Source organism: Amphiura filiformis, chromosome 11 (assembly GCF_039555335.1).
Source record: "Amphiura filiformis chromosome 11, Afil_fr2py, whole genome shotgun sequence".
Classification (NCBI taxonomy): Eukaryota; Metazoa; Echinodermata; class Ophiuroidea; order Amphilepidida; family Amphiuridae; genus Amphiura; species Amphiura filiformis.
In genome coordinates this window covers 2855189-2921129 of record NC_092638.1, presented here as the reverse complement: position 1 = coordinate 2921129, position 65941 = coordinate 2855189, and the positions used below count along the sequence as shown (strand labels likewise).

Sequence of the window (65941 nt, the reverse complement as noted above, 5' to 3'; positions counted from 1 at the left end):
TCATAATATGTGACGCGATCAAGCAAAATCAGTCGGAATTCGGAAATATTAAATTTTCAGTTTCTTATAGGATAGTAAAAGCATTTACAAAGCTGGATTTTGCAGAAAACCCTATTGAAATTGAACAACCAGTTCCAAAGATATGAGCAATTTAAGAGTTTCCAAAAACAATAGGAAACAAAAGGAAATGTTTTCTTTGTTTGGCTATATCTCTAAATCAATATTTCCGAGTTCAGACTGATTTTGCTTGATCGCGTCACATATATGCCTACTGCGGTTGAAATTGCATATGATGATTCTACACTGACGTATAGAGAACATCATTCACAAACTTTCACACTTCTCGGACCTAAAGGTTATAAGGGATTAAACGCTTGAATGATGTTGTTCAGTTCATACTTGCATCTACCGCCGCTATTGCCATCGCTCGATGCTAGCCTTTCCAATATGCTTCTTGCGTGCAGTGTGTAAATAAACGAGTTAGGTGTGAAGCATGAACGAAAGATTAACATTGTTATACGTCGACAGATGCCCATAGGTGCTAGTATGAATTTCCATTTGATATAATTGGGCACTTCAGGGTTCAATATAGATTATATACAATTAAGTATGATATATTTTCGATGGTAAATATATTTCACTTTAAAAGTTTTTAGTTTTCATAATTGCAATTTGTTAATATTATATAAAAAGCGGGTATAAGTCTAATTGTAAGAGTATCCGATCATTTTGAATTTTAATAAATGCGAAACGCCGGCGGTAGTGACCAGCAAGAACTGTGTATGCCGCGATTCTTGCAGTAGTTTTTATGAATAGAATACAATAGCGGATACAATAGCGAATAAAATAGAACTCTATTACGGGCAAATAAACCTTGTCGCGTTGCTAAATTTCTTCTTTTTTCATTAACTAACCGTTATTTTTTAAACTTTGGAAAACCTCGACGCGAGGTTTTTAATACGGGATTTGGATCATGAAGTGTCCAGAGAAGATGTCCTAGACAGCTGTTGTTGAATGTTTTGGATTGGTGAAGTCGCTGAAGAGGAAATATAAAATTTAAATTTAAATTCATCATTGATACCAGAGAGTAAATACTCTTGAGTGGGCACGGGCTAATTTACATGGTAGTCGGACATCTCCATACTTTGTTTATTGAGCCTGTGGGACTGAGGCTATAACACGGCGCGGCCCTGCATGGTGCTAACAATTCAAAGTGTTCATAGTTCTGGTCGCTAGGGTTCAAATCCCCGCACAGGCATGGACTCCTACGTAATATGTATCATGTTCGCTTCCATCTAGCGATCAATAACGTGAATAACCATTGTGCAATTCAATTCAATGCACAAGCTCATACACATGTGGTTCTTTGATGTCAATCGCATACAATATAACCCGTGATCAATAATGAACGTTGGTCAAAAGACGAGCTTACTGAAGTGAAAAATTATGTACATGCAGATTCATCATTTATGCATATTGCCTTGAAAATCATAAAAAGCAACTGCTTGATCAACCCAAATGATTTTATAAGCGTTATTTCTAAACCAAATTTCAAAACCACAAAGTGTTTTACCTGACTTTTGATCCAGAAATGTATGAATTTGATAAGAAATTGTGATGAAAAATAATATTTTACAAGTCAGATTCAGAAAGAGAAAATCTCATTACACACGTTAATTACATCACAATCCAAACATAGATGGTTAAGTTCATGGAGAATGTTATAAACTGTTGTATGTTTTGCCATATTGTTTTTCTACAGGGAATAATGTTTTATCGTTAAAGAGAAAGCGCATGGTCCGATGCTAGAAGGACACTCTGGTGAAATAAAGAAAAATATATGTGATTGATTTTGTGTGACTTTTGAGCGTTAAATGTTTCAAAATTTAAAAATGAACAAAATGCGAGTAACTATGATGTCATCAACATGACAATAATATTCATGATAAATAATTATTGCTCCCTCAAAAAGAAATGGTTAACAAATGGTTTGAATACATCGCACGATCTTATAGTAACTGTATCTAGAAATTTGTGCAAGTTACTTGTCAATTTTCGCCAGAAACGAGCTTTTTCTACGGTTACTGCCCAGCTCATTAGCGCGATATGGGATATTCTTTACCTCGAGTTTACTGCCCTCTGTTGACGACAGGGCTTCGAACTCTTATCAAGGCGATCTAAGAAGTGCAGGGCCGTGATAAGCCGTCAGGTAGAATCAGACACTGCATGTAGGCCTACTATAAACGCCTATTGTTAATTTTAATCGTGCATTGATTAAAATTTAGTGCCGTAACGTTTAATGATTATTGGTAAAAAATTGGTGTAAAACAGCAGGTTTTTATATTTTCCATTTGAGGTTTCATCTGTCGCTAGCCCAAAATGTACATGTATGTTATTACAGACTTGACATGAAGTATGGAATATTTCCTCTCGAAGTGCCAAGAGGGCATTGCGGAGCAGAGGCCTGAACGGTTTTGTTATTATTAAAAAGGGGGAGGGGTGATATTTGATTCCCTAACACAAGTTATTGTGGCCCCATGCCATGGGTTCGGTAGATTATGAAGGAAAGTTATGAAATATTTTCTTACCTTGGCTCTAGTTATATGATTTCGATGTCTCCTGCCTGAGTCTCTTCTCTTGTATTTGTTACCAATACCACTGTTCAGTTTGATGACGTGAAGGAACTGGACAGGACTTATTCATGACTGTAGTGGCCAAGCATGCTTTTATCGATTTGCTCCAAACAAAAGATTTGAACTGGTGTCCTTCACCGTAATCATGGCGCAGTACAGTCCATTCAATCAAATGTTGTCATTTGTTATGTGTGTGAGACAAACCATACTGCAGTTACTATCCGTTTTCCTATACACAATACACAGTGCTCTTTCCCATTGACGCGTGACCTCTACAAATAGCCCTACGTTAAAAGTATGGGGATATGACTAGTTAACGTCGCTGTGTGAAAAATAACCGGCCAATATTAAAAGTACTCTTCTAAAGTTCTAGAAAATATAGTTTTTAACATGTCCTAAATTTTTAGCTAATTTAGATGTTTGGAAATATTCGTACTTTGGTATTTTAGTTAATGTTATAGGTAATAGTACTTTGCCTAGGTAACGTCGCTGTGTGAAAAATAACCGGCCAATATTAAAAGTACTCTTCTAAAATTCTAGACAATATAGTTTTGTAACATGTCCTAAATTTTTAGCTAATTTAGGTGTTTGGAGAGGGTCGCACTTTTGTGTTTTAGGAAGGATATGTAAACGACAGATAACACCAAAAATATGAAGAAATTATTTCCAAACCGTGTTAAGTCAACAATCATTATGTTGCTCATTTTCAAGAATGCTGGTTTAACAAAAAGCAGGCAATTGTCTCATTTCGTGAACAAAGGTACACATACCATTGTTTCCTTTCGTTTCCTTTATAATCGGTTACCCAACTGAAGCTATAATACCAGCTTTATTGCGATATCGCACATGAAAACAGAGACTTGTGCACAACCAGAGAAGCTCAGAGAAGATCCGATTTAATCAGTTGAGCTGTTTCAATGAGTGTTATCTTGGTTTAATAGCTTTTAATGGGGTTAGGTCGAGATGAATTCTACTGTAGACATGACTGCATCATGCTCTCGCGGTAGATTGCAATCATGCTTTTATTGAATGCATTTGAGAAGTCCGCCAACGGTATGATACGTCATATGCACAACCTCTTCTGTCACGTCTTAAATCGGATTAAGAACCATAGCAATAGGTGAAAACAATTTTGAATATACCGCGCTGCACTACAAGCAGGTTGTACTCATCACCTGTCTATGTCTGCAATCATGGATTGAATACAATACCGGTGTTTTGAAAGATACTAATCATGATATGGTTCAATGCAGAGGTACCGCGTGTACGTACCAGTGCAGTGCGGTATTTTCAAAAATTGTTGTCACTTATTGCTATGGTAGATAATGCGATTATCACATCACATTATCGGATCATCTTTGACAACCTTCGATTAAATGGAGGTTGTGAGGAGGGCGCGATGTTTGATTTCTTAATATATACTCATGTTGCCCTACAGAATGGCTAAAAATGTTCAAGATATTCCAATATTTACTAAAGTTATGTAAAATTTGGTAAAATCTGTATGATTTATCACACATCATTTCTGCGTAGCTTGTTGAATAATTTTCATAGTATTTTTGTGACAAAAATGTGATAATGTTAGGGAAATATAGAATGCTGGAACAAACAAATGAAACATTTTCCTGGAATGTGTAGACCATACTCTTTCTGTTCCTATTGATTTGGATACTGAAATAAGTCTTAAAATGAAGCTGTTGGGTGATTTATGTTGGCGTTTCTAGAGTGTGTCATTATTGGCAAACATCTAGGGATATTGTTGAGAGGGCACTCTATTCACGAGATTTCTTTTGCAAGAACGCCAAAATAGCACGAATTTTGTTGGTTTGCGACTGAAGAGTGTCCGCACTATAGATTTCTGCCATCAAATTAGCTAGTGTCATTAGGTAAGATGGTGGCCTCTTTTGAATCGTTAAGACAAGCCACATAATCTTATGTAAAACTCTGCTGGGTGTTTCGATCATGTATTATGCGTGTTTGGTCAAGTGAGGGTAATTTGTAAAGCATCAACTTGTGAACAAGTCATTGAGCGTGTTTATAGTGGGAGCAGATATGCGGTACATTGCGGTACAATTTCTACCCGGTTAGAGATTATCCGGATACTTGCCCACTATACGCTGGCGAAGTTACGTAATTAATCGGATTAACTACCATAGCAATAGGTACAAACAATTTTGAATATACCGCGCTGCACTACAAGCAGGTTGCACTCATCACATGTCGTCAATCATATAATAGATTGAATACAATACCGCTCTTTTCAAAGAGACTAATCTTACAGGTGCAAGTGATTAGCATTTCTTTGACATCTATGGTTCAATGCAGAGGTGCCGCATGAACGTAGTAGTGCAGCGCGATATAATCAAAAATTGTTTGTACCTATTGCTATGGTAGTTAATCCGATTATTACGTAACTTCACCAGCGTATAAACACTAGCAGTATATTTTGGACGACTTCTGAGTGTTTAAAGCCCAAAATGAATGAATAAAATCGTGTATGAGATATTTGCGGGGATATTTGGGTGCATTGGGCACTTATGGGTTGGGTATAATAAATTTCTATGTATACAATTAAGTCTGATATATTTTCGATGGAATATATATTTTCACTTGAAAAGTTAGTAGTTTTCAGAATTGCAATTTCTGAATATTATATAAAAGGCGAGAATAAGACTATAAATGTAAGAGTATGGGATCATTTTGAATGTTAATAAATGCGAAACGCCGGCGGTAGACACCAGCAATATCAGGGATTGCCGCGATTCTTGCAGTAGCTTTTATGAATAGAATACAATAGTGGATACAATAGCGGATACAATAGCGGAACAATAGAGCCCTCTTACGGGCAAATAAACCTCGTCGCGTTTTGCTAAATTTCACTTCTTCTTTTTCATGAACTAACCGTTATTTTTTTAAACTTGTGGCAAAACATCTACCGATGTTTTTGTTTATAATAAAAGAGAAATCCGAGTAAATTTGGACTATATTTAAAAAGGTTATGGACACTTTAGGCTATTTTATGGCAAAATTTGGACTAAAATGGTTAAAATATGCAAGTTTCCAACATTTTAAACCATTTTATGACGTGTAAATGGTAGTAGGAAATGTTTGTTGGTAGAAAAGTGATATATCAAAACTGTTCAAAAGGTAAAACCTTATTTGTGTATTTTTTACATGCATATACGCCGTAGAAGTGACGTCATAATCGGATTAAGTACCATAGCAATAGATGAATACAATTTTTGAATAGACCGCCCCTGACAAGCAGATTTCACTAATCATCTGTATATGTCAGCAAACATAGACTGAATACAATACCACTCTTTTCAAAGATCCTGATCTTACAGGTGCAAGTGATCAGCCTTTCTTTGACATCTATAGTCTGTCCACATAGAAGTACAAACCAAATCTGTGGCATCGGGGGTCGATGCTTTGCGTCACACGCGAACGCGACGCGACGCGTAAAGAGCGTGGTGCACTCGGCAAATACAAATCGCGCAGCAGTTGGCGCGCCAAAGAAGCATTGCGCTAAAATAATTATTCTCATACCACCACTTTCCGAGGTCTATTTACTTTGTACTTCAATGTGGACAGACTATATGGTTCAATGCATCGGTACCGCGTGAACGTTGTAGTGCAGGGCGGTATAGTCAAAATTGTATTCATCTATTGCTATGGTAGTTAATCCGATTAACTACGTTACTTCTACGGCGTATTAAGCCATTTCGTGACATATGACGAAATTGATGGGGGTAATGGAATAGGGTTTAAATGATATTAAAATTCAACATAGACCAAAATAAATAAAGCGCGCTGAGGCATAAACCTCTTGTTAGTGTGTTGACGTGGCGGCATGTGTTACGTATCTGAGCGTGTTTTCTCCTGCTATGCTTGGGGCAAGCATGTGTGATGAGCATAAAAAACATGGAATAATTATTAGCTTCAATAATTATTAAATACTGCATATTCCACTATTCGCAGGTAGATTCTATATTTTCTTTTAATATTTACCATTTATAGATGTGTGCTTTAGGCACATTATTATATTGTGTAATATGAACTACTACTGCCACTTTTACTACCACTAATAATAATAATAATAATTGTTATTCCAACTAATCGGATCTCACGAAAATTAGATCTTAATATATCGATCATGTACATACAACGAATAATACAATGCTATCATCATGATACATTGAGCGTAAGACAGAGTTTGAACTATCATCAGTAGTTTGAACTTATCAGGACTGGTATAATGTGTCCATAGTTCTAACTCATCAGAATTGCTATAATTACTCTGTCCCGGTCTTAGTACTTATTATGCCCAATTGGGCCACTTCTGGACAATTTCACCATAAAGTTTATTCCCCGGACAAAAGGTATTAGTTCCCATCTGTTTGTGGCCCCGAAGCTTGTAGTTGGATTGAATGTATCCGTTCTTCACACCACACTGAATTGCGTTGGCTACAGCCTTCAAGGCGGCAGTGTCCGGCTGAAGAGAGAGAGAGACAAAAGTAATATGCAGGGTAAAAAAGAAGAAGAAGCTTACACTAATAACTCAAAATTAGGGGTACATGTTGAAATTTATATTATGGTGAAAACGGCGTTGAAATAGGATAAGCCTTAAAAATGGTCATGGTTTAAAGATTCAAAAAGCAGTTGTCCACACAAAATGGTCAACACAATAGTACTGCGTGCACAAAAAGGACTCCAATAATACATTAAAGGTCTATACTGAACAGAGTCACGCTGTTTTTAAAAGGAATGTGTTTGCAATAAATAATACAAACAGAGGAAGAGGCTTACGTATCATACACTGGATCATGGAAACACTCAAACATTACAAACTAGCGCACGAGATCAAATTAATGATGCTTAATATTCTTAATATTTCAATATACAGAGGAAAGGAGAATCACGCATCGCACACTAGCACATTTAAACATGAATTTACAAATAGAAACATAGAATGCATAGGCAGATATACCAGAGTAAAAACTCCGGACATACCTGCCTGTGCGTGGACTTGAACCCCATACCTCTCGCTTGTCGGGTGAACGCTCTACCACTGAGCTACACAGACTGTCCCTGTAAAACAGTCTGGTACTGATGGATATGAGCAGTCAAGGGTGAGCAGTACAAACAACACATTACATACCAGCATACCAGTGTACGAGATCAAGCTGTTATTTGTTTTGCCACCCTGTATGCTTATTTCTCGCTCGCCTTTTACGTTGGCTTAAATAAAAATTCAATTTGAAAATTAACACTTATTCCCGTCCAAATGCTTATTTCTGTTAATAGTTGAAAATAACAACAGCAGCAACACGAACAAAATGTTATTTTATACTGATTGTATATTGTAGTTACCAGTTTAGAGGAAAAATCTCCAATGAAACTGAACGCCAAGCCAACGCTGTTATATCCAGCGGTGTGTGCGCCCTCCTTGTCCCATCCACGTCCTTCATAAATTTGACCATCCCCACCGGCAAGAAAACTGTAACCTATGTCTTTCCACTCTACCAAATTGAAAAGAAAAACAACAACATTATTTTGTTTTAAATCACATAAAAACATTTAAAACTAAATGCTCATAAATTATTGTACGCAATACATTAGTCTCTAGCTTTCTAGTGTTACTTTTGGAATTAAAAAACGGTGACATTCAAACAAGAAGTTGTGTCAAAACTACGATACATAGCCCCATTATGTTGTTTCAATATCTGCAGTTTCATTACCGAAATATTAGACTGTAGGCTATGCCAAAACCCCTCCCCTAGGGAGATTTTTGAAGGCAGGTATTTTTGTGACCCTATGCATTGAAGCTTTGAAATCCGTTTGCCTGCACATTGGTCAGCGGTGGGTGAGGGTGCTTTTCAAAATGGCCGCCAAAATCACAACAATCAACATACCTGGCCAGTGAAGCCCCTAGTGGCATAATTCTGATGTCTACACCCATATTTTTAGGGTCAAGTAATCCAATAGTCTACAACAACAGAGGATCTAAATTTCCAAGATTTCAAAATGGCCGACATTGAAAATGAAAATTACCTATATTTCAGTCCTTGAAGCTCCTGCAAGCATAATTTGATGTCTATACCCATGTTTGCAGGGTCAAGATGTCCAATAAAATCACTAAGAACAGCCCAGGACACAAAGTTCCAAAATGGCTGTCACTGAATTTCAAAATGGCTGCCATTTAAAATTTATTTTGCCTATATCTCAGTCGTTAAAGCTCTAAGGAGCATGTCTCTGATGCATATGCGCGTGTTGTCGGGATCAAGGATTCCAGCAAATCGTCGCTGCCCCCCTCATATATGCATTGACCTCTAAAATCAAAACCTCATATGTAGTAAAAAAGGACCAATGACAAAACCTCATATGTAGCAAATTCATTTTGACATTTACAATAGGCACAAAAAATGAACCATTGATTAAAAACAGTTCAGTTTATTACGCAAAAAGAGCAGTCTTTTTGTAGTTTTAGTTATGCAGAGGCGAAATCTTTTTGAACTAGACTACTGTTTGATTCGCTGTGATTTTTGCTTGAAATAGAGTTGACCAAAAATTACACATATGAGGTTTTAGTACTGGGGCCCACTTTTTACATATATATATATCTCAGTCGTCAAAGCTCTAAGGAGCATGTCTCTGATGCATATGCGGGTGTTGTCGGGATCAAGGATTCCAGCAAATCGTCGCTGCCCCCCTCATATATGCATTGACCTCTAAAATCAAAACCTCATATGTAGTAAAAAAGGACCAATGACAAAACCTCATATGTAGCAAATTCATTTTGACATTTACAATAGGCACAAAAAATAATGACACCATAAATATTCAACGACATGTCTATTGCCTAAACACAAGAAGTATCCAAGCCTAAATAGTACATGTACTACTATTCCTGTTAAACATGTCAACTGCTCAGTGCCAGAAGTGGGTAAGTGCAATAGCTGTCCTGTGAACATTCGGCAATATATTGTACATTGTACATATACACATGGCAGCTACACATGGCAGCTATTGCACTTATCCACTTCTAGCACTGAGCAGTCGATGTTCCAACTCCAAGATCAACAACTAATGTAATCATATTCAGTAACTCTAATTGTAAAAGGATTAATTCCTGGAGATTCTTCAGACAAACAAATGAAACGATAGCTAAGAGTAGCTTGATGACGTAGCTCCCAATTGCTGATTGGTGCTGGGTTGACTGTACTGGTGATACTGGTGTTGATACAGTAGCTCCCAATTGCCTATTGTTGTTAAGGTATTCAGATATTGGTGTTGATAAAGTAGCTACCAATTGTTGATTGGTACTACGGTATCTATCTACTGCTGATATTGGCATTGAAAAAGTAGCTAGCAATTGCTGATTATTGCTGGGTTAGCTAACTAATGCTGATATTGGTGTTAATGAAGAAGACTCAAACTTCACTTACCAAAGAAAACGGTGAACTAAAAAGCTAATGAAAGAAATACAGACCACCCAAACAAAACAAACTGCGGAACCCAAGAGTCCACATGACACTGAAAATCGGTGATTCAATCCTCCGTAATATCAAGGACTGGGACTTCTCAAATGCCCGAGTAAGAAATTTGAGTGGTGCAACAATTTCAGATATATTCAAAGAAATTGACTCCTTTGACAACATCACAACTTATACTGATGTTGTTGTTCACGCCGGAACCAACGACGTGTCTCGAGGAATGAGTGTCAAAGAATCATCAGATGCCATGGAGGCAATCGTCACTTCCCTCATGGTTAAAGCGCTAACCACCAAATTGCATATTTCGGCCGTTTGTCCTCGTATTAAGAAACCTGCAGCGATTGATGAGCATAACACCGGACTCAAAGATCTTGCCACACGGCTTGGTTGTGGGTTTGTGGACATTGGACCTGATATGACTTACAAAAACGGCACTGTTGATAAAACTAGACTTTGTGATGGACTCCATCTTAGCGATAGCGGAGACAAGTTGTTAATAGATGTCCTTGCTGATGCAATTCCAAGCCTGCAAAAAACATTGCGCTGGGAACCAGTAATCCCAAAGACTCGTCGGCAAGCGACATATTCGACGGCATTGAAACGAGACAATCAAAGACGCGGAGAAAACAATGCAAATCGCGACACAGATGTCCGTTACAGACATGATGAGAGTCACTCAATGACTCGTCGGCAACCCTTTTCGGCGGCATTGAAACGTGACAATATAAGACAAGGTGAAAACAATGTCAATCGGCCCCGGACAAGGATATACGCTATAGTCAGGATGAAAACCTCTCAATGACTCGTCGGCAAACTTATTCAGCGACATTGAAACGGGACAATATAAGACATGCCAATCGCGACATTCGTGTTCACTATGGACAAGATGGAAGTCACGCAATGTACTCAGGATGCCACAAATGTGGGTTGAAAAATCATAACGCTGATACTTGCTTCCATCGTGAAAGACTGCAGTGTCACAAATTTCACAAATTTGGTCACAAAGCCAATTACTATAAGACAAATAATGTATTTTCCAATTGAAGTGTAGGCCATGACCAGGGTGCCGACACTATTGATCATGTTAGTCTGAGTTCCTCTGATATGGATGATGATGTCAATTCATGTTCTGTAACAACTATAGAAAATAATACTGAACTTGTTACAGAAGTTGTCAGTAATATCACTAATTCGTCTGCCTATGTTCAACTCAATCATGGCAAAATACCACATTTTCATTCTAAAGGTATCAACTTTGGGCATATCAACATCAATAGCTGATATTGGCGTTGATGGATAAGCTTTCAATTGTTCTTTGACTCTAAGGTAGCCATCTACTGCTGATATTGGTGTTGAAGAAGTAGCTTCTTATTGCTGGCTGGTGCTTGGTTAGCTATCTACTGCTGGCAGTGGTGTTGATGAAGAAACTGCCGATTGCTGACTGTACTGGGTTAGCTATTTACTGCTGGTATTACAGGGTGATTTAAAATGAAATGTTCCCAACTTCACCCATTTTTTTAAATATATTGGCGGAAAATGTACATATCAACAAACTATCGTAGAAAGCAGTGTTAAGTGTTCTGTAGAAGAAACTTTGAATTTTGATAATAAGTGGTTTTAGTGAGAAGATATCGCATTTTCAAGTTATCATCCCATTATTAGATCAACACACGGAACTAAGTTTATCCGTGTTCTCTACCATTTCGCATTATTATATCAATAACAATATTCAATTACAATGTCAGGTTTGCAAAGAATACATGGTAAATAATACATGTGGAACAAAGGACCCGTTGACTTGAAATTGTAGAGGGAAATTTGAATTCAAATAGAAATGGTGCTGGTGCAATATCCATACAATCGTAATTGAGACCTGAATCTGTCACTAATAACAGGTATCATAGCCTACTACACTATTACAGCTTGCAATATAAAATTATTTTAAATGTCGGTAAGTATTTAATTTTAATTGTATTTAGTTATTTATTAATTCATCTTATTTTCATTTTTAAATAAACACGCGCAATTTATGTTGAACTGAATGTGTCTGAGGGCAGTTGAGTGTGCAAAATGCTATTGTTTCCAACCCCGACTGGGAGAGGTAGTGAGTTTCGCTCTGAGACTGATGGCATTGTCGGGTCCAGTAAAAAGCAAATCTATCAAACATATCTTTATCCTAGGGTCTTACCTTTATCATCCATGTGATAGTTTTGAATCCCTTGGATAGTCGTACTGCACGCAGACTGTGTACTACACTCGCTTGTAACAGTATGATGAATAAACACATATTCAACTGGTGTGGAGATGGTTGTGTGGGGGTCACTTGGGTCTCTGGCGCCCCATCCACTCCTCGTTACACTGGTATACTGATCACACGGGTCTACAAATAAAATTATTATTTGTATAAAATGATATTACATTATACGAAACGTGATTTAACATTAGACCTATAGCTATATTAATGTCGTTCAATGGTCTATGTATAATGCGATTATAGCTATGGATAAACTATTGCAAAATTTAAAATTGGCCCGGTAGACACAAAATATAACTTTTGTTTTGGGAATTCCATCTACAAGCATATCTGCCTATTATTGTGGGGTTTTTTTACAAAAGAGACGAAATGCAGACGCCCTCCACAAAATGAAAAAATTATTTGGTCTTTAAGGGTAGACGAGGTATTGATGGTCGAAGCAACCTAAAATCGATTTTCATTATCTAGATCAATATATTATTGAAAATTAACACCTTGATGTTTTGCAAAAGTTCATTCTACAAATCATATACTTTTGCAAACTTGCTTAATTTATTGTTTTTAATGAGTTACGTACGTTTTACAAAGTGTTGTTGTTTCAGCCCTCTTTACAACGTAACTCAAGAACCGCAGCACCTATAAAAGTATATCTGTGATATTTTATTTCTTCTACACGCTCGCTATGAATTGAGCAATGCAGTTTTTTGCCAAAGTTCACTACCATTCGTAAGATGCTGTTAACTACCAAATCACAACAGTTTAAAATAATTAATAACCTTAAGCAAACTAATTACCGACAAAGGCGGCTTTACAAACAAGTAATATTTTAAGATCAATCTTTTGTATTGGCATATTAAATGGCTGTTTCTTATGTCACGAGCATAGAGCAGTGGCGTAACTCCTATTGGCTCTCGGGGTCGCGCCCCCAGGCACCCGGGCTAAGGGGGCACCCAAGCTTGGATACCCTTTCGACACGAAAATATTTTGTTACAGGAAAGAAGTGGAAACCTGTACCCACCATACATAAAATTACTCCTCATTTGGGTGCCCCCTTCAACACACATTTTTTTCGCGCTCTTCGCGCGCATTGCAGCATAAATTGTCATTTGAAAAACCGAAATTCAACTTGATTATACCAAATTAGTGGTATTTATGCACATTTTCGCGAGCAATTGTTTTAGGAAGAGGGGGTATCTTGTATTATTGGACCTGGGCGCCACAATCCCTAGCTACGTCACTGCATCTTGAAAAGAAAAGACATTGGAGAAGATGATTTTTTTTATTAACATAAAGTGCATTTGATCTGAAACACTATTTTAAAGTTATTCGGTAGGTCTATGGCCTTCCATACCAAAATTTATTAGCTCTGCACCATGCACACCCTTGGTCAGGGGCACTCGATCTACTTTCGCACCCGGGCACCCTGATCGAAAGTTACGCCACTGGCATAGAGCTCACTTGGCACCAACCTTGTTTCTTTTTTAAATTTTTTGGCTTTAAATAAACAATTGTAAAACTAATTCACTTAGTAGGGCATTTGACTTTGACACAAAAGAGAGAATGGGATATATCAATTCATACACCGTTTGTTAAAGAAACTGTACATGTAAAGTCTCGAGATTCCAAAAAAGGGCGTTGTTGGTACAATGTGCGCGCGTAGTGCGCACCAATGTAGTATTTTACACTATTTTGGGCAATGATCGGGGTGAATTTTGATGTGAATTTTGTTGGGTGCATATAGACCGCATCATCCCGTTGTGTGGAACTAAAGACCTCACAAAAAGTAACTCAGCCGTTATAAGTACGCATATGTGATGCGATCAAGCAAAATCAGTCGGAACTCGGAAATATTGATTTTAAGATATAGCCCAACAAAGGTAATATTTATTATAGTATAATTGGTTTCCTTTTGTTTTGGAAACTCTTTAATTGCTCGTATCTTTGGAACTGATTGCTCAGTTTCAATGGGCTTTTCTGCACAATGCAGCTTTTTAAATGCTTTTCAATATCATATAAGAAAATCAAAATTTAATATTTCCTAGTTCCGACTGGTTTTGCTTGATCGCATCACATATAACTCTGAAAGTATTATTCGTATTTCATATTTGTAAATATAGTTGAATATAATTGATTGGGTTTTAGTATCAGTGTAAGTTTGAATGTGACAATTAAGTGCCCATTTCTCTTTTTGCAGCAAATTGTATTGATTTGAATTAAGCGCCACAATTCTTGCGTAATAATCATTGATCGCTGCAAACCAGTCAGAGCGGTGGTCACCAGTTCTTTTATTATGCATAGTCGCGCTAAAAGTCGATCGATACATGTTAAGGTCAGCACAATTCAGAGATACACCTTTTTACTATGAAATTAATTTTGTCGGTCAAATATAGAGCAATATTTTTTTCCTTCAATATATAGTGCTTGAATATACATTTTTTTTTATTCCTGGTGTTAAAATTAGGCATGAAATTGTGTATTTTAGTGTGATATTTTTTATTTTTATAGGCCTTAAGTTTGCCCGCGGGCTTTTTTTCGAATTCATTTTTTTTCAAACTAATATAGTTTGCTGAAGAAATATATTAACCATTTCTGTCAGGCACATCGTGTGGGTCTATATAAACATCTCAAAAAAAGTAACTAACCCACTTATAATGATTATTATTCAAAAACGGGCGATTGTATTACAAAACTGTAAAATGCGTTGGAAGCAGAATTTATTTCTGCACATTTTGGCACCTCATTAACAGCGTACATTTAAATTAATGTAATCCAAGATTTGAAAGTTGCAGTAAATTCTATTGATTTGTATTCAGTATAATGGAAGGAAATCTGTGTAATGATATCTGAGTGTTTTTGTATTGTTGTAAGCAACGTGGTAAGTGCAACTTTCAAATCTGGACCTCACTACATTAAATTGACCGTTGTTTTATTGTCAAAATGTGTAGAAATAAATTCTGCTTCCAACGCATTTTACAGATTTGTAATACAATATCCCGTTTTTGACAAATGGTCATTATTTAAGGGGGTTAGTTACTTTTTTTTAGATGTTTACTATAGTTTGATCATAATTTCCGTTTTGGTTTCACCTTTTTTCACTTGCGACTGCCAAAATGTTCAACCAGTACTTCATTTCTAATATAACCTTTTATTGTGGCTTGCAAAATCATCCATCCATGGGAACATTCGCGAGTTGATTTTGACCAAATTGGCAGTCGGAATTGAAAAATGGTGCAATCAAAACCAAAATTCTGACAAAACTATGACATATAGCTTTATATGATGTGCTTTCGATCTAATTTGGACCTTCTTGGGTCAGTACATTATTCGTTTTTTTCCTGAAAAGTGAACCTTTTGTCAAAAGTTTTGTCGTTGCCTATTTAGTGTCCAAAATAATAATCCGCTTCTACGTACACTAGAAATTAGTGACAGTGTTCTTTCTTGTTATACAATTCACAACATCAAAAACAAAATAAAATCAGTATCGTGAATGAATAACACATTAATCTACTCCCATAGTAAAATACTGTATCTGAAAATAAATAAGATTTCATAATACGTTCACGTGCCATTTACCATGTTTATAGAGCAGTGTTTCAGTAGTTTTTCTTTATAGATAAGTGATTCTTAGAACTAGATAGTTACCTGGTGTCGTATGGCAACATTTGACGTTATTAGGTTTCGTCGGACAGTATCCACTCGTATAATTAGCATTAGGACAATTGGACGTGTCAATGCAGAATCCGCCGCTGTTTACGCACTCGCTATCAGAAGTGGCTGTCAGTTGCAAGTAAACACAAATGTAAAATGTGCAATGTTGTGGATTGCAATTTATACTATTACATAATAATTAGTATTTTAAAGACGCTTTAATTTAGCATGTGTTCATAGTCGAGTAGCATAACGCCAAATCACAATTAATTTTTGAACCCCAAATTAAATAATTTTAGTCTCATATATTTTATTATTATGTTCAGGTTACCTACATACGAGGACATTGATTGATGTTGTATTTTTTTAAATTTTTTATAAAAAATACAACATCAATCAATAGTTCTCACACATCAAGTTGGTACACCCTCCTCGTTTTCTTTCCTGTTGTTCGCATATTCAAGGTATCCTCTTGTAACATTTATTGATCCTTGATGTGTTTTGTGTCCCCGTACCGTTGGATTCACCATTACCCACTTTTTCTGATATTTTATAGTCAAAAAGCAATTATTACAAATAGGCCTAATTATTGACTAAACAATATTTACCCGTTAAGCAGCACGTATAACCCGAGCATTTACCGCTGATTGTTTTTGCGGTACCTCCAGGACAGTCAGACGACGCGGCCATGCACTGGGATCCTGTGGTTCCATAAAAGCTGTGATAATATGTCTCACAGGACTGAACTGAAATGGTACCTGAAATGATATACAGAAAATTAGTTTAATATATTAATGTTTGGTTTAGATCAGCAAGCGGGCAGTTCTGGTCGACCGGGTTAAGGAGGTTAAAGCCATTAAATGTACGATCTTATAATATGATATTGGTTATTTTTTTTCAAACCTAATTTTGTGTTGTCTTTGTAGGTCAACAGAGCAAGTTCGACATATTATGACTTATGCCCTCCCATAGAACTGTATGTAGGCCAAAATAACCTGTGGAGTTTCTTTCACTTTACCTTAATATTTCAGCATAAAATGGACAGCAACCCTTCCCGCAAGTTATTACTAATATTTTTGCAACATTTTTAATAAAGAAGCTATGACGACGCCCTTGAAGTTGATGAATTAAAATTTGACGGAAATCGTACATTAAGGCTTCAAGGCGTACAACCATTCAACAGAGGTTGAAATCCAGGCCGAGGGTGGCAGCTTACTGCAACTTTAATAGTTCAAGACTTCAAGTGCTTGGGGTCGTGAGCAAGATACCTCAAAATACACCTGTTCCAAGCCACTGTAGAAAGCGTCCTGTTGTATGGTTGTGAAACCTGGACTATCCCCAAGAAAATTGGTAAAGCAATGGACGGGTGCTATACTATAATTTTACGATCTGCACTTAATGTGAGCTGAAAAAAACATATGAACAATAACCCTGGGGACATTCCACCTGTAACTTCGAAAATCTCCACAAGACGGCTACGGTTTGCAGGACACTGTAAGAGAGCCGATGTGAAATTTAAACCCTACAGGGTATCTCAATAAACATTTGACATATTCTTTAAAGTTCAATTCTAACCACCGGTCATTATTCTTAAAGTGTATTGTGGTTTAAAATGGTGACATTAATATATATTTCAGGTATATTTCAGGTATATTTTATTAAATGTCATAGCAGTATTAAAACACTGAATTGCGACACAATTTACAATTTATAAACATCAAAATTTACACATTAATTAATACAACATAAAAATATATATCTATGTACAATTTCAATGTAATATATTACTACATCAAAAAACATATTTAAAAGAAAAAGGAATTATAAAACACAATTTAAATCAAATTCATAAAAAGTCAAAGAGGTAATCATCTTGCGTCTTTGAGATATGACAATTTAGGTAAAATTAGTCAAAATCAAGCTTGTAAACCTTGGCTTTCTATGAAAAGCAACTGACATTATCCGCTGACTACTACAATATTTTGAACAGTTTTGACCCCAATATGACGGTTACTTTTCTCACTTGTGCACAAATATAGGGCCTACAATATTTACAGATTCTTGGCAGGCCAAGACCGTGAGGCACACGAGGAGACATATGAAAGGAAATCGGTGCTAGAGAAGACACTGCATCCAGAGGGAGGCGAAATAGAGGGTAGACAGACAAACGATGAAGACGGAAAAGGGGAGGGCCAAGGTGTCAAAACAACAAAAACAACAACAACAACAACAACAACAGCAGCAGCAACAACAGAAGAACATGCATGGAGAAGAAAAAGGAGCAGAAGAAGAAGATAAACTAGAAACCACAGTTGTGTTTGACCAAACACGAATATCTATGCCCGTGACCACACCCAACCCCCCTTCCCCTATTCACAAAACGAAAACTTATACCCCTTGGTATAAGCTTTAAATGATATAAGTATCATTATCATAGCACCTAAAATAAAAAACCGCCCAATTGGGCGCCAAATGCAAAAGTTAGTGACCATCATGTGAAAGCCCTTGTTATTTACTTTAATTGATATAAGTATCATCCTCATAGCACCTAAAATTTAAAAAAACGCCCAATTGGGCGCCAAATCCAAAAGTTGGTGACCATTATGTGGAAGCCCTTGTTAAAAACTTTACTTGATATAAGTATCATCCTCATAGCACTTAAAATAAAAAAGCGCCTAATTGGGCGCCAAATCTAAAAAAACTGGTGACCACCCCTTGGTCACGCCCTTACAAACCGTGACAACCCTTAACCCTCCTAACACCCATTAACCAACCATACGCAATGTCCCACAATGACAGCCTTTTGAGGTGGTCCAAGGCACCAATATCAAAATGCCTACACATTCCCTTTTAAGGGAATTTTTGTCAAGTGATCAATTTCCTTGACGTACGATTCGGGCCGTTATCATTGCAAACACAGGTAGCTAACAAAACGCTACCTATTGCGCTACACTGTGTTAATAGGTTGTACCTAGTTTGCTTTTTAAAGCCTTTGAACTTTGACCTCTGGGGTTGCGGCTACCACAGAATACATCTACATGTAGGGTCATGGGCCATCATTGTACCAAGTATGAACCCTGAGGGCGCTGTAGTTCTTGAACTAGAGCTGTTTGAAATTTTACACATATTGCTCCCTGTAGCCCATGACCTTTGACCTCTGGGGTCGATGTTAATTCAGGAAATATCTAAGGGTCATGGGCCATCGTTGTACTATGTATGAACCCTGAGGGCACTATAGTTCTTGAGCTAAAGCTGTTTTAAAATTTTACACATATTGCTCCCTGTAGCCTATGACCTTTGACCTCTGGTGTCGTGGCTACCATAGGTTACATTTAGGGGTCATGGGTCATCATTATACTAAGTATGAAGCCTAAGGGCACTATAGTTCTTGAGCTAGAGCTGTTTGAAATTTTACACATATTGCCCCCTGTAGCCCATGACCTTTGACCTCTGGGGTCGAGGCTACCCCAGGAAATTTTGCGGGGTCATGGGCCATCAGTATACCAAGTATGGGCCCCAAGGCTACTTCGGTTCTTGAGTTAGAGGAGTGCAAAGGAAGCGTGAGAAGAAGGAGAAGGAGAAGGCGAAGGAGAAGGAGAAGACACGGGCATAGATAATGAAATTTAATAATTACTGATTCGAAAGACAAACTGTCTCTCTGCGTAGCATTCTGGATGGGTGACGGTGGGCGTGGGGTGTGTGGAGCGGGCAGTGGTGTGTTAGGGGGTGCAGTCGTCATGGTTTGAGCAAGCAATAAGCTAATTGTATCATGAATATGGACAAATTCTGATACACGCATGCATGGTGTCAATCGCCATAGTCTACATGTCACCTGTTCAGTGATTGCTCCCGTTTAGTGACCCCCCCTTTACTCAGCTAGCCTGGTACCCGCTACTACTACTAATAATAATACAGCATTTATATAACGCATTGTGAATCACAGATTCCTCACTACTACTAATAATAATACAGCATTTATATAACGCATTGTGAATCACAGATTCCTAAATGCGCCTTAATGCGCTTTAAACGATAATGAAACAAACCTGATGAATCTATTAAGTGATAACAAAACTATCAACTCAATTTAAAAAATATGAATTTAACTTAAGAATTATACAAATATTAACTATGCATAAAATAGCAGCCCAGCTGCAAAGCCATAAAATAAGCCTTCTCAATTGTGACGCGAGTGGTATCACAAATCATAATGTACAATTCATTATTTTCTGTAATACATCGGTTAGGCCTACTTCAGTAGTTACCCAAAAGTTATTTCATTGGAAACCCTTCCCACAGGTCTATTTCTAAAAGGAAATCGGGCTTCCTTAGACTGTGCATTAAATTAGCGTTGTATTATTTTATTCTTAAAAAATACTTTTAGAAACTTTATTATGGCGTGCCGCGGTGTACAAAGGGCAACCGATCAGATCATGGTCAACTCCGAGGTCACCATGACGAGTTTAGACCTACTCCTGTCAAGCCTTACTTGATAATCTGAGCCATGTCCAATGCGACCATATGCATTGCACAGCAATCTATGTACCACGTCCTCTGCGTTCAGACATATATTTTGCCAGTGGGGTGGTCCATACAATCACCCCCTCCCAATGTTGACGCATGTATGTGGGTCTTTGACCAAATTAACCTCATATTTGGCGATTTAGTCCCAAAAGTGCAATTTTTTATTCCACTTTTGCACCATATTTCATCACTTTAGCTCCAATATGACAAAAGTTTTCGCGCGCTTCTCGCGCATTTCTACCATAAACGTATTCTGTCGCCAAAAGATGCTGGATTCACTATACTTCAAGATTCAAGAATTTTTTCCAACACCACCCCCAATATCAAAAAAGAAATCTACGGCACTGGTCAAAATGGGGACGAGAAAAAGGCGAGAAAAGAGAGAAAGAAGGGGAAGGAGAGGGGGAAAGAGGAGAGAAAGGGCGAGGAAAGAGAAAGAGAAGGTGAAAGGCGAAGGAGACGGGAAAGAGAAGGGAAAGGGGAGGGTAAAAGAAAAGGGAAAGGGAGGGAGAGAGAGAAGACAAAATCAGGGACGATACCGGCTCTCAATTTTGGAAAATATGCTCTTTTAAATAAATGTATACGTTTTTCACTCTGTCCACGGATGAGGTTTGGCTATATCGAAGATTAAAATGAAACACGTGGTTAATGACATGAAAAGATAATAGCATAAGGCTTTGGAATGCATTCACTATATGCAAGGATCACCAGCTAGCCTCCAACATCTTCTCAGCCGTAATATTACTGCTGCATTCGCAAGTATCCGGCGCACAAGGATGATACGCAACGCAATTGATGCAATGAGGTCCAGGGCTAAAACTTGTATTAGCCAAGGAGGCAACCAGGTAGAGGGCATAACAGCATAGTAAACTCACTTTAGAAGATCCAAAGACATCCCAAGCTGCCCATTTCAGGGCTACATTTTATCCCCCAAAGAGAAATGACTTATGATGTATATAAAAGTCAGAAACAACAAAGTTAAAGAAACATAATTAACAAAAAGGCATAAATAACCAAGAAAAAATAAGTAATAGCAAAAGAAGTCCCATCCCACATAAAGTTGCCATTGAGGAATGTTTGATTTTCCATGCATGGTACGCGTATTCCTTTTCAATCTTTGAAGTAGCCAAACCTCCTCCGTGGACAGAGTGAAAAACGGGTACAGTTCTTTAAAATAGCATATTTTCAAAGGTTGTGAGCCGAGTGAAATATTTTTTTCGGTTCATTAAAGCTAACGAATTATGGTTTCTTAACAAACCAATATACACCAGGCACAAAAAGAAACTCGTCAGTTATATTCATCCTTGCTGTTCAATAACTTCATTATTTTGGATTATTCTGAAATATACATTTTGTTAATTGGACTTTGCTTTCTCATTTGACAACCTGTTCGTGACAAACGAACAAGAATTAACCAAGATATGCGCCTCCAAAGCTTCAAACCCCAAAATCAAAAGTTGCATTTTCAACGATTTTCAATGGGAACGTATCGTTGTATTGCACACAAGCACCACGGGCCAATCAATAAAGCACATAGTGTAACAGGCACAATTGAATCGTTAAAATTGCAACTTTTCATTTTGGGGTTTGCGAGTTTGGAGGCACATATATTGGTCAATTCTTGCTCAATGTTCACAAACAGGGTGTCAAATGAGAAAGAAAAGTCCAATTAACAATATGTATGTTTCAGAATAATCCAAAATTATCAAGTTATTGAACAGCAAGGATGAATATAACTGACGAGTTTCTTTTTGTGCCTGGTGTATATATATAAATTTGATCAATTGAGAAAAAGAGAGCGCAATGAGGGTTCTGTTTTTATTGGGACACCCTGTACAACATGCTATAACATCCAGAGTGTTGACATCATAGCCTAAGCAACTTACCTGGTTTAAAAAAGCAACATTTGATATCGTCTGGTTTCGTGGGGCACTTATTACTAATATAATTATCGAATGGACATTCGCTCTTGTCAACGCAGTGTCCAACTTGTCCGTATGTTGCATGATTGTGTGTCACGCATTCGTTGTCAGATCCAACTGCAAGTGTTAAATAAATAGATTTATTATTTAAAAGTAACAAACTTCTTTAGTTAATTGACCAACCCATCACACACTCATGAGGCTTCAAACAAAGGGATTATTTGTCTAGTGTGCACCACATGCACTTTACTTATTAAATAGACCGATTTGTTATAATTTTTCATAAAGATCGCTCTTTTTTACACTGTGAGTGTAAATAATATCATAATCATGCTATATTTATAATTGCCAAATTGTGTTTTTATCAGATCACTGCTTTAACGTTTCCCAGTTGTTTGCTTCATTAGCACGTAATTATGCTGGTTCTAAAATAAAACTTCTGAATTTTGATAATATACAAATATTTACTGCTCAGTGCTCATGGGGGATCTATTGGAATCTATTGGTCCCCTCAGTGAATTGGAGACCGTGAGCCTACTACCCGAATTTAGTAGAGCAGTAAATATTTGTTTGATATCCTTCATTTATATATTCTTTGTTCATTAAGGGGTGGGGTGTGAGCGTTTGGACAATATTTTTGTGGGACATGAGAGCATATCAGACATATCGAATTGCATTCTGAATACGAAGAATGTCCTTCTGGTATCAAATAATTTTGATTTCTTGAAATTCGCGATATAATACACATTTTATGGCAAATGATTAAAAATGATATTTTTGATATTTAACAATACTCGAAGTAAACTTGATAAATCTAATGATATGTACTTAAAGTGTATGTATCGGGGATATAAGGCCGACGATCAATTTCAAATTTTGACCTTTCGTATCGAAGATATGGATTTTTTACACCAAAACAATTCGGTCTTTTGAGGAAAAAATGAATATCTTCAATATGAAAGTTCAAAATTGTCATTTGATCGTCGGCTTTTCATCCCAGCTACATACACTTTAAGTATCCAATGAAAAAGTTATCATAGGCCTTATACAAGAGTGCTCAATACTAACATTACTGTCAGTAGATCTAATTATAAAAAAAAAGGTTTAATTAACACATCATGGTCACTGCTCCGAGTTTCATGCTACAAGCATGTAGCAATCATCAGGTGGAATGATATCATACAATGATCACACAGTCTTATTTTTTCTTAGCACGGTTGGCTGGTTTGTATCCATGACGAAATTTAGATACTAGCTCAGATCTTTTATTAAGGGTACTTGAGCTATTTGTTTTTTTGGCAAGTAGGATTGCAAGCCTTTCATCAATGCATAAATTACAGTTACCAGATTGCCTCATACAAGTATTTGATTTGTGCACAATTTCCCAATTGATACTCAGTAATTACTGTTTTGTTGCTTTAATTTCCAGATATATTTTGATAGCTCAGTTTCTTTTTCATACTTTCTGTGCCTGAATGACTTAGTATGATTGTTCTAGCGATCCTTGAACTTTCCCCCCGATAAGCCCACATAAAACAAGGATGTATTGCCCGATTGGACGGTATTAACTTTATAGCTTTATAGCTCTGCAACAGAATATCAAGGAATGCTGGTTAAGGTGTCAAATGAAAGCTTTTGCAAAGATCTATCCATTGGACAACTTTGAAATACACTCGAACTACAAAGGGGGTGTAGTGTGTAAAAATGTGAAATGTCCCACTGGGAATCCAGAATTTTGGGAAATTGACCAACCTTAAAAGAAGTGTATTCAAAGTAGGTTCAAAACATAGCCCTTGGTTTCAAGATGATTTGTGCAAAGTTTCGGTTTTAGGTAAAATATGAAATAGGAGAAAATCTACTTTAAAGTTATAATGTTGAAATACGCATATTAATTAGCTAATTAGCATAATATTATGATTAGAAATTATTATTTTACTGACATATCACTTGAACTTTATATATGCAACAATTTTGTCTGTTCCATCGATATATTTTGGCCTGTAATTAATTTCTATTAGTTGATTACTTAAATAATAGAATACATAAGAAATACATGTATAATACATTGTGTTATACAGGGTGTCTCAATAAAAAAAATTGGCCCTGTGGGTTGGGGGACGTAACTTAAAAATGTCGGCAGTAAAATCAAAACTTTTTGTAGATTCATGAACTATGACATTTTCTCTGTAAAATGGTATACGAATCATCAAAATCTGTTCACGAAAAGCACAAAAATATGAAGTAGACTCTCAGTCTTGTTGGGTACGAGTTGAAAACATCAACCAACCAACCAACCAACCAACCAATCAATCAATCAATCAATCAATCAATCTCTCAAAGAATGTTTTTCCCACCTTTCTCTTTGGGTTAACAATATGTGAAAATATTCCCCCTAAAAATAGAGTTCATAAATTTCTCACGCAACAACAGGGCCATGGAGTTCAGTTAAATTTCATACAAATAGTGTACACATGTGTGACCAGACAAAACGGTCTTTTTTAGACAAATGAATCGTGCGAATCGTATTTAGGGTTTAGTTGATGAATTTAGGAGTCATTTTATTGATCCTGCTATTTCGCAAAGCGTGTTTCCTATACTGATTTGCATCAGGGCCAACACTAAAACATTATAAATAAGGTATAAAAACGTTTTAATAACATTCCAAAAACATTTTTGAAAACTTGGTACAAATCATTCTAAACAGAATGTTATTTTGGGGTTGAAAAATATGTTTGCCCAAAATATTTACAATAACGTTTTTAGAATGTTTTCACGACCTTTATATAACCCAACATTTAAATGTTATTGAAACGTTTTGTAAAAAACATTTTAAGAACATTTCTGTGTTTGCTGGGTGCAAATATTTTAACATGATGTTATTTAAGTGTTGACAAAATATTTGGCCAAAAATGTTTGCAAAAATAGTTAACAATGACATTTCGAAAACATTTTAAAATATTGTTGTAGTGTGTTTTCATACAAAACGTTTTAAAACGATTTCATGACCTTTATATAACCCGACATTTTAATGTTATTAAAACGTTTTTACCTAAACCAAAACCCAAAATATAACTTATTTAAAACGTTTTAAAAACGTTTTTGTGTTTGCTGGGGTAGTTAACATGCACGAAATTCTGGTATAGGGGTGGTTTTGCTCAAAATGCTAAATCCTGTTTAGGCTATGTTTTGAAAACCTCTAGTCGCGTATCAACTAGCGTTTGTGACCCCTAAACGCCATTTGTGAGATTCATTTAAGAACTTTTTTTCGTGTTTTTCTGATCACGCATGTTTATACTTAATGACCCTCATGGCCTTGTTATTGCTTGAGAAATGTCTGAACAATATTAAGATATACTTTCATCTATTGTTAACCCAAACAGAAAGTCCTACCTAGCAAGACTTGAGCGTTTACTTCATTTCTTTTTGTCCATTCTAAACTACACTACGATGGAGCATAATAGTGTTTAATGTGTATTGCCCCATCGGAACGGTCCAAAAGTGGGTCTATTTGTATAATCTCAATTATCTGAGTGATGTGTGTACGGATTTTGATGTACACGGATTTTGATGATTTGTGAACGGATTTTGATGATTTGGTGAACGGATTTTGATGATTTGTGTACCATTTTATAGAAGAAATGTTGTGGTTTTTGAATCGTAAACAAATGTTTAAATTTTACTGCCGACATGTTAAGTTAAATCCTCCGATCCACAGGGCCTATTTTGTTATTGAGACACCCTGTACATATAGATTTTCGAACTGAAACTGTACAAACTAATGTTGTTGACGAATAAGACAGCTATCACATCACATACAATTAATCCACTCCATTATTCACATATAAATGAACAATTATGACATAGACGCCTCATGCTCAGATACAGACAATTATATAATTGGGTTAGGGTTAAGGAGTTGTAAAATTAGATATTTTCGTAATATGCTTCTCTTTCAAGAACGATATGATCAATTATTTTCAAACATCCAAAAGTGTATGAAAGCTGCTTCACTGTGCAAGTGGATCAAGTATTCGGTCACGTTAAAATTGGTCATTAAAATACCAAGAAAATAAATATTCAGACGGTGCCATTCTTTCAGAGCTTTCCATTTGAGGCACGTGTCATATTATGTTACCTCAGTATTTGTGAATATTAGCGGGCACAATAGGATGGAGATGTTCAGTTTGGGTACAATATAAATACACAAAAATATATATAGTAAAAATTACTCAATGTTGAGTAAAACAGGAACAGAGCAACAAATATTGATATTATAAAGTTTTACTCAATTTGTGTACAATTTAATAAACATTGAGTTCCATTCACTGATTTTGTTGCTACCTTCACTTTTGTAATCTTTGTTCTTCTCCCTTTCGTGTTAAGTTTGCTTATGACTAACATTTTCTTGTTTAAAGTTGATGCCTAACATGCTGCAAATTACAGGTACCCAGTCGGCATTTTTGAGCAATAAAGCAAATATGAGGTATTAGGTTATGCATGGGTCAAAACTCTAAATTGCTCCGATCTGGTTAAAGTTTATGCTACAATGCATCAGGTCACAAGGATTCGGAAAATATATAGTTTGACCTACCTAAGACAAATCAGTCTGGGAGTTATTAGCGAAAAGGTCAAAATTTGAAATTTGGGCTTCATATGTGTCGGACACATATTAAATGTTTATCCGAATTTGATTTAAAAAAATGGTCTCAAAATGTTTGTCTGGTTATAATGATTCAGAAAAAGAATAGTTTTCAATATGTACAACATTTCGTTACCTAAGTATCGCTGAAAAATATGTCAACCTCAATTGGACGCAATGGGCAGTAACTCCTTGTGGTGTGTTACCACAGTAACAAAACATCATAGATAGTGCAAACTATTTCTTTCTGAATGATTATAACAGTACAAACATTTTAGGACCATTTTCATCAAAATTGGAGAACTTTTCTGTGTTTGACCCCTATGGAGCCCAACTTCCACCTTTGACCTTTTCGCCATTAATTCCAGACTGATTTGTCGGAGGTAGATCAAAGTGCTTAGAGCAAGAACTAGCTATGTCCATTTGTTTTCTCAATTACATGTTACTCATTTCGGCAACAAATGTACGGTTAATTAAGCCCTCCATTATAAATGCAAGTGACTTTGGGGTATATACATGGTCGCTTGAACAGTTAGACGCAGGTGACCATGCATATACCCCAAAGTCACTTACATTTTCTTATGGAGGGCAGAATTAACCGTCCGTTTGTTACCGAAATGAGTAATATGTAATTGAGAAAACAAATGGACATAGCTAGTTCTTGCTCTAAGCCATATATTTTCTCAATCCTTGTAATATGGAGAATATTAAGCAATAGGTTTTACCAAAATCGGAATAATTTTGAGTTTTGACCCCTGTGTAAATTTTGACCCTGAGTTTCTGGGAATGCTCCAGGGTGCCCACTGGGCATCCCTTATATTCTTACCTCAGATATCGATATCAAACCAAAACATGTTTTTTATTTATTTATTTATATTTATAACATTCGGCCGAAGTCAGGCTAATCCCAATAGTGCTCAGAGGCTACTAAATTTAAGGGACGCCATCCGGATATGACGGGACAGGGATATGGGAAGAGGTCCGATTTTAGATGCAGGAGGAAAACCGGAGAACCCGGAGAAAAACCTGCGAGGATGAGCATGGATCGGCAACCAAACTCACATGTGGCGCCGCGGGGAATTGAACCCGGGCCACAGTGGTGAGAAGCGAGTGAGAAGACCACTACACTAACCCGCCCTCCCATACCCAGTCATACCCAACACTCATAATCAAGTTCTATCCGACTATTGCCAAACTGAACAACGCCCTGCCATTGTGTCCGCCATTCTTCAAGGAGGCGAATGTGAGCTCTAGGTTATCAAGAGTGGAATGACAAATAATAACATACCTGTAAAACAGCATTTGACGTCATTAGGAAAATTAGGACAAAGATTGGAGATGTATTTGGCTCCTGGACATTCCGATGTAGCGATACACTGACCACTGTATCCATAGTTAGGATGATCGTATGTCGTACATTCTGGGTCATTCCGAGAACTGAAACAAATATTCTTTAAATAAGTTCACTGTGATCGGGGTTGATATAATTAAAGTAAATATCAAATTGTGTTGTACAAATCCAAACTTTTTATTAACTTTTTGAAGTTTCTCTTCCGTGCGAAAGATTTCATCAGTAATACGACGATGCGATGAAATTACTGATGAATTCTTCCAAGACGAAATGTCTAAAACGTGAGTAAAGGTTTGGACTTGTACAATAAAATCTGACATCCTGATGAACTAGTTAAGAGTTGTTATGGTTAAAAAAACAGTTAAAAACGTATGTGATTTGCAGAATTTCGATAAACAAATTGCATTTTATTGCAACCATTTGAACATTCACACATCGCTGTAAAGATAACGGGATCACACATGATAAAACACCGGAAATGCACGGAACATCATTCATTAACCAAAAAAATGGAGCGGCAATGAGCAGCTCCTGTAGCGCGATTATCGCAAATATATTCAAGGCTGGAACAAAAATGCGATTGCCAACGCACACATATAGCCTGTAGTCCCAAATAATGGAAAAGATAATGATAATAGAGAATTTTGTGAAATGAAATTTGAAATTTTACTTCAACTTTAACGGCAATTACACATCGATTTCTTGCTCAGTTTTACTTCAACGCGAACGTCTGATTGGTTACTACACCAATAGCGGCATGTCGCTTATCTCGGGACATATGTATCAATAGGCGATCAAAAGAAGGGCGTGTATAAGCGACTCCTCCCCTTTGTTTGGTTAATTGGGTTTTTGGTCTCACTTCAAGAAAAAAGACCCTAAAAAAGCACATATATACTATTGTAGGTCCTGTAGTTCTTGAGTTATGTTGTAAAGAGGGCTGAAACAACAACACTTTTGTAAAACGAACATAACTCATTAACAACAATAAATTCAAAGTATACAAAATACAAATATATTCAAAGTATATGATATATAGAATGAACTTTTGCAAAGCATGAAAGTGTTATTTTTTAAAATAATATATTGATTTAGATAATGAAAAATTTGGCTGCTTCGACCAACAATACCGCGTCTATCCTTTAGCTTTGTCAATTTCATATTTAACACAAAACGTAAATGAATGAATCAATCTTTATTTCATTAAAAATACAATAAAACAACAACAGTAATACATACACATTTGAATGAGGAGATGCTCAGAAGGCCAAAAGGCCTGAAACAAACACCCCCTTAACATAAAGGCCTAAGTTTTACGAAATACCAATTCTTTTTTTTTCTCTCCTTCTCTGCCTCTCTCTCTCTCCCCCCTCTCTCTGTGGGGTGTTGGCCGCAGTGATATTTTAGTATATACGTTTTAGGCCGTTTTTGCCCATTTTAATTAATAATGTTTTCCATTGAAAGCCGCCTCCCCCATGCCCTCCTAAAAGAAAAACCCTGCCAAAGCCACGGGGAAGGGAAATGGGAGTGCCCTGGAGTGGGAGCACTGTATTCTTTCATTCTGGATATAATTATATCCAACTTCAAAGAAAATTCAGATTGTGTGGCAAATATGATTTTGAATTTCCAAATCATTATCCAAACAGATACAATGTTTTAGGACAGACTTGTTGCAGTCTTTACTTAGCATACGGGCCTATTACACCAAACCAAATCAATTTCCATTCTCAGAAAAACTCTCTTAATTTCGATTGGTCATGATTAGTAATATTAAATCCTACAAGTGTACCACAGGTGGGAGAGATCAAGAATTTCTTAATGATTTTAAGCAGCATTTTGTAAAGAGAATGACTGGGATCCTTTTCAATGATGAAGAGCTGATTTGGTGATCTGCGCCCTTATGTTTGCTCATGCATGATTGTCGAATTCAGCACCGTGAAAGAGCTGGCGTTTGAACTTGAAAATCAGGGTACTATGAAAGCCGGTTAGATTTCATGATGGAATTTGAATATCTGTGATACTAGTGATGTGAGTAATTATTGTGATTGTAGGAGTGGTGCATTGGCCTGTATGTTCAGTAGTTAAAGCCATATTATAACATTTTCAAACAAAACAGATTAGCATTTCTTTGCCATAAAATGTTAGCTTTTAACTTTTAAGTTGATAAAGTGCGCGCGTAGCACGCGGAAATTTGGTATTTCAATGTTAAAATTCAAAAGGGATGTACCGGATCTGCTAATCTGCTACTAAAAGAGCATTACAGGGACAAATGCGCGCGAAAAAATTTGCAATTTCCATGCTAAAATAAACAAAATTTAGGACAATTGTTTCCTTGAATCGAGCCAAAGGAAGAGGCAAAGACCTTCAAAAACTTTTGATTAGTTTTTATTTCGATCCAGCTAATGAGTTTTATGGTTTTTTCAGGCATCACATTTTATCATTTAGGCCTACATAATTATAGAAAGGATGGAATTATAACTCTTAATTTTAAGATTCGTGTTAAAACTCGAGATAAAAGAAAAGGAATTTCCAAGGGGACATCTCGCAGATCTACTCACAGAATGGCTTTATCGAGATCGTAAATTTTGTCACAACATTTCTGTCAACTGAGCAGGGGAGGGACTGACTTGCCACCGTGCCCCATGTAGTGCCGGAGTTACCTTTTTGGGGGGCCCAGGGCTAGGCCAACATTCGGAGACCCCCAATCTCACCGATCCGAGACATTTGCGCACGAAGCGCGTGAAATTCAGACAATATTTAAGCCCAAAATAAAGGTGAATTTTGCTATGTACAGAGATAGTGCGCGCGAAGCGAGTGAAAAATCTGGTGGTTTGGGGGTCTAAAAAGGAACATGCACATGACAATTGTGGGGGCCCTGTGCCCGAGCCCATCTGGCCCACTGGTACATCCGACCCTGGCCCCATGGCTAATCACCCCCCCCCACCTCCCTCTCTCTACCTCCCTTTCACTCTCTTCCTCTCTTTCTCTCTTCCACTTCTCGCTTCTTTTCTCTCCCCCACCCCCCATGGCGACGGACCTGGAAGTGATACAGATGGAAGCCGGTCAAAGATACATCAATGTGAGGAATTGCCGCGATACTGAAAGAAAAGAAGTACAAGTGGGAGGGGAACAATCAAAGTTTCCGCTTAGAAATCAATTGCAGTCATGTGCTAAAGGCCCGGTCACTCTATGACGAATAGGGGTGAACGGCAAGCGATGTTAAGCTGCGAATTGCAATTTTGAATTTACCGTCACTCATCGTGAGTTGCCGTTAGTTGTCGCTGACGAATCCGTTAGCGACCGCAGACGGCCGAAATTATTCGTCGCGTTCGTCGGCAAATTTTCAACATGTTGAAAATTTTGTGACGGCAAAAGAAGTAGTTGCGATTCCGTTCAGATTTCGTTGGAGACCGCAACCCTCATTTCTTTGACGTTTCCATACCGTGCGAAGCCGTCTTTAGTCGTTTTGAGGTCGTCACAATTTCGTAGGTAATCGTTGTCAACGACCATTGACGAAAAAACAACGGCAAGTGACGTTACATCTCGAACCCTGACGACACATTGTGGCAAGTAACGAAATTGTAACGATCTTGATGCGACAATGACTTTCGAATTTTGTCCAGAGGTTGACGGATGTTGACCGTTGATGGCGGGTCGTTTGCGAGTACCTGCGGCATTGAAACGGTGGTCTGCGAGTCATCATCGCCGCAATCCACCGTCAGCTGCCGTTCCTTGCCGCAAGCAAATCCGCTGCCAGACGTCTGACCTTGTTGCTTGTTGTCGGGCTCCGTCGAGACATCGTCACTCGCCGCCCAGACAACGTCCGGTTTTGGTCGCTAGTCTCCGTTTCCTCCCGCAGCCATTCGCCCCTTGCCGCCGTGTTGTCGCTGAAGGTCGTTCCCACTTGTCAGCGAATCTTGTTTTTCCTCTTTTTGCCGTCGCTATGCCGTCAACATTTTGTGATATTCACGTTCGTCACCTTTCGTTGGTTATCGTCCGTCATAGTGTGACCGGGCCTTAAGTCCCGACAACGGGCTATGTAATATAACCACCATGAATGACTAGTTTTCTAAACACAAAACAGATATAACAAGAAATGTCTTTATAAAGACAATGCCTCCAAGATACCAGTGGGCACCTTTTGTTATTAGTTAAGGAGATACTTATAATGCTAGCTTTAAGGTACCGCTATTGGATACAGATTTTTGTCTGATTAAAATATGTGAGTCCATTTTCTCCTAATACAAGACTGAAAATTTTATTTTAATCGGATATTCGGTTACCAAAATGTGGCCTGTCAAAATGGAGCGAAACCAAGTCGTTGGCAACAACTTTCTTTTATTGTTGTTATGCAATGTTGTCAGGTAGGCCTTATTTTCTAATTATATATGCAAGAATTATGCAAAGTAAAATTTTCAGATAGGCTACAAAATAAGATATAAAACCCATGGATGCCTTTGGCAAATTTGAAGACCACTGCAACAGTCCGACACACCGCTAGTCCGAATCTGTAAACACTTTAACAGTCCGACACACCCCTAGTCCGAATCCGAAATACAATGCGCTAGTCCGAGTCTGGAAAACACTTCGTCAGTCCGAAACTGCAGAAAACCAAAGCGGTAGCCCGAATCTGAAAATCACAGCGCTGGTCCGAATCTGAAAAACACGGCGCTAGTCCGAATATCGGACTAGCGCAGTGTTTCCTAAATTCAGATTCGGAATAGCGCCATGTTTTGCAAATTCGGAGGAGTGTTTTCCAGATCCGTGTCGGACTGGCAGAGTATATTGTAGGTTTGGACTAGCGGCGTGTCGGATTGGTACGGTGTATTTCAGATTCGGACAAGCGCAGTGGTTTTTCAGTTTCGGACTAGCGCAGAGTTTTTCATTTTCGGAGTAGAGGCGTGTAGGACTGGCAGAGTGTATTTTAGATTTGGACTAGCGGCGTGTCGGACTAGCGGCGTGACGGACTAGCAGCGTGTCGGACTAACGCCCTGTACCCATCCAACTGCTTATGCATAGTATTGTTTGTATAATTCTTAAGTTAAAATCATATATTGTAAATTAAGTCTGGTAGTTTTTAAATCTGTAAAGCGCATTGAGGAATCTGAGATTCACAATGCGCTATATAAATGCTGTTTTATTATTATTATTATTATTATTATTATTATTATTATTATTATTATTATTATTATTATTATTATTATTATTATTATGGGACATGTATAGTGCATTGAACCGAGCTTGATGACGCGTGGAGGGTCATGGATTGAGTGTAAGCTTATCGGTCGAGCAATTTTTTTTTCAAAAGGGACTCCCTCACTCTCTCTGTTCCCATGTGTAATGGTATGGTGGGAGTTAAAGCCATATTATAACATTTCTGTAAACATAGATTAGTATTTATTTTCCATAAAATGTTAGCTTTTACTGTCAGATATGTCCCCTTTTAATTTTGAGCCGAACAAGTGAGGTAAAGACAATTGGAATTTACCACTAGCGCCCATGCATGTTAGTGTTACTACCGCGATTGTAATACGGTACGATCCTCGGGGTGTGTGTATCCCGCACGCCGTGTACGTACTGTGCATACGTGTTCGAGGGAGCACACCACTAAATCAATGCGCCATTTGTGCAACCCTACTGAGTTCCGGTAAAATACAGAAAGTTTTTGAGGTATAATGGGCTGCTCTTTGGACTAATAATCAGAAAGAGTAGCGAATTATAGCTTAAATAAAAGTGTAAAGCCTGTGCATGAATTTGAATCACTAAAAAGTCGCATTTTTATAATTATCGAGAAAATAGGTCCGCGTATTAAAAATGGGCAGAAACGGGTTTACAGTCATGAGAGCATGTCAAAAACAGTGAGGGCGCTGTTTAGCGGCTCCTACCGGGAAAACGAGACGGAAGACTACCCATACATTGAAACATATGTTAAACTTTCATCGATTTGCAATCGACTGGTTATCCTTAAATTTCTCAGAAAGCGCCGAAAAGGCCTCAAAACGAGCAAATAAAACTGGTGTTTTTACACGTATTTCAATGGGACAATTATTTAGTGGTGTGCGCCCTTCGAAGGGCCTAGGAGTAAAACCGTGCTTTTCAGAGATTCAGCCAAAATTGAAATGGCTTTTGATTAAATTGCAGTTTTTTCGATTTAAATAGATAGTTTATATGTTAGTAAATATATTTAATGCGTTTTAGATGCAAATTGCGCTAAGATTATTCCGCCAGAGGCCTTCAAAGTTCAAGAAATTGCCACAAATTGTGTGAAAACAAGATTTCTTGGATTTAAAGCAATTTGGGCTTAAGGTAACAAATCGGTGTGTGCCGTTTAAAGCTGCCAAATCTTGGTTTTATATGGGCATGGGGGGTGATTGTTATAAATCATTAACAGTAGACCCATGCAATTGTGAAACGTGATTTACTCTCATTTAAAACCGAATTTCATCAGATGGAAGGTCAAAAACTATCTAGAGAATTGGAATTTAATGCAAATATAGAAGAGTAAGCATGAATGGTCAAAATGTTGAAAATTTGCCTATTTTCGGAATCCACCATGTAACTTTGAAAGGGAATTTCTCTTGAAGTGAATGTCACAGAGCAATTCTGTTTCGAGCGTTTTACTCAAAACATTTTATATTTCAAGAAAAAGATAAAAGAATTAAATTTTATGAACATCAGAAACCCTTGAAGGAGCACACCACTAAATCAATGCGCCATTTGTGCAACCCTACTGAGTTCCGGTAAAATACAGAAAGTTTTTGAGGTATAATGGGCTGCTCTTTGGACTAATAATCAGAAAGAGTAGCGAATTATAGCTTAAATAAAAGTGTAAAGCCTGTGCATGAATTTGAATCACTAAAAAGTCGCATTTTTATAATTATCGAGAAAATAGGTCCGCGTATTAAAAAATGGGCAGAAACGGGTTTACAGTCATGAGAGCATGTCAAAAACAGTGAGGACAAAACTACAGCACCTAAAGTCTTGATTTTTGCAGAGTATCTTTATTGACTAAAGTACATTACAATCGTGTAAAAACCAAAATTTAAAAGCATTTTCAGGGCGTTCTCCTCAGCAAATGTTATAATATGGCTTTAAGTACTGAAATTTATACTATAGGCCTATCATATAATATAATAAATAGGCTACGGTTTGTATGTCATTTTGTATGTGACGGTATGATGGGAGGTGGCTGAAAAGAACAAAAAAAGTATGGGAACACGTCCCCCCTGTTGTTTACATCCATGATGTATTGTATGTAGGGTTAAGTAGGCCTATAATCATGGTGGGAGTAGGCCCAATTTTAGGCTTTGGATTTTAGTCAGAAATTTACCTAACCCAAGTGCAGGTCAAACTGCCAACTGCCAAGGGCTAGTAAAGGACTAGCCCCGGGCCTAGCCGTAGACTAGTCATGCTATCATCATGCACTCAGTCATGCACTACACATAATTGTGCGACATACAATGTAGATTTGACACGGGTTCTGTTTTGTATTTTAATTGAGGTCAAACTCATGAACTTACCATTTAAATGTTGATATCAAGATGAACAGAAATAAATAATCCATTCTACTTTCTAGTCATAAACCGGCACGGATCTCACTGTTTAGTGTCATGTATGGTCACTGATGGTCATGAGTTTGCAATATTGAAATTGTTATTGAAATCAGTTTCTTCCAAGTTCAAGATAAAAGTAACATGATTGTATTGAAATGTAAGTTATAAACATTCTTCCTGCTGTCCAGCGTGTATGAACTATTATTATGATGTAGACACGATGATTGCGGCCTAGTCGAGCCTAGCCTGCATGCCAGTCGGTCTGCTGACTCGCCGCAAAAATACCTCCAATTTTGCACAAAACAATCCATGATGTCAAATTATCACATCCAAAGTGTCGCCATGAACGTCAGCTTCAACTTCTCCAGCCAAAGTTTTGCATTGATCATGAAATTAAACCTTGTTTAATGTGTATTCCCATTGCCACACACAGCATAACGGTTGTCCGACTTGATTTCTACGATATTGCTGATGTGATGAGGCTACAACCTATAATTAAATACCGAATTAAAAAATACTAGTTTGCGTCTGACGTCATGACAAAGGCGCGCCGTGATTGGTTGCTGACCTGCGCAGTATGGCATTTTTTGGTCTGGTTGACAGGGCGGCATACGCAAGCTAGTCTTTTTAATTCGGTCTTCAATTATACAACGTACTGAGCTTGAAAATATTCTAATGCATAATTCATGAACTTGAAAGACCTACGCCATTGGCCGCCACTTGCTAGGTGTTTCTAGAATCCCTATAGAATTAGATTAATTTTAATGCTAATTTATTGCACATGCTAAGGAAGCGTGATTACCTTTTTAAACATTCAATTTAGGGAAATGGCGATAGGCGAATTTATGTATGGCGCAGAGAAGTGGGGGATATATATTGGGCTCTCAATATTGGGCGGAAATTAGAGTATTTGTCAGAATATAAATTTGTACGATCGGCAATGTGCGGCATTTTAGATGTCAATTCCAAAACATACTACCTCCTGTGGAGGCAGAATAAAATCCCTACCACTCAGCACGCCACTATCCAGCTTCTATTGTTATGCATTGTCGCGCTAAATGTCGATCGATACATATTGAAATCAGCACAATTCAGAGATACACCTTTTTGCTATGAAATTAATTTTCTCGGTCAAATATAATCAGCAGAAATACTAGATAAATACTAGATATTTCTATTGTGGCTTGCAAAGTCATCAATCCATGGGTACATTCGCGAGTTGAGTTTGACACAATTCATGCGCGTATTTTTTAAGGGGGGCTTTGGGCGCGACCCCCCAGGTAAAAGCAAGGGCGGCCATAATAATTATTAATGAAAACTGGCGGAAAATTATTGAAAAATAATGCTACTATACCTTTTTAGGGCGCCATGCCCCCCCCCTACACTTTTTAGATTTTCGAGAGCCGTCCCAGCTGGAAAAAGATTGAGTCAACCTTTTCTGACTTTTGCTGCAAGGGGCGGCAAAATGTACATTTTCTTTAGTTCCCCGGGGTAGCAGCGGCCACGGTACGCCACTGAAATTGGTAGTCGGAATTGATGGTGCAATCAAAACCGGAATTCTGACAAAACTATGACATAATAGTCCTACATGATGTGCTTTAGAAAGTTGGGAAGTATCTTTCGTTAGCGAATTATATTACTTTTAAAAGCAAAGATGATGACCCCCACAAATGCTCACGGGGCAAGTTGAAGCCTGTGAAAATTGAAAATCTTTCAATAGAAGCCAAAATTTTAACACCTTGTTAACACTTTGGTTTGTAAAAAATATACAGTACCAAGCATTCTTTTCATTTGGCCGTGAAAATTAATTATGAGGTGAAATGGTGTAACTAAAAATTTTGCTAATTTCAACACCGAATTTGATCGTTTCAAGCGCCTAATTAAGTGATTAAGTGGGTCTTGTTTAATAATAGCCATCGACTGACTAGCGTTCTGCGTGCTACGCAATGCTCAGAAAATTTATTATAGCTATGTAATGTGTGAAAAATTAATGTATAAAATTATGTTAAGTACACTCTCAGATAGCAGTGATAGATAGCAGTGATAAAACAGCAAATGAAACGAAATACAATTATTTTACGCAGACTGTAAAGATAATACCCGACTCAATAACATTTTTGTCAACAGCAATTTGGGCTGCTCCGGGCCCGCAAATAGATCCGAGATTATTTTATAATGTAATTTATAATGCTAAATGCGCATATCAATTTATAGCGATAATTAGCGATTTAAACGTAAATGACTGATTTCAAATATTTTGATTTCTAAAGAAATCTGTAAGCATATGGCCCAATACGATTATTTGGGTTTAATTGCTGTAATTATGGACTACAAATCTAATATCACTGTCAATTTTTTCCAGAAGAAAGCAACTTATTTGAAAATAAATAAATACAAACATAATTTCGTCCGTCGTATCACATATTGACGTATAATTCGACATTTTTAACATTTTTGAGAAATTTTGGTACATTAGTTTCTTATATTCTACTTTATATATTCACCATATACCATGCCTCAAAGTGACTTAATTAGTAAGATATTAAATAATTATGTCGTATTTTCAAACCTTGAAATGTCTGTATCTACTGACGTATTGGCTGATCACCTATACTACGCAAACCCAGTTTGTCGTATCTGCAATTTGAAGAATTTGCCGTTTCACATAGTGAGGTATTTGCGTGACGTATTTGCGAGACTTTATCATTGCACGGTAAAATTTCTGTTTTGTACTTTTAACATAGTGACGTGTTTGCGCAACTGTTTCACATAGTGACGTATTTGCACGACGTATTTGTCATTTGAACGACGAAATTGTTATTAGTCCTTTCCACATAGTGACGTATTTTGTTTAATATAGATTTTTTGCAGAATAAATTGTGCTCTGACAGTGATAAGTGAATTACATTGAAAATATGGTATATTTGCATTATTCTTAACCAGGTTTCAATCAAAATTATACAGCAAATGAAAATCGCTAAATTTTCAAATTCGATTTTCTAGAAATACGTATGTGATACGGCCGACGATTTTTGTCGATAATAATAAACCTGTGAATAGCAAACTGGTAATAAAGGCGGCAAGTCTGATCCACATCAAAAGCACGCTGACTACATTGTTAACACAATAACTTGGTACGTACCTTCAATAGAATATTACGTACATAAATTATTTCAAGATGTTGGATTGAACAGTTTCCATCTGTCTCACTTCCTGATAATACAGAGTGTCCCAATAAAACAGAACCCTCATTTTGCCCTATTTTTCTCATATTTCTGAAAAGTTGATCAAATATATTTTGATATGTAAAGAAACCATAAATCATTAGCTTTAATAAACCAAAACAATTATTTCAATCGGCTCACAATGTTTGAAGATATGCCCTCTTTAAGTTTTTCGCTCTGTCCTCGGATGAGGTTTGTCTACATCAAAGATTAAAATGAAACACACGGTTAATGACATAGAAAGATAATAGCATGAGGCTTGGGAACGCATTCACTATGAGCGAGGATCACCAGCTAGCCTCCAACATCTTCGCAACCGTATTACTGCTGCATTCGCAAGTAAAATCGCAAGTATAAGGCAACCAGGTAGAGGGCAAAGCAACACAGTAAACTCATTTCAGAAGAACCAATGATATACCAAAAAGCCCTTTTCAGGCTACCTCTTATCCTCAAAAGAGAAATGACATGTTGTAAATAAAAAGTAAGCAAGTAAGAAGAGTAAAAAACATAATAAAACAAGGCATAAATAACCCAAAAAAATAGGTTTAATTGCAGGTATAGCAAGAGAAGTCCCATCCCACATCCATTTTGCCGACAAGTTAATTACACTTAACACAATCCTATAGAAACAACGGTAAACCACATTCCCTAAATAAAGTTTGTTATTTTATAATAATTTATCATTGAGGAATGCTTGATATTCATGCAAAGGGTAGCCAAACCTCCTCCGTGCACATAGTGAAAAACGGGTACATTTCTTTAGAGCATATATGTTGTGAGCCGAATGAAATATTTTTTTCGGTTAATTAAAGCTAACGAATAACGGTTTCTTAAGGGGGGTACAACACCCCTGGCCAATTTTGTGCCTATTTTGGCATTTTTCTCAAATATTATAGCGCATTGGTGACAGGTAAGATATGTAGGGGCAAATACTACAACTACTGTCCTGAAAATTCAGCAACTCAAGGCAAGTAGTTATTGATTTATTGATCCAATATTGGTTTTCCCTCATTTTTGACTGTACTCCACAACTGTTGTCTGTGCTGAAATAAAATTTCCAGTGCAGTAGTTGTAGTCCTTGACCTTATAATATACATATCTTACTTGTCACCAATGCACTATAATTTTTGAGAAAAATGCAAAAATAGCCACAAAATTGGGCAGGGGTGTAATACCCCCCTTAACATACCAAAATATATTTGATTAACTTTTCAGAAATAGGAGAAAAAGAGGGTTCTTTTTTTGGGGGGGCACCCTGTACTAGAGCTTGTGATCATGCATGCATATCAAATTCAATTATATTTACATGTATCCATATTTGACGAGAGCTTGGTGTCATTTTGCCTTCGTTCTTCCCCTTTTTACTCAACCGGTTGAGTTATTTATTGACATTACAAATATCACAACATACCGTACACACTATTATTATCATGATTATAGGCTAAATCAAAACATCAGATCTACACCTAGCTCAAAAGCAGATTTGACAAAATTGATAACTGGAAGAATACCATCATAATTTGTAACACTCATCATCTGATAAATTATCCAGATTGTATAGGCTATTTTGAAATAACGGAAAAATCTGAATAAAATCTCATTCAAGTTTCAAAGTATACAATTTATACGCCTTTGCCACCGTGTGAGTTCGTAAACAAATCGAATAGTAGAATGTGTGATGCATTTACTACTGTGTGTTGAGTATTGGGCTATTAAATTAATTCAAAAGAAAATAGATTCCAACCCCAGTTCGGATTTCCGGACTTTTTGCCCAGTCATATTTGTTGGCCATTCAGATGTTTAAAATGTCCAAAGGTAAAAGAATATATTAGAAAAATAGTTCAACCGCATTTTGAGAGCTCATGATGGCCATTTCCGGGATATTTTATTCACTCAATTGTATGTCCAAGCTTTTTCAAGTAACATTGACAAGACACATTGATAGTAACATCTTAATCAGCTCTTACCTTGATTGAAAAGACCAAGCAACATGCAAACCAAAGAACATGCGGTAAATAGTGTGGAAACCATGGTGTCTTCTCTCGGCACCTGCCTGCAGTCTATTAACGTTATTAATTATAGACATGGTGATATATATATATAAACTAGCAAATCGACCCGGGAGATTGACTAAAGCTATTTGCATATTAAACGTTGCTTCACCCAATCTAAGCTGAGATAAAACGGATGCTTAAGTCACTACCAGAATCTGAGATATAGTCTATGAGCTGGGCGGTAGCGAAAAACTTTTTTTTTGAGGTTTCCAGAACATTATTGCATACCTATGGGAGGGACTTGTATCCTGAGCACGAAATGGTATGTGTGGTATTCATCCGCAAGGTCACGAGCAAAGTGACGTAAAATGCTGCTTATTTTACAGGCTTAATCAAATATAACGTAATTCCTTGTCCTGAACTTATTCCAAATGACGGTTTGAATGTGTTATTTGATAGTGATTTACGGAAACGAAAGTGTGTTTTTCCACTAAATAATACCATTCCTTCTTTTCTGCATCAATTAAATATGGCTGCCAAAATGACAATATCCTTTATGTCGATAGTCCATAGGGATTTTTGTTTACTTACTAAGTAAAAAGAAGTAGTGTAAGTGTGTACCGGAGTGTAAAATGGAGTGTATGTAAATATGAAACGTTCCACATTATTCCTACATTCACGTTAAAAGTGATACCGGTTTTTAAATATAAAATCATTAAAAGATAATGTAAATGCCCTGAATCGATTCCAAATCGCATTTGAGTGCATTGTCAGTAGTTTAAGTAAAGTATAGTGTGTCTGTTTCACTAAACAACACTAAACATGCCTTCTTTCCAACATTATATTCAAGATGACTGTCAAAATTTCAATTCTTGGTTGGAAGGATATAAAACTGACTTTATACACCTACAGGCTGAGTCAAAAAGAAGTAAACTCATGTTTGAGGGCTGCTGCTGTAAATAGAAATCTGCAAGGAATCTGCTATATATGAAAATATCATTGGAAATAGCAAACTCTGCACGTCTAATTGTTGCAATTGCACAGCAAACTAAATTTATACTCATTTGAATACAACCACCCATTTTTGTAGCTGCACACGCCTGATTGATTTTCATCCATTTCAATTTCGACGAATCAGCAAAGTGCAAACAGGATTTATTGTTGATTTTAATTTAGCTCTTGTGAAATTATTCCTAGAGCTAATTCAGGACATAACAAACAAAGATCAATCAAAGTTCATTCCCACAGTCTTCTATGGGAAGTTGGTGTTATTATATCCCGTTTTGCGTCCAGGAATTTACCCACAATGAACTCTCTGAATTATGGAATTAACATAATAATTTTTATTATCCCGGGACCTGGTATCTTAGTCCTTGTTTAAAAAGTGTATACATAAAAGGAGGTTTTTGTGGAAATGCTTAAAAGGCTTGGAAATGCTTAAGGCTTGGCAACAGGAACCAGTAATAACCGGAATACCCCGGGCCCGTAATAGGTTTCACTTCCCAGCTTCACTTGAATATCACTGAGTCTAGAATTGTGCTGGGATATTGTTTTCACCACCGGGTTGTCATCATGAATCTCAAGTATCTCAACATTTGTATCAGAAAATCTAAGAGGATCATCCAAATAAGTAATACTAACTTTTATTATGCTGACGTTAAAATTATGAAACCACGGGAATCTTTTTTCAAGGTAAATAACCAACAATGAATAATTGACAATGAAAGTTTGTGTCTAAAAAGCAAATCAGCCGTATATAACGAATGACATAGCCACGCACAAAGACGCCACTGCAATAAAGTCCAACATTCGACTAGGCATAAAAACCCACCCAAAACTCACATATGTACACGTAACACATTGTGCCCATACGGCTCGTGTGGGCACGGTAAATACGTGCTGGGACGGATACTTCTGTATTACAGTGATAGTGCCCTCTGTTGGTTAAAATTAACTTTAGTGCGTATTTTCAACTGTTGACACCATAGAATATGGAAAGTATTATTTTTATTAGTTAAAAATCAAAGCGAGGTATGGGGCTGGCTGGGGGTTGCTAGTGGTCGTTAAAAAAAGAACCACTAACCGCGAAATGTGGATATCCAACTAGTTTGCCCCGCAGGTGGCTACTAACCGTGAAATGTTGATATCCAACTTGTTTGCCCCGCAGGGCTACAAAGAAGTACTAACCGCGAAATATTGATATCCAACAAGCTTAAACTATAAATTAGTCCCCGAAAGAGGGCAGGGCTTGAAGAATGAGGAAAATTATGGGGTAAAAAGTAAAAGAAAAAAGTAGAGTTAGGGTTTGGGATTAGGGTTAGGTTTTAGGGTTAGGATTAGGGTTTAGGATTAGGGTTTAGGGTTAGAGTTAGGGTTTAGGGTTAGAGTTAGGGTTTAGGGTTAGGGTTTAGGGTTAGGGTTTGTGTTAGGTTTAGGGTTTAGGGTTAGGGTTATTAATTAATTATGTTACAAATTTAAAATACGTACTACGTTTTTGACAACGGGATACACTGTGCCCATACGTATGCTGTAATACAGCATAATCCCAGCAAGCCATTTACCGTGCCCACACGACCCGTTTGGACACAATGCGTTACGTGTTCAGACAACCTAACTTTAGCTATTTCATAACATTAGTATATGTGACGTTGGTATGATTCAAAAAATGATGGCGGTCATTTCAAGGTTATCAGAGGTCAACCAAGGTCAATTTTATTAGATAGATTTTTAACTTAGTGCCTATATTTTCACGAAAAGACAATTTTGTTAATTTCAAGTCATCAGACGTCATTTGAAGGTCACGGCTGGACTTTTACAAGGTATCTTTCTTTCTTTCTTTCTTTTAATTATCCTTAAACCTGTAACCTAAATGTAATGTAACTTATGAAATACTCTTTTTTATATCCTATTTTAATTTGGTATACTTTGCCAAATATTATTAGTAACAACTGTTACAAGAGTGTACTGGTCATTTTAAGCCAAACTAACGACTTTATATAAAAGAAAGGCACTACCTATTGGGGATTTTTAAAAGTCATATGATGATTACATATGGAAAGGTTTCTATACAAAAAACGATTCTCTTATAAACCATCATGCGCACAGTTTCCACCTCGAAAAATGTCACTAATTCCCCTCTCAGTAGTCAATGGCCTTATATGTTGTTAATTGGTCAGTGTTTCAAGGGGTATTTGTGGTAAGCCGTATCACAGCAGTATTCAGCAGGCAGAATTCTTATTTCTGCTTAGATAGACTGGCTGGAGTATAATTCCATAACCTAAAACGATCCCAAGTAGATTTTGTAAAGGTTAAATCAAAGATAATGCAATTCCATCCCCTTAATCGATTCTAATGACGTTTTAAGTGTATGTATACACTTACCGGTTTTACATGGTATCTAGACTAGGCAAAATTTCAATACTTTCAATGCCGAATTATTTTTTATTATATGATCCTCAAAATGACCCCATAAGGTTATAACAGGGGTCAAAATTCAAAAAAGTACCCGTACTCAAATCCCAATTTCCGTACTCGTACCCGTACCCCTGGCTCAGGACCCTTACCGTACTCGGACTGGTATCCGTACCCGTACCCGTATCCGTACGATAATATGGATCAAATTTAATGAGATACACAAACTTTAGGAAGCGGTGAGCGTGTATGAAAAAAGTGCCTGTTGAATGAACTTGGAATGAACTGCATGAAAGCGTAATCGTTAATTTCTTCGCAACCAGTCAAACGAATTCAATCAAATGTTTGTATATGATGCACAATTAAATAGGCTATGTGCTATGTGCTAAATTTTTTGATTCTGATGTCTATTTTTCGACTTACGTTCAATTTTATTCACTCGGTAATTTTTTTCTGGGACACCCTGTATACATGTATGTGCTACATGTCACATTCCCCTGCTGACTGATACAGCAAAAAACCGCAAATTGGGAAAACATTACACACAATTTTCTTTTGTGGTGAATTTCAAGTTATCATATTTAATGTCATTATTATAGCTTTTATTCATAATTTTAATATTCCCCATCCGAATATATTCCCCTACATACACAATGATGCACGCAGTCATGCCCCTACATACACACCCCTGTACACATAAAGAACTACATGATAATATGACTGGTGAGAGCCCGGGTGTGAGCACTTTTGGGTTCGTGCATTTGAGTCAAATGAATAGGGAGTTCCTTTATGGTATATACCATGGATAGGAGCTTATAGGTTAAGTATTTAATAAAACTTTGATATACCCGTCCAGATGTGAATGATTAATGATAATAATTATATTGCATTAGGAAACGAATTTGGAGAAAACCTTCTGTTAATAACATATTATGCTGAGCCACCAGCCTGGTTGGCTCACGCTCCAGTAATTTCAGATGATTCAGCTCAGTAATACATCAAAGAATGTCTTCCAATTCATGAAAACAAATAAATAATCAGCTTATCGGATTAAAAGCTTAGCGGGAAGGTCTTGCAGCTCTGCGAGTGTTTGTAATTATCAGAAGGTTTTCTTCAAATTCATTCTCTAATGGATAATCTGCTGGATGTGCATGAAAGGCTCCACTTAATTGACAATTAATTAAGTCTACATTTTTTGGTATCTTAAATAATAACTCAAATGCTACATCACTGCTAAATGTTTGTTGAAATTAGTATTGCGCAGTCGCAGTAGACCACTAATATTTCATCTCTTGTTGTACTTGTTTAATTCCGCAAAACCAGTTCTTGTACTTATTTAATTCCACAAAACCAGTTCTACAATTCTCTGTAAATGAGAGTACTTCTCAGCAAATGTGTCAGCAAGTCATGTCTTAACACTGAACTTAAAATGTTTGTTGTAAAGTGATTATGACATTATAAATTTATCTAAATTTATTGGTGCGGAATATAGTTTTGTTTATTTGTTGTGGTATAAATTACATCAAAGAGTGTATTTACAGTACGTTATTGCCAGTACATTAATGGTTACACTTACCATACAAATACCCGAGTCCTAATCTCCAGTACCCATGGCCCGTACCCATCTGCCCATGGGACCGTACCCGTATCCGTACCCATGGCTCCGGACCCGTACACGCACCCTAATTTGGGTACGGACCCGTACCCGTACACGTACTCATGGATAGGGACCCGTACCCGTACCCGGACCCAAGACCTGGGACTCGTACCCGTACCCGTGGCCTGGGACCCGTACCCATGGCTCGGGAGTCTGGACCCGTACCCGTACTCATGGCGGTCCCAATATTACAAGTCAGCAAAATGCAAACATGCTCCGAATTCACTCATTATGAATGTATAATTTGTTATGTGGCGAAAAGTTATAGGTCTACAGGTTCTATTGGCAATTGTCCTGTTACATCTTTTTCTGACTGCCTGAAGTTAGACAAATAATTTGATACAAATTCATGACAATCGCAGCAACTTTAATTTCTGACCTCTGTACAAACTGAAAATTGACATTTGACCCTTTTTTGTACGTAAGTCCGCAACCACAGATTGTACATCGACAGAATTTATATATCTGAGATTCTTGCGACCAGACGAATGATTTGATATACTTATAATAGAAATCGGAGCTTGTTTAATTTTTGACCCATGTATTATAATGGGTTCTTTTCTAGGGTCATTTTGAGGGTCATAGACTCAAAAACACTTGCTCAACACTTTAAACAGGTAAAACAAATTAATAAACCAACAGATTATTTATATTTTAGACCAATTGTTTGTGATAAAACCATCTATGATATAACCAATTCAGGTAGCGCATTTAGGTAGGCCTACATAATGGTAAAGGAGGGGAGGGCAACATAAAACTCTAAGGCCTATTTAACTTAGACCTTGAGGTGAATAGGTCAAGTTCATCAGCTATACAAAATAATCATTAATAGTGTTCAAGCTTCATACCATAATACTTTTATTTACTAAATAAATGTTATTTAGGTATGTTATAGCCCTTGTACAAGCGGAAAATTTGATGGTAGTCCCTTGATCTACTTCCAGCATGAAATTTATCCCAACTTTTAATGCATTACCGCTCCATGTAAACTCATCTACAACATGTGAAAAACAAAATGCGTATTGTAAAACTCGGTGTAAAAGCAACTTTTAACAGTGCATGTGTGACATCTGAAGTACATCTGACATTTATGGCGACGCATTTTCTTAATAGCTTAGGTTGTTGTTTGAAAAACATTACTAGGCCTATGTCTATCTTGACGGGAGTCTGTTAAGAGATTCAATAGTGTTTGTGTCTAAAGTGTTAGTGGTTAATAATTTAATCATTATGTTGGTTACATAAACACCAAAGCCTTACTGACATACATGTTGTTTTCTTCAAATTTGACGATAAAACCTTTACCAAACTGTGTTAGCGGGTAGCGGCACCTTCATCTTCACCTTAATGAGAATAATAAAAACCAATATTGTAATACGATAATATTATTTGTTTTCTGTTCGTATTGCTCTTAAAATACACGCTTATCTAGTACTTTTTAATTACTAAAATGTAAACAAATATCTAATAAAAGAATGCGCGTATATTGTACACAAATATTTGATCTTACTTCACATTTGGTGTTTTATAGAAGATAATATTAAACCGTGTTTTTTAGTGCAAAAGTAATTACATGTAGGGCCTAATATAAGTAATAAGTATATGTAATTAAGTGTTACTTTTTCTATCTACCATAAAACCTTGAAAGATGAAGGTATATGTGACCCGGGGATTTTTATATAGCCGTAAATTCCCTAAATTGTATTCCGAGTTACGGTGTAAAATGTGTACGAAGGTCGTATTCATCGGTCACTTAAGCTGGCGCGACATCTGTCTTATTTTGATAGTCACAACACCAATCAATAATCCTATTATTGAAGTGGATAATAAGCTTCTACCTTAGATGGCTATAGAACTTTTAATAGCTCTGGTCTTTGTTTGCTTTTGCTAAATCCTTTTCAAGTGGTGGGTTACCAGGCATTGTATTTTGTATAGGTATGCATAACCAACAATTAACAATGAGAGAACCTTCTTAAACCTCGTTGACTTGGGGATGATTTGAAATGACCGCCAATTATGACTGTTTGATATTTATTGCCAGCAATGTGGAAAAAGAAACACACGTAGAAACGTAAAAGCTATAATTTTGTTGAAGGAGCAAAGTTTAACAAACCATAACCCCGCTTCTGGATATCGTTTGAAGTCAAATGATATACCATTTTTAAGTTTATGATGTTTATTTTTAAACACGAAATAAAACAAAATTGACCTGGGGAGGAATTTACGGCTCATTCGCCGTGGACGGTCACATATAGCATATTAAAGTGCCATATAAATTTCGTCAATACTGCTGTTATTCGGCTTTTGTCAAACTTTTCATTTCAAAAATACAAAATGACAATTTGAACTACTTATCCTTCACTTTTTAGCAATTTATATTGTTTTACACTAGCGCTAGGATCACTGAATAGGTGCCCTATTTTAAATAAATAGAGAAAAAGACTATTTCAACCTAGAAAACAAGTATGAAGTCAGTAGCTCTTGGAATGTTACAAGAGCGAAATGAAAATCATTTATTTTACTGTAGAAACTAATGGTGTACCCCCTCTATGTTCATTCTTGACGGCCGGTCCTACCCCGGGTATAAAGGTGCTGGGGTAACAATTTATCACTTAAGTGGGCGCAAAGGATAAGTCTACGATTAACTCAGGTCGTTTGGGCGTAAACACGCGCGCAAAAATGGTAACCAAAAAAGTGGCGACGTCATCCCACCCACTTTGGTCTGCTGACATCTAGAAACACTACTTACAGTCATTGCAGAGTGTCTTTGTTTATTCGGAAGTGATTTTACTGTATAGCTTTGCCCTCTATCTGGTTGCCTCCTTGGCGAATACAGGTTTCAGCTCTGGTCCTCATTGCACCAATTAGGGGCTTGCGTTGCGTATCATCCTTGTGCACAGAATACTTGCGAATGCAGCAGTAATAATTTTGGTTACTAGAAGTTGAATATCGGTCTTAAAATGTTCTTTCAATTGATTTTGTGCTGAAATGGGACATTTTTTGACTTTTATCACTTGGCGCCGGGGCACGTTGCCCCCTGTCCCCGCTAGTTATGCCACTGCCTGCGTCTAATATATTCTCGGGTGGGGGGGGGGTAGGGCGCCAATTTTGTTTCTTGCCCCGGGCGCTACCACCCCTGGGCCTCATGCATGGAAGAACAGAGGATACCTTAAAACATCCACTGAATGAGTAACCCAGGCAAAAGAAGAAATAAAACAAACAAACAAACCCCTAGTTACGCCACTGATCCAAGATCATGTGTTAGATCTCCACCGTTAACAGCTTATTATTATAATAAATTATTGATTACACTCTTATTTCGCCAATTAAAAAAGTCTTAAACAATCTTAATCAATCTTAAACTCGTGTTAGTTACGTGGTCCTCTCGTCGAAATATTGGTTAAGGGCCCTTAATTTTCTTGTTGTTTAAGGCTCAAATCAATAGTTGGTTAAAACTTTTAACCAATAAATGCATATACAGGGTGTATCAAAATGATTGGTACCGGGATATGTGACATTTTCAAAAATATATCACAAATATAAAACTGCTAATTATTATAGTTTTTGTGCTACAAATAGAAAGGAGAATATGTTAACTTATTGGTCCAATAATCTGAAGATAATAGGTTGATGCGTCTGGGAGCTGTTGTCATTTAAACGAAGATCGTCGTAAGCATTGTTTTCCCTACACCGCACAAGATGAATAGGTTATAATTGCTTGAACTATTTATTGCATACATGCTCTCAATCATTATCTCACTTCAGTCTACATAACATACAATTGCTTTACAACGATTTTTTTAGAAACTATAGATAGTTCCTGAAGTCTCTACCTTACGACTATTGCAGTGTTAGGTGAAGCCCCATGATCTTAACACCTGGGATATGGATCCATTCTGTAACTACCCATATCAAATTTTTGAAACATTGTAAGTTATAGCATGTTTGCATGCTCTTGGAAATTGTCTTCTAAATCTTATCTGCACTTCTCCATAGCTTCGCGTCAACCAGTAATTCTTCACTATAAAAGCACGCTGAAGTGTGGAATACTGTGGAGCCATTCCAATAACTCTTACCAGGCCTAACCTAACAGACACTGTCTACAGTCTATAACCATTCTGCCACACCATCTACTTAGCGGGCTAGTAATCTCAATGCATATTATACATAGAAAGTATTACTACACAAACTTCTTTCACCCCACTTAAATTATTCATATCAATAAGGTATGGCTTTGACATTACTCTCAACCAATTAATATTGATTAAAATATGAATGAAGAAATAGGCAAGAAAAAAAAAACATTTCCAAGATTTTCAACATATCATTCTCACAAGGTATTTATAGTAAAATAGAGCTTTGAAAATGGTGCGATGAAAAGTGTAATAACACCTACTTTCCTTTAGAATCATGTAACTTCTGAACGGAATGTGCTATCTTTATGATCGAAAATTCTTGGAGAAGATAAAAGTACTATTATTTCAAATATTTAAATAATTAACCCCAACCTGGTACAAAAAATAGTAAAAAAATTCTGTAAAAATGAGAAGTCGTCGGTACCAATCATTTTGATACACCCTGTAGCACTTTAACCAGCTTCAAGTTTAAGTGCTTAACCAACTAGGTTGTTTAAGGTCTTTTAATCAATATTTGCTTAATAACTCTAAACAGATAATGATTTATATGTTCTATTTTATCTAAGGATTGTTTAAGAAATACAACTGCTTAATCAATGGTTGTATTGGATTTAATTATGATTGGGACTTTCTTTCTTTCTTTTTTTTTAAATTTTATACTGAAAAATAATTCATTATAGATTTGAAGTCATCAGATCTTGGTCAACTGTGAGATTCGTTCAAAATACATTTTCATGCATAAAGGTTTTTTTGGATCAGTTCAACCCGCTATGTATCCGGGCAATGTATCCGAGTAAAAAATTAAAAAATCTAGTAAGCCTTTGCCTCTCGCATGCATTACGATACAATGCTAAAATACAATACATCAACGCTAATAAATTCACACACTCGATACGGTATCCAGCATACCGATACTTCAATGCATCTCGTCTACATTGTAAGCTATTGTACGTAACTGAACATCGCGGTACACACATTGGTGATATACATGTACCGTGCACGTAGAACAGTTATACAGTACAGTATCGCTAGAATGTCAATCCCAATGACGTTGTTAAATCTAGCAAATGAACGCATCAATATCCATCCTTTATGTCTCAACGATGTCTATGCATAACTTATCAAACGAATCTCGAGTTTGGTGCAACCTGATTGACTCAAACCTACCTATTTGAACGAAGTTTCAGGAGACCATAAGCAGCACGACCAGCATTCACTCGTGGCCGCCATTTGCTTTTGTCATTTTAAACAATAATTGGTTAAAATTCCGTGGCGCGAGATGTATCGTTAAACAGGTAAAGTACAATTCCACTAAACATTACACAGTTTAACGCCTTTTAACGTAACAAAAATAACCACCTTTATACGCTCGAGTTTAACAGTCTTTTAACATACGTTAAACTTTGCAGATTAAGCGCAAAATCACGCCTTTGAACTTTAATTGTTTAAAAATCTTAAACTTTTCTTCTTATACTTGGCGACTGTTAACTGCCGGAACAAGAGTGTATATAAATGTTTAATCATCTTAATGCTAATTTATTTTATTGTTCATCATTGAAATTAATATGAAATTTAATGCATAGATTTGCAAACGTTTTTGATCCGCACAAGACCAATGAAGGCACGTAAAACGGTTAAACGTGTTTTTTCTATTACATATTTTGTTCAGTAAGAATGAATTAAGCTCCAAACATAGATATGACTGCAAAGGCAATCTGAGAGGAACTCCTGTATGCTATATAATATATTCTAATAGTAACCAATCAGCGGTGATGTCATCTCGGTTTTGTTAATGTAACTGGTTTATATTCTTTATCGCGTATTATGTTGCTTCACATATTAATGCAAAGGTGAGAAAGAATAAACTTTGAAAGCAATGTAGTGACTTTGTAAGATTTGTTACTTCTCTCGCTAGAATATGTTCAGCTTGACCGACCAATATTGTCTTATTTCGATTTCCTGTAGTTCTGTCAGCACAAGAGTGCCTGTTTGTTAACATTAAAGATTTGAGACTCAGTTCTTGTTTAGTCAAAGCTACTAATATCACGATTCGATTTACTTTTTATTACTTGCCGCAATTGTGGGCGCCAAATGAATTGTTCTCTGTATTCAACTGCTATCTGATTACAATGGTATAAAGTAAAACCAAATACACCATGTATTCAACTGCTATCTGATTACAATGGTATAAAGTAACATCAAATACCGCATGACTGTATTCAACTGCTATTTGATTACAATGGTATAAAGTAAAATCAAATACCCTCAAGACATGTTTTAAATTATTAACTTGGAACGTTTAGAATACATCAATATTCCTTTCAAGCTATTGTTAACAAAAAGCAAGAAACTAGTTCAACAATTTAATTAAACACGTAAATTATTGGTACACCATTTCTGTACTTTATAGAAATGCTTTGCTAATTGGCCTTTTCTAAATCTCGATAGAAACTAGGGTGAATGTCCCGCAGCGAGGTGAATCACAAAGTGAATTCAAACAAAATCGTATTGTAGCAATGTAATATAGGAAATAAACAAAATATGGTGTTGGGATAAAACGTTGTAATATTAGTGGTCGTATTTGACTTTATCGATTTACTCTTCGATATGGACAAATTTATGGATTTTGCAGATATGCAGTTCTTGCATTCACGTTGAAACAAAGCCCGCACATTTAAAATGCTATAAGATCTAAATAGTACAACCAGATTTAGTATAAGGGTTAAATGGGATCACTTTAAAGCTCATTTGTGAAGTAATCATTGTTACCAGGGAAGCGATAATAATATGCATCTCGACACCATTGGACTGTTTGGGAAGTTGGACTCCTCTTGATCCCTCTAATCACCCCTTCCAGGAGGTGACACTTGGTACTATTTTGCCAAACTGATTCCAAATCACAGTTAAGTTTACCTGCCACTGACCGAAGAAGGTGATAAAAGAGGATGTCGCTCGCTGCCAACAACAACAATAATTTGTTCATCCACCTATTGTTGGAAACAATGAACTAATCCTATTGCGCAACTAAATCGATAAGTGTCGTTGGGAGTCGAGACTGTCTGGCACTAAACTGCGCATGCCCGGCTATCAATTTGTTATGTCAGTTGACCAGGAAATATATTTTCTGCAATGTTTGGCATGATCATCTTCTAAGTCTGTGGAAAATGTCCTCTTTTTGGATGAAATAGCTTGCTTTGACACTTATTTTAACTGCTGAAATATTTTGCATGTGCAAGAGAAACAGTTGATTTCTTCACCTAACCAGGGACACCGGCTAGGACTTGATTTGCTATCGGATCTTTACCTAGCCGGGGACACCGGCTAGGTCTTGATTTGCTATCGGATCTTTACCTAGCCGGGGATACCGAAAAGGTCTTGATTTGCTACCGGATCTAGAGACAGTTGATTTCTTCACCTAACCAGGGACACCGGCTAGGACTTGATTTGCTATCTGATATTTACCTAGCCGTGGACACCGGCTAGATCTTGATTTGCTATCGGATCTTTACCTAGCCGGGGACACCGGCTATGTCTTGATTTGCTACCGGATCTTTACCTAACCGGGGACACCGGCTATGTCTTGATTTGCTACCGGATCTTTACCTAGCCGGGGACACCGAATAGGTCTTGATTTGCTATTTGATCTTTACCTAGTCGGGGACACCGGCTAGGGGTTCAACGCCGTTCAGCCAGATTTATTCTAAATAATAACAAGAGGAAGGACAGTGTCACTAAAATGCTCATGATGCAGTCATGTCTACAGTAGAATTCATCTCGACCTTTGCAGGACTTAAACCCCATTAAAAGCTATTAAACCAAGATAACACTCATTGAAACAGCTCAACTGATTAAATCGGATCTTCTCTAGTTGTGCACATGTGTCTGTTTTACATGTGCGATATCGCAATAAAGCTGGTATTATAGCTTCAGTTGGGTAACCGATTATAAATGAAACGAAAGGAAACAATGGTATGTAGACCTTTGTTCACGAAATGAGACAATGGCCTGCTTTTTGTTAACCAGCATTCTTGAAAATGAGCAACATAATGAGTGTTGACTTAACACGGTTTGGAAATAATTTCTTCATATTTTTGGTGTTATCTGTCGTTTACATATCCTTCCTAAAACACAAAAGTGCGACCCTCTCCAAACACCTAAATTAGCTAAAAATTTAGGACATGTTACAAAACTATATTTTCTAGAATTTCATAGAATAGTTTAAATGTAGCTTGTACCGGTTTTTTTTTTTTTTTTCCTTCAGAACGGAGCGGTCCGTTACCAATATAGCTCAATATTTTCGGTCAAATCTCCATTCAATTAACACGGGGAGCTGGCTAGCTATGAGCTAGCTATGCTTTGCCCTCACTCATATTCTACGAAAGTGCGACCCCTTCTGAACATCTAACCTAGCTGTAATTTTAGGTCATGTTAGAGAAATATATTTGCTAGAAGTTTGGAGAATAATTTAAATATTGGCCGGTTATTTTTCACACAGTGATGTTAACTAGGCAATGCCCATATACCTATAACATACACTGTTTGTAGAGGTCACGCGTCAATGGTGAGAGCACTGTGTATTGTGTATAGGAAAACGGACAGTAACTGCAGTATGTTCCTCAATTTGAATAGGGGCCTTTTAAATACCGTAGATCAGCCCAGATGCTAACACTCCTTTACAAGTCTATCAACAAGTTAGTTGATAAAACCAGTTACCAGTTATTACCAATCCAAAGTTCATGCGGTTACCACAAGAAAACAAGCTTCATCTGCATTTGTCAAAATACCTGCGCTTAAAGTCTGTTGCAAATATTTCCTATTACCAAAGAAAATTGCTGAATGGAATAGATTACGTTAGGGAGACGCCATCATTTAGGATATTCAAGTCCAAATTACAGGCACTTAACATTGAGGGCGTCATCAAAGGGGCACATTTCAATGCCAATTCTATGTCTATGATACTTTTTCTGCAGTCTTTAGTACAGATTTGAGACATGCATATAATTATGCAGTGACCTTAGCTGACATACTTAGTTATTATCTAATTTGGGGTCAAGGCATTGGCAGGGGCCGATGCCATCCCCCCCACCCAGCTTATCATGGTGGTCGGGTCATGTAAGGGGGAGTTGTTTGACGGAACGCATGTTGAAAAAAGACTTATTTTTACCCTGCTTAAAAGGAAAAAGTGAAAAATTGTTCAAATTAAATGTAATTATTTGTTAATAATGTTTTCTAGCGTCTATTATCTTTTGCTACGTCATTAGGTCAAGGGACATTTACGGGTTACTTCTGGTCATTCACCCTCACTCCAATTAAAACCATATTATAACATTTGATGAGGAGAATGCCCTCAAAAAAATTTTAATTCTGGTTTTTACACAATTGTAATGTACTTTAGTCAATAAATATACTCTGCAAAAATCAAGAGTTTAGGTGCTGTAGTTTTGTCAAAATCCGAGACTTTGAATATAACGATGGAACCGGCGTTTTATTATTACGATGGAAGTATTAGTCGAACACGTATATATGCACAGTACGTACACGGTGTGCGGGATACACATACCCCCCCAATCGTACCGTATTACAACCGCGGGAGTAACATGCATGGGCGCTAGTAGTAAATTCCAATTTTCTATGCTTTACCTTACTTGTTCGGCTCAAAATTAGAAGGGGACATATCTGACAGTAAAAGCTAACATTTTATGGAAAATAAATACTAATATATTTTTACAGAAATGTTATAATATGGCTTTAACCATGCATTGTACGGCTTCGGTAGTCGGCATAGCGTCGGCAAGCTTTCGTGGCCATTCTTACTCATTTTGTAACAATGTTAAGCCTATAATAATTTTTATTTGCTCTTTTGACAATGAGACCAACTGAGACTATTCTTTCTGTGAATTCTTTGTCAATATATAGCTTTTAGTAGTAAAACGTAGTAACAAATTGGATCTAACAAAATTCAATAAAATTATTTTTTTTCTCCAAAATATATTTTTCTATATTTTTCTAATTAAAAAAAAATCATTTTTTTCTTCAAAATTATATTTTCTCTATATTTTTATATAAAAAACATGCGCTAGAATTGGAATAGAAGGATGACATTCACAACAATTAAATGCAGTTCACTTGATTAATAATTGGAAATGAATTGCTATGGAAATTGGTAATGAAAAGGCTTGTACGTCAATTTGATGAATTAAATTAATATGTAACCTGTAAATAAATACAGGTCTTTAATTAATTCGCTTGAACAAATAAATTAAAGTATTTGTATATACAGGGTGTCCCATATAAATTACCGGGCGAATAAATTTGGACATAAGTCGAGAAATAGATATCAGAATCCAAAAATTTCAATATCAGCGTGTAGCCCTTTTTTTGCATCTTATACGCTAATTGTACTGGAATCGGTTGACTGATTGCGAAGAAACGAGCGATTACATAACGCTTGCGTCAATTTACTTCATTCCAAGTTTGAAAGAAAGATCATGCAACACAATGCATACTAACTGTCAATGGGCTTCATATTTTGTTCGGTGAAATCCTTTCCTTTCTTTTTGAACAATCTGTTTCTTGCAACAAAAAAATTAGGTAGTATTCAAATTTGAAAATCTGCACGATATTGAAAATGAAAGCGTGCATGTAAAGATGATGCTCGGTATTTGTAAATAGTTTTTTCGTTAATGTTGAAAATGTTGCATAAAAAATTATTCCAACTGGCTTAAAGAATTTCTCACACACATTAGTGTTTTTGAAATATTTCCAAGAAATTGTAATGCAAAGTTTAAATTATTTATTACTGTTGCATGGTATCAAAAAAACAAACGTAAAGCTGCTGTAAGCACTTGATCATTGTCATTCTTGGCTCAATGTTCTTTGGAAAGTTAAATATTTGGACAACCTAAAGAATTTAAGTTGGAAATCGTCCAATCGCAAAAATCAAAAGTTTTCTCGGACAAACTGTTATTTATCTTCACTGAAAGCATGAATACATAACACCGTCGATTACAAAATTTAGATAATGTGGACTAAATTTAGTGAGATACACAAACTTTAGGAAGCGATGAGTGAATATGAAAAAAGCACCTGTTGATCAAACTTGGAATGAACTGCATTGTTGCGCAAATTATGTAGTCGTTAATTTCTTCGCAACCAGTCAACCGAATCAAATAAAATTTTCGTATGTGATGAACAATAAATCTTTTTGATTCTGATGTCTATTACTCGACTTACGTTCAATTTTATTCACTCGGTTTTTTTGGGGGGACACCCTGTATATACTGGGTGTCCCAAAAAAAGGTTACATGTAGATTTTTGAAAGTAATCTAAGTTAATGTTAACAAAATATAAATATCCTTTTGATGACATAATCTATGTACCCTCTACTAGTACCCCTGTGAATGTCAAGTTCACAATCTACGTACTTATTATGATAAACAAAGAATAAAATTTGTTCAGTTTTACTTCAAGAGTTCAGTCTTAAATGTAAATCCAAACAGCAGCAATTTCAAGTTAACAAAATCCAAACAAGGCCAACATTCAAAAGATTGCCATTCATTTCACTATGTTGATGACAGGAGATACAGCATGCAGAACTGCTTTCACCAAAAAAACGTCTAATGGCCATCTTCCTTTATTTGTTACCACCAAGAGTCAAAAACTTCTAAAACTGATTTATTTTTAGTATACAATATATATTTGTTCAATACAGGGTGTATCAAAATGATTGGTACCGACGACTTCTCATTTTTGCCGAATTGTTTTACTATTTTTGTACCAGTTTAGGGTTAATTGTTTAAATATTTGAAATTATAGCAGTTTTATCTTCTCTAAGAATTTTAGATCATAAAGATAGCACATGCTGTTCAGAAGTTACATGATTCTAAAGGAAAGTAGGTGTTTTTACACTTTTCATCGCAACGCTGGATCAGTAGCGCACCATTTTCAAAGCTCTATTTTACCACATATACCTTGTAAGAATGATATGTTTAATTTTTTCATTGCCTATTTCTTCATTTATAATATATATAAATGTTCTAATCAATATTCATTGGTTGAGAGTAATATTAGTGACTTACATCATTTAGGTGGGGTGAAAGAAGTTTGTGTATCATGAGCGGTAATTTAAATTGTAGTAATAGATGTTTGAGATTACTAAGTAGATGGTGTGGCAGTGAATGGCTATAGACTGTAGAGAGTGTCTGTTTGGTTAGACCCGGTAAGAGTTATTAGAATGGCTCCACAGTATTCCATACTTCAGCGTGCATTCATAAAGAATTGCTGGTTGACACGAAGCTAAGTGCAGAGAAGATTTAGACGACAACTGAGTCTAAGAAGAGCAAGGACTATCCCATGCAAACATGCTATAACTTGTAGTGTTTCAAAATTGGGCAGTTACAGAATGGATGCATCACAGGTGTTAAGTTCATTCAAGATAGGGCTTCACCTCACACTGCCAGAGTCGTAAGGCAGGGACTTCATTCAGGAACTATATTTCTAAAAGCATGTGTAAAGTAATTTTATGTTTTGTAGACTGAGGTAAGATATTGAAGAGCATGTATGCAACGAATAGTTGGAGTAGTGAATTCAACCTATTCATCTTGTGTTGTGTAAGTAAAATCATGATTACGTCGATCTTCGTTTAAATGACAATAGCTCCCAGATGCATCAACCTATTATCTTCAGATTATTAGATCAATGAGTTAACATATGCCCCTTTCTATTTATAGTACAAAAATTATATTAATTAGGAATTTTATATTTTTGGTATATTTTTGAAAATGTCAAATAGCCCGGTACCAATCATTTTGATACACCCTGTATGTTTCTTTTGTGCAATAAGTTCAACAATGAAAAATAACAGAAACATAAAAATGAATAAAGAAGAAATCTGAAAACAAAGATGTGCGTGTGTTCACTCTTTACCAGCCACTCTTTACACCCCTGTCATCTTGCACTAATAAGTTAAGTTGCTTTTGGAATTGTTGCAAGAAGGATCAATAAATAATATCTGTAAAATTGACATTGTTTTGATGTACCATCACAAAATGCGGTTCATTTTCTACATGTAACCTATTTATGGGACACCTTGTGTGTATAAATAACTGCTTCAAATCCCACTTGAGAGACTACTTTCAGTCCATTAAAAAATCTAATCCTTGGTGCCATCTGTGTTTTGTCATGGTGATAGGGAGGTAGGGAGGGGTACAGTGTCGACACCCTGTATAATAAATATTTTCCCCTGCAACCTAATACTCCGTTGGTGAACGACTAGACTTCTCCATAGTCCACTTGCCCATTTTGCATACTCTGGCCATGTGTGCAACTGATAGATTTTCACATCTGTATCTAATCTTTTCAGTCACCGCACTCCCTCTGTTTGTTAGCTTCCCAAGGGGACTACTTACTTTGCCTTGCGGTTGCCATGATGTAATGCATCTTTAAATGGATCTGCCTTGTGATTGGTCGCCCATATCTCGCTATTGTTTAAATCTTCCGGGTCCGCGACATTACCATTAATTACACCGTACACAACCATCTGTGGTATTTGCGGCGCTTTTGTGTTGACGCGAAAGTTAATCTCATATCAAACATCTAGCGCGTCTTGTACTATATCATGCTTAGTTCTTGTGGTTAATGAACTGATAAACAAGTATGCTTGACTGTGTATTTTAGAGAGCAAAGTCCCGGGGTAAAGTTCTGCTTAAAATTCAAAGTCCATAGTCGGATTTTCGGGGTTCGCTATCAATAAACTGGTAGATTCCAAAATCAGAATTGTTCAGTATTAAAGTGAGCCATTATAATTATGCAAGATAATGTTGCATTCAGTTACTTTTATTGTCACTAATTATCTGATATTTTTTTACTCTTTATGACCATTTTACTATTGAATACTTTAATTTAAATAAACGTCAGTATAATTTTGAGTTCATCGAAATGGGCTCATCATGACTAATAATAACATATTTATAATAAAATTCGACTATGCCATAGTCTAGTGAACGACGGGCGATTGGTATTTCACTGAACACAAGAAAAGGAGTCCTGTCTGATTGGCTAGGAATCGATTGCTAGATCGCTCAATGCTGAAGTACAAACTCAAAATGGAGAGATGTATTCAACTCTATATAAATCAATATTATATTATTGACGCAGATAAAGAAAGTTGCATAGTGTCTCGATAGCTCTCGATATAGTGCATTGTATTATAGACTTGTGATTTAATATTTGTACAGCACGTGGATCTGAGCTTTATATGATTTTAATTCTCAAACAGGTTGAATATATCATAATTGTAATGTACGATTTAAAAATCGTAATGTATATAATGCAGTAAATTATATGCGAATAAAGACAACAGCAATCGCCGCTGAGTGTATTGAATTTCCAATTTGTGTATTGAAAACAAAACCTGGGTTTTACCTGACAACAATTCGAATTTTCTTGTAATGGCAACATCATATGGGGTACTAAGTATTCGCAAATCGTAAAAACGTGTAGAATAGAAACTCTGTGGTATCTCATATCGTGTAAGTGATATGCTAAGCCTGAGTCGCTCGGCCTATCTCGATCAAAATCGCCATGCGTAGCTTTTGAAAAACGAGAGGATTAGCCGTACTATCACGGCAATTTTTGACACGAAGATATAGGGATGATGACGCTGTGAGGGACATTATCTCATTATGTTGTTGTGTGTTTTATCCTTGCGTGTTTTATCCTGCTTAACTAGGTGCAATATAATTATTGTCTCTTATATCTTGGGGCTTCATGCTTTTAACATAGTGCTGTTTTTAAAAATATTTGTACTTTTAATGTGTTAATAATCTTTGTAATATTTATGTATATTTATAGTGCAATACTTTTATTTATTTTCATGATCAGCTTAAAAGGGTGGGGCGCTTCATTTGCCACCTTTGCTGGGCCCTGGCAGCCCTTGCTTGCTGATCTAATTTTGCTGTATATTCTTTGAAATGCCTAATGAATAATTAATCAATCAATCAATCAATCAATCAATCAATCAATCAATCAATAAATAAATAAATAATAAACAAGCAAACAAACAAACAAATAAATAAATAAATAAATGAATAAACAAACTTGGAAATACTACACAGATCTTTAAATTACGATTACTTATCTAAACCTGGTGAGCTTGATTAGCTAAGATCTGATGAGATTTCTTTGATGGTCTCAGTTCATGATCCAAGATCCTTTCTATCCAAAGTCCAAAGTCCTGATGACTATGTTGTCACTATCCTAGCTGCTACGCTAGTGCTTTCCAAGTGGTCTTTTATGTTGACCTTAAACTCCTCTCTACTAGATCTCTTGAGCAAGCTTTGGGCTCCACCTGACAGACTATGTTAGTCCAGCAAAATACCACAGTTCGATGATGGAGATATTTCATTCTGCCGCTTCTTTGAGTCTACAGCACAATCGAGCACTATTGGTTCTACCACCGCCTTTGGCGTATCTTATTCTCTCCAACACAACCGCGAACCAAAGTTTGAAGACTTCAATTATGGTAACTTTGTACCAATACTGGCTAACATAAATTTCACAGGTTTCTCTCTTAGAACTTCATCCAGCTTCTCAAGGTCATTCCTATGCAGGCTTTATATGTAATTTCTTCTCCTTCCAGAATTTTCTTAACTATTTATGGCATATTACAACATTTAATCATCCTATATATGGCACATTACATTACTTCCCAAAATAGATCATTACATCACCACAGGCCAATCAGATCATTGCTCTGATTACATTAGCTCTAAATATAGCAAATTACCACAACACAAACCAATCATGTTTCATTAGTACAAGTGGTTACTGTAATAGCGCCACCACTGAATGCTCCAGAAACATCAGGATCATTTAGCACTATCTAAATGTGTTTAGAAATTTCTCTACAGGGTGTCCCATAAAAAAATACCGAGTGAATAAAATTGAACGTAAGTCGAGAAATAGACATAAGAATCAAAAAATCTAAAATGTAGCGCATAGCCTATTTTGTTGTGCATCACATACGAAAATTTGATTTGATTCGGTTGACTGGTTCCGAAGAAATAAACGATTACATAATGCGTGCATCAATGCAGTTCATTCTAAGTTTGATCAACAAGCGCTTATTTTATACTTGCTCACTGCTTCCTAAAATTTGTGTATCTCATTAAATTTAGTCCACATTATCTATCAAAATCCGACGGTGTTATGTCATTCATGCTTTCACTGAAGATGAATAACAGTTTGTCGGAGAAAACTTTGATTTCTGCAATTGGAAGCTCTCCAACTTTAATTCTTTAGGCTGTGCAAATATATTATATTTTAACTTTACATAGAACATTTGCGCCAGGAATGACAATGATCAAGTGCTTACACCTTTGCGTGCGATCTTTGATACCATGCAACATTAATGTTGAAGTTTTAAAAGGTTTAAACTTTGCATTACAATTTCTTGGAAATATTCCGAAAACATTATTGAGATCTTTCGTTCAAACTTGGAATGAAGTGAATTGACGCATGCGTTATGTAATCGCTCATTTCTTCGCGATCGGTCAACCGATTCCAGTAAAATTGGCGTATAAGATGCAGAATAAGATAGGCTACTTGGTTGTGTTTAGATTTTTGATTTCTGATATTCATTTCTCGACTTAAGTTCAAATTCATTTGCCCGGTATTTTTTTCTGGGACACCCTGTATATTATTACCAGATATAAATTTCTTGATCACTTTAATCATTAGCATTTTCCATATGAGTTTCTAGAACACTATTTGAACAAACTAATAGAAATAAATATTTATTTAAACAAGTGAAAACTAATATCTGACTGATGCAAAACTTTTAATAAATATTATGGATTATTTTGGGGGCACATAACAATACTTATACAGTAATTGAAAAATCTTAAGATTTTGCCTTGAGAATCGGAATACACATCGGAACTATATTATCTCGAGAACTTAACTCTAAAAAATGTGCCACCGAGGAGTAAGACAGTTGTCTCATCGAGTTGTTAAAAACATTGCTTCATCGAGGTGCTAAAAAACAACTCTGCTTCTCTGAGGTGCTAAAAAAGTCGCCCCCCATACCTAATGATGCGTCCATAGCCTATAAATAGCAAGTCCATATTAAACCGAGCCTAAGGGACGCACCATTCGATTCTCAGGTGGGTAGAAAGTTGGAGTTGGGGCAATTTTCATGCATTAATACACTATTAGGTGGGTTAGGTGGGGAAAGTTTTTTTTTAGTGTTGGTGGGGAAAGTTTTTTTTTTTGTGTTCATGTAGGGGTGAAGCTTTTTTTAAAACCTTCCTACCCCTTCAGAATCTAATGGTGCGTCCCTAATAGACCACCTAAAGCAGTACAGATAGAACATATGGACCAGGGGTCAGCATAGCAATCCAGGGGTTTAAGCTTCAAATTAGGATTGGTTTCTTTCCCGAGGCGCTAGCTACGTACTAGGTCCACCTGTTAAGCCATGATGACAAGTTGAAGTTCCATTTAAACCACACGATACATTTACTGTTGTCAAATAACGTGTTAGAATATTCCCAGGACGAATCTAATCATATTATGTGCAGTTGTGAAATTTCCACCGCACAAATAAATGTATTTAATATGGTACCACCCATTCATTGTTCTAAAACTGCTCATTAATGTTTTCCCTATCATAAATACGCATAAAAATATGAAGAAGAATATAGAAACAGAAGAATAACATGTATACGAAGAAGAGACAAATTAAAACACCGATTACAAGGAAGTACTTCTAAGGAAAAGTAGATGATATAATGTATGATGAATGACAATGAGGAGTAGTAGTAGTAGGCGGATGAGTCTGTTGACGCCTCATTATAGCGTATACAGCCTGTCTCAAAAAATTGTGCACATGGAAAGCGCCATCTTTGGCAATTATAAATACTGTTGTGACATGATGCTTACATCAACGCCAAGGAAGCAGTCTTAGCTTTCAAATACCGATTCATTTATTTTGGTTTCGGTAATCTAGAGTCACTAAACACAAATATTATGAAAACCCCTTTGTGCCACTTTTTAGATAATTGAATAGAATGTTATATCCAAGTACCTATACAGTACAGTTAATAAAAGAACATTCATTTGTAAGATTTCAAACGTATACGAAATGCAATATTTCGTTGACATGATTTTAATTTTACGACATGTGCAATATCTTTAGTGACAAAGAAACAGTATTTACCATGATAAAATCATTGACATGTACGTATGCATTTGATTTTACAGCAGATTTATTAGTGGAAAAAAAGAGAACCATTAGTACCTGTATCATGATAAAACAGTAAAAACAGTAAAAAATTGTGTATTGTTGTCAGACTTGTAGTACCCGTACCCGTACCCGTACCCGTACTCGAGTCCCAATTTCCGTACCTGTACTCCTACCTGTGTCTTCGGACCCGTACCCGTACTCATGCCCTATTTTGACTTCGGACCCGTACCAGTACCCGTACGCATGGACTGCGACCCGTACCCGTACTCATGGCATGGGACCCGTACCCGTACCCATACTCATGGTCAGGGACCCATGGGTACGGGTACAATACAGTACATGGTTACACAAATACAGGGAAGTGCGAATAGAATGCTCTCACTTCCCAGATGCATGTTAACTCCACTCACTCATGAATCCCACTGTGAGTCCTCTGATCATAAATCCATAATAAAATCAAATAAGTTACATCATGGATGGGGTTGGGTGGGGAGTAAATGAAAAGCTATAGATGAGGTGACCTATGATGTCACATGTTTACATTCAGACCGCCCTCTGTTGTTTCTAGCCAGGCAAAATAACACAGGAGTGTCTATGGCAGGCCACATAAATCTCTTCAAAACTCAACTTTTGAAAACCTTTCAAGTTTTGTGTGATATTATAAATATAGCTTGATGCATTTGTAAACAAGTTTAATAATGTTTTTAATATTATTTGCTTTGAAACCAAAGTTAATGAAATAAAATCAACTTCTTCCATGTAAACCATAATGTTTTTTGCCTGTCAGTTTTGATCTCAGGCCAATAGAGGGCGTATCAAATGTAAACACATGTCACCTCATCTATAGCAAGTGCCCTTAAATTTATTATAGCCTGGTCCAGGGCCCTGAAAAAGATAAACCCAGCCCTGGCTGTACAAAATGAACATGAATGCTGTACACATGTAGATCTACAATGTAACAGCCTGTGTACAGTGCCACCAGGGATGTCTCATATCCCTGCTGCCACCCATGACATGTATGCTACATACATGTATTTGTCTCATTCTCATATGACTTATCAATACAGAAAAAGACCCAGCGAACTGGGAAAACATTTCAAGATTTTTTTTTCTTTTGTGGTGAATTTCAAGTTATCATGTTAAAATACCATTATCTTAGCTTTTATTAATCATTTTTATATTCCCCATTCAAATATACTCCACTAATTGGAATGCTGCACACATGTAGAACTCATGATAATCACTGGTGGAAGTTTTGGATGA

General features: G+C 36.6%; 1 protein-coding gene across 1 annotated transcript; it reads right to left on the bottom strand.

Annotated features, from left to right (window-relative positions):
• Nucleotides 1-5797: 5797 nt before the first annotated feature.
• LOC140164368 (uncharacterized) lies at nucleotides 5798-31491 on the bottom strand. Its single transcript, XM_072187645.1, has 8 exons — nucleotides 31409-31491; nucleotides 28405-28553; nucleotides 22442-22594; nucleotides 16640-16789; nucleotides 16026-16157; nucleotides 12318-12509; nucleotides 8007-8155; nucleotides 5798-7128 (listed from the first exon to the last, which is right to left on the bottom strand). The coding sequence occupies exons 1-8, from the start codon at nucleotides 31489-31491 to the stop codon at nucleotides 6955-6957; spliced, it is 1182 nt and encodes a 393-aa protein (XP_072043746.1). The 3' UTR covers nucleotides 5798-6954.
• Between the last annotated feature and the right edge of the window lie 34450 nt (nucleotides 31492-65941).

Bases quoted from the DNA above. Each gene is read 5' to 3' on its own strand.
- LOC140164368 (XM_072187645.1), bottom strand. From the start codon at position 31,491: ATGGGGGGTGGGGGAGAGAAAAGAAGCGAGAAGTGGAAGAGAGAAAGA. The intron at 28,554-31,408 runs GTGGGGGGGGGT...TATTTGTTTCAG, and splicing joins AGGGAGGTAGAGAGAGGGAG to TTCTCGGAATGACCCAGAAT. The intron at 8,156-12,317 runs GTAAGACCCTAG...TCAATTTGGTAG, and splicing joins CTATCACATGGATGATAAAG to AGTGGAAAGACATAGGTTAC.